Source organism: Schistosoma mansoni (assembly GCF_000237925.1).
Source record: "Schistosoma mansoni, WGS project CABG00000000 data, chromosome 1 unplaced supercontig 0010, strain Puerto Rico, whole genome shotgun sequence".
NCBI lineage: Eukaryota > Metazoa > Platyhelminthes > Trematoda > Strigeidida > Schistosomatidae > Schistosoma > Schistosoma mansoni.
The window spans coordinates 1,470,374-1,542,462 of record NW_017385987.1 but is presented as its reverse complement, the minus strand read 5'-3'; the positions used below and the strand labels follow the sequence as shown (position 1 = coordinate 1,542,462).

Sequence of the window (72,089 nt, the reverse complement as noted above, 5' to 3'; positions counted from 1 at the left end):
CAAGATTTCAATATTTATCTTCAGGATCGATCAAGCTATAAGAGAAGGAATTTTGTTGAAACACTTTGTGCTGAAAATTATATATCGTACCTCAAATATAATATTGAATAAAGCCGTTGTTAATAATATTAATTACGTTTAAGCTTTCTACTGCAAAAGATCATGAAAGTGATACAATTATTAGTAAACCGTTTTTCTTAATAATTTTTAAGCATCCATTGTACTAAAGACTATTCTCACCTAGAAGCTGACAGTTTTGAAATTAAATGCAGACAGATTGATATCTATATACTTATAAATAAGATTTCATTGTACCTTAAAATAGGTGAAGCTAACTTCCATATTTCTAGATTAACTCACCTTTATTTTTCGACTACCTGCAGCAAAATATTTAATGAGAGTTGAACTATCGAAACAACCTGATATTATCGTGTAAACATCAACTTTCCGGTGCAGGTACCTCCAGCTCACGAGTCCCAAATAACACAGAACGCGTGTCCTGTATTTCACTACTAGCCACCATCCATCTTTACTTAAAAAGCTGAGCAAAATGTTTGGAAACGAACATATTTTGCGACAATTCTCATACATGATTATATTTTTCTTTCTTTCAAGAAACTATCTCTTCCATTTTGCACACTTTTGAATGTACTAAAATTTTCTAGAATTGAAAAACTGGGTTATACAGTTAGTCGTTATTCATTTTCATGTTTATGATATAGTTGATCTCAAAATGATCAAAAGGCGAAATGTAAATTCTTTTATGTAACGTCTTTAGAGTTGTAGTGGATGAGAATAATTTTAATTTACAGTGGCTTAAACATCAATAGATAAAAATCTCTAAAGTTAATTTTAAGTCATGGTACGTTTTTGCGAAAATTACCTGGAATTTACTGACACTATCCTATGATATATAACCACTGTATATTTACTCAAAACATTAATATTTTTAAATCGCATGAGCGATAATACTTATTATTCCAACACCTAATCTGATACAGTGAAACGCTTTAAAGTAATAAGATAACTGATCAACAAGCATCCAGAAGTGGTTGATTGATAATAAAAATAATAGTATGTTAATATATGTAATTGGAATTAATAAATAATATTATTAAAATCTCAGTATTGAAAGGAAGTTAACTTTGTATTCACAGCCTCTTGTTAAGGTAAACAAAACTGTTCAGAAATCATCAAGTTTCAGTTAATTTGAAACTAAAATAAAACAGAATATTGACTTTGGATCAATACGGTATTAAATTGGTACAATGCAGTGATCATAAATAACAGAATTTGTTAAGTTAATTATAACGGATTGTGAAATTAAAATGTTGAAGCTGCTAGTCATGAATAAGATTATCAGAACACTCATATTTTTTGTCGAAAAAAGCAGAGTTAACATATTTGTTTATGAATTCATCAGTATGTTACTTTTATTTTAAGATCCCACCATTCTTCACATTGAATGTGAAGAATACGGTTTTACATTCATAATTTAATTACGTTCACTCGTTTAAGAATTCATGCTCGAGTTTTCGATTCAGATAGGTTAAAAGGATGAAGAATCGTAGACGATCTAATTGATCTTAAACGATTTCTTGGCTACCAGTTTATTTACATTATACAGCATTGGAGATGGAATAAACGATAATCTATTTTCGTGTTCTGATATTAAACTCCACTTAATGAATATTCTTCATGTAGATTTTAGATATGACGAGCTTACTTGCAATTTTTCTGACATAAAACGACTAATGTATTTAAATGCTTTACATTCTCTAAATGTCAGTCACTGTTTAAAAACTACATTATACACATTGAAGAATAAAATATCAACTATGCTTACGTATGTGTTCTTACTAAGAACCTAGACCATGTGTACACTGTCATTCTACCGCTTCTAAATATTCGTACGTCATTTTCACTAACAAGTAAAAATACGATCAATGAAACATCAACTTCTTTGTTTCTGTTTATGAACAATCTTTATTACGTAATCCAGTATTATAATCTTGGTTATTAGTGTTCACATTTCCTCACGGAATTAGTACTTTAACAAAACATTTTCATATATATATATACGATTGTACAGCTTGATAATAAATTCGTTGAAAAGAGATCCCTTCGCTGAAATCTGTGTTTTAATTTTAATGTTCAAATGGGAATTATATACCAATTAAAGACCATCTCTATTTATAATTAATTCGTAAAAGAGAAACTAGATTTTTCTTACTGTACATAAATAAAGTAGTTTAATATATAATATTGACTCTATAAATGAAATCTTTATTTATAAACGGTATTTGCGGACAATGCGATTACTTAATGAACGTATGGAATTAGTTTATTAAAGACGTTTACATACTTTCCAGTAGTCATATTTGCAATGCACTGTTTGTTCATCAGTGTGTTCATAAATTACTTAGTTTGATAGTATACGTTTAATGGTAAGATCATCAAATTACCATAAATTCAAACTTCCTAATGTCTGAAAACATTACATTTTTAATATCAACAGAATTTATCTCATTATTTTCCCGACCTCTAATAATACAGTGTTTAGTTTCTATGGTTTTACTTAATGTCATATTCTTTCCTAAGTCTGGATTTAAATTCACAGGTATTGTGAAAGTGGGTTCTATTTCCAGATGCCATTCGTCAGTGCATCCTTCATGAAACTCTATGTCTATCCGTTAGATTACCTGTAAGATTGTATGAGAAGTACTAAAGATCTCTATGTCAGGATGAAATACCGTCATTTGTTTCTCAGTTTTCACTGATAACGTGCTTATGCTAAAATTGTTCAACAACCATTTCACGCACAAGATCATGTTCAAATTATATTGAATACCTGGTATTCACATATTCTCATGGTAAAACAAAAGTATTTTTAATAAAAACATATTATGTTCTATAGGTTTATTTATGAGATTATAAATCGTATTCATTATATGCAGTTGTTTTGATCAATATTAAACGAATATTTCATCATAATAATATACTGCAAGGTGATCATGAAATCGGAAAACTGTTTGTTTGACACTTATATGAGCTGAGAAATAAAATTTTCGTTTTCTTCTTTTTACTATCAATATAAATTGATTGCCAAAAAAATTTTTTTATTTATGATAAATATATTGGTCTGAAAATACTAACAGTGAAAAAGAAATTTGGAAAGTGTTTTGTTTTGATTACTCAGTTGCTAACATTGACTGTAACCTAGTTATATCGATCAATAAGTTTTACTTAATCTAACGATATACAGTAACTATACATAGATCAATAAGAGGATTAAATTTACATTTCAGTGAATTCATTCATAATTTAAACTCTTTTGAAGTATAAATTTTCAAGAGATTTTAATTACTGTCTATCAATTGTTATTCGATATCATGAAGTGAACTTAATAAATATATATAGACAAACCTAGCTTGAAAACCGTCTAAAAATTGTTTAGAAAACAATTCACAGCTTTATACATAATTCAGTTAAAAACTGACATATACTTATACGAATGATCTTTACAATAAAATTATCTTCGTTTCAAGATTAGGCTTTATTATTATATTTCACTTGGTATTGTTTGCTTGAATCTTCCCATTGATTTTTAGGACTGCGATTGATCAGTCTCTTATTGGAATACGTGCCTCTATATTGCCTCGATATATTGCCTTAATTCACAAGCATTATAAGCAAAGATAGATAGTGGCTAGCAGTGGAATCTTTGCTTACAATGCTTGTGAATTAAGGCTATATATGGGCAATACGCACAGTATGCAGATATGCCAATTAGAGACTGACCAGTTGCAGTCCTAAATATCAATGGGAAGATTCAAACAAACAATACTTAGCGAGTTATATTTAGTAACAGCGAATGCAACGTATAATGATAAGTTAGATCAATATACCTAGTTTACTTTGTACCTGTTTAATTAATTAAATATTTTTTTTAATTTTACAAATAGCGTTAAATATTCATATTCAATTGCCTAATCTCGTGCTTAACTTTTATTCCTACATAGCAAGTTATTATAATGAACCAATGACATTGCCCTATCTTTAGATCTAATTTTACATCTGTTTAACTTCTAGCTGATTACTGTTTTAAAAGAAAATACTATTCAATAGACCAATCATTATTTATTCGGTAATAGAATATATTATTACCTATAAAATGTGTGTATTAGTGTGGAACCTTAATAAAAAACCTAACCATACCGAAACATTTCTTAGTCCAACTCGTATTTTTAATGTTTTAATATGAATATTTAACATTAATATCTATTTATTGAACTAGAAGATAACTACCTACCTTTCAAGAAAAAGTGTTTTTTTTGTTTTCTTTTGATTAATTGTTAACGAAAGTTGGACATTATTTTCTTTTTATTATATCCAGTAAAAGGTGTAAATTTTTCCCAATTCAATAAAACAAGGCAGTTTAATGAAACTTATCCATTCATCTATTGATCATTAAATTCATTAACACTATAGATTAGCTAATACTAATACCATAATATCAAAACTATAACGTTAATAACTTAATTGATATTTTAGATAATTATGAATTCATATTCAATTTTTTTCTATAATAAACATTTCTAGTTTAAAATAATCAGCTGTTATTATTCTTTCTTCCTTTAGGCAAAAATTGAAAATTATTTTTTTTATATAAACAAATAACACGTTAGGTGTGGAATTTTTCTTCCCTAGATGATGCTTTTACTAAGGCAAAAGAAATTTCTCAAATTCCTTTCAACAGATTTACTAGAAATGGAGTGTTTTTATAAACAACAAGTAATTCTTATTTCATATAGTTGAGATCATGAGTCAATTGAAGCTAGACAACCATGAAAAACCTGGAAGCACTGGAGGGCCATTCTTTTCCCAATGTGGGACTCCTCAACAGTGCTCATCCATGATCCCGCCTCACGAGATTCGAACCCAGGACCTACCAGTCTCGCGCGCGAGTGCTTAACCTCTAGAATCACTGAACCGGCATTCAACAGTGTTAATATCTAACTTCAACCAATCCACGAAACTGAGCAACACATCGACCAACGTCTTCAGTGAGTTGATATCTTCCAACAGAACTGGTTGAACTCCACTGGTCGCTTCTTCTCACTAGAACTCCAGGAAATACCACATGGAGCCAGTCACTAGTGAGTATATGATCATTATCAGAAGGGGGCTTTGTGGAGATTTTAGTAATTTCATATAGTTGAGATCATGAGTCAATTGAAGTTAGATCACCATAGAAAACCTGGAAGCACTGGACGGCCGTTTCGTCCTACTGTGGAATTCCTCAGCAGTGCGCAGTCACTGAATTTTATTAAATGTGAAATATATGCAATCAAACAAAAATCAACTGTTTGATGTATAAACATTTTTGATTGTTCATTGATCACAGGGCATCTATTATAACTAATACAGTATGTTATCCATTGTCATGTAAATCTTGTCAAATAATTCCTAATTAGGTTATATTTTTGCTTGTATTTAGTATGCTTTTAGCCTCTACTAAAATCAATAGATTCTAGATAAAATCATTCTCATCTATTAGTAAAAAGTGAATTAATAAACTTCGATTCGCCTCATATGAAATACATCTTTGTTTTTGACCATCATACAGATATTTACGGTAAAATAAATTTCGGAATTATTATCTCTACACAGTAGCACAATTCCATTAGCTTGTAAACTTTCTAATAAATTGCAATTCCATACTATTATGATGGAGGGAAAGGTTGACTCGGACTTCCCCTTAGTGCTCACCAGTTAGTAGGAGAAATTTCCCTATGAACTAACGTGAGCAGCGAATTGATGACCGGGCTGGTCACCCACTACACCATGGATGAAGATCAGTTTAACCGCTCAACCTATTCTTATTTGATCAGTGGACAAGAGAAGTTAACCTTGGATTGAAAAGATGATTGAGGTACTAGAGGAAACTTCCCTTTCGATGCCTAACTGGACTCCTTCTGGAAGATTCAATAGATCTGAACGGAGCGAGCTAGAGTGAAGTTCATAAACTATGTCGTTACCAGTGTGCAAGAGTCGACACTAAAACTGCTTGTGGTATGATCGTGACGAGAGCATATCATACATGACGACTTATTTCTTAATTGATTTGAGTACTTTTTATTCATTCAGTGTTTGGAAGCCGCTGTGCTATGGCCTGAAGCGATCACATCTACACCTATATGCATTACCATAAAAGATATGAGTCTTCTCGTGTACACTCGATAAAGACAATGTGAAATATATTTGCGATCGGAAGCTTTTGTACTATGGAGTGCGTAGGTAACAGGTTATGCATTCTTTATATTACATGTAACGTATACTTGTGACCGCGAGCATCTATGTTTGTATGTGTACTTTTGGATGTATATATCTTTTATTTGGGCATTCTTTAAATACGTGTAGCGCATACTTACGGTATTCTCACATTTTAAACTGGATTATTCACCATATCTCTTAACACTTTTGGTTCGTTAACAAGTTTCCGAAAGAAATAGGAAAGTGTAGACTACAAAGCGTCCGTCCGCACTACAGAATAGTGTTGTCTGGAAGATGTTCGCCTGCACTACAAGTTTCGAATTCCTCAATGACATGCACGAATTTCAGAGTGAACTGTTAATGTACTCGTTTACTTTGTTTTCTCTAGTGATTCGTTTGCGCACCTCTGTAAGGCTTTCTTTCTTTTCCCGAAGAGGCTACTGGGTTCGCTTAATTTGTTGGAGGGAAATATTACTAATACTACTACTATTGTGAAATTTTCGCAAATTATGAATGTGATCTTATTCTCGTTTTATTTTTTTCTATTTAATCACTTATCTGAGTTTCCTAAGAACGAACTGGTGGAAACTTCCTCTCTGAATATTCTCAATATACTCTCACAGAGATAGTTCTCGGTTATAAAATTATCGGACGAAACTTTTACGTAATTCTTATTGAATATTTATCAGCGACACTTTTTGACATTACAAAACAAACATTGTTAGCAAACACTGTCTCGCTAAGTATTAAAAGGGCGTAAACAATTGACTGGATATGATAGAATAACCTTTCCATATTCTTATGTGAATTCAAAATGTAAAATGTCACAGTACTTTTTTAAGTTCCTATTTTGCATTTATGAAAAACATGATAATTTTTTAAATTATTGGATGAACAGAAATTTTCCTCAGATATTTAAAATCTAGTCCAGATGTGATATATATAACAAACAAAGAAGTATTACCATTGATATACTTCACTGCTGAGTACACCTATTTAACGATGATACATTAATTTGTGAAAGATAAGAACATCTCAGTAAAGAACCATGATGTTTATTTGTAAACACATCTTCATCAAACATTGGAAACTATTCTAAAATAAATAAAACAGCCTCTTACACAGTAATCTTTTTAACATGAATTTTAAAATCAGAAATGTTGATAAATATTTAAAAGAGTATTTACTCTTTAAATTCATCTCAAAATTTATATTCTGGGAACATTCAAAGTATCATATTTTGTAGGAATTGCATCCTTTATTAAGAACATTACAGCTGTCCTCGACAATCGACACTACTTATTTAGATTCATAAATATCACTATAACTTGATCTCCCTTAATTCTTTGAATAAATTAGAATATAGTTGGGTATTATGGACTGTACACTAATATGCTACTTTTAAGTTGTATCAGTAACTTAATTTTACCAAGAATATAATATCACCGAACTGCATATGAATAACGTTTAAAAATAATGTAGTACAAATTTTATCCATAAACTGATTTAGTTTACCTTTTTAGCCATTATTTTTCTCATGTACATTATTATCACGTAGAAAATTTATAACTCCCCTCAAATATTGTATTTACAAATGTTCAATGTTCTATTAGATGACTGAAACAGTGTCACGTTAACCCATGTAATGCCAAAATTACTATGCTCATAATTTTAACATAATCGAGGTAGCGCTGTCACTTAACTCTTATTTCTTCATGGTATTTGATACACCTAAAATACTATTTTCAAGTCTACTTTTGTAAAAACCAACATCCATAATTTAGCACAACTACTTATAATTTAAAAGTAGCTGACGAAATTTAAATAAATTTTATACACAATGATCATGGTTGTCACAGTAACGACGAAACCTTTATACCTAGGAATAATTCTTAGATGACCGTAGCACTTGGGTGAGATTTACCCTAGCTTCTTAACTGGAGAATATAATAAAGATATTTACTATCGTCCGATTAAAACGTTATTGGTTTTTCACGAAAAAGTTTCCCTTACCATCTAATATCAAGCTCTAACTTTTGCCAACTTAAATGGAAATCTGTCCTTAACTGTAAGTAGAAACATTACTTGAATAACTTGGAATCGGTACTGTCAATCGCTCTATGCTCTTATTTTCACATCTTCCTAGGAAAAAAATCAAAGCTACCTTATTGAGAAACCAATGTTCCTAAAGAAATTTTGAGTGTACACTTTACTAAAATTAAATATCTAAACAGGTTATTACATCGTCTCTCATTGAAAATTTATTTTTTTCTAAAACATTATTATTAAAAATTTAAATAAGTTTTTGAGAATTAAAGCTCACGATTTCTGTGACAAATAAAGTATTCTCCTTTGTCTCGTCAAGTAAATAATTAGAATAGCTTCTTTCAATCAAAGAACTGACAATGGAGTAATTAGTGGTCACTGGTTTCTTTTGATTTTTGATTGATTTTTCTGGTCTAAGGCATCCATACAACTTATGTGTTTTAGGCTACTTTCTATGAAATTCTAATAGTACGAATCCGTATTAGAGTTTTGATCATGCATGGTGACATATATACTTTCTTTAGAAGCTAAACCATTTGTGCTAGGAAGTATGTAAAGGCATCAACTTTCTGACTATCAACAGAGTGAACTAAGATGCAATAAAATGCACATAAATCACAGGTAAATAAATAATACTAAGTGAACAAACATAATTGCATCACCAATTAAGTAAGCAACAAGCAATTCTGCTATCATTTACCTTGTATAAAGTAAACAATTATTGTCATCAGTACAAATATTTCCATATAACTTTGTCATCATTCAATAAAATATACCAGTTCCACAGAAGCAGATAAAGACTAGTCAGAGTAACTGGAGAGATATTTCAAAAGTTTAATCCCATTTTGTGTAAGAACAGTGAAGATCTTTGCTTTGTAGTTCACAATACTTTAGAGATATAATAAAATGCCTAAACCATCATGAAAATGTTTTCGTTTTAAGAGACCTCGATTCATTACAGAAACCTCCTCTTTGTAACAAAGTCTTTTCGAGTTATACATTACTTTAAATCAAATGATAAATAATATTAAGGCAAAATACTATCTGGAAATCAATATTTATCAGTCGTCTACCATTCAACAGTTATAATAATGATGATAAGAAATACAATTTATTTTATTTCTTGATCACCATTTCATCAGCTGTTTAATGTCGAATAACGAAAACTGATATCGTATAAAAATTTTTGATCTGTGAATTGATGGACAAATAAAGTTCACTTTATCAGTTCCGAAAAGCGTATGCATATAATTGGAATCATAAACCGAAGTTTTTAAAAATCCTGATAAACCTAAACGATGATATGTTTAGAAAACATATGAATCAACGGATCACGTTATCTTTAAATCTTAAATGGACGATCCCTCATGACGTACAGCTTAAGGGATAACTAATTATTCGAATTGTAGATGCTCACTGCTAAGGAGGCCCATATCAGGTTTTCAATGATGATCAAACACGCAACAATCTCTACAACCCCATGTTGATATATAAATAACCAGCAAAAGACTTTTTTCAACTCTGATAAATTTCATCGTTTTCCCAATTAAAGATTTGATGTAATTTCCTACGACATTATTTTCCATTATCCAACAATAGATTTCATAAAAAATTAAAGATAATTAACCTCAACTACATAATGGTAGTAATATTTTATGATTAAACAGTGAATTTTCAAATTAAAACAATATTAGGCAATATATTTACATATTTTACAGTCACACAGACGCCAATACTATAGTGAATATCTTCGAGTACTCAATAGGACATTTAACCATACTAATTGAAAATCAGAAATACACCTTTGACTAATCTTAATGTACATCATCATTTTTTTTAAAATTAGAATGTTGAAAATATTTATTATTAAAAACTGATATTACTACTTAATACGTTAACTTACAGAATTGTTAATACAAAACCTTCAGTAAAAATCGATAAAGCTCAATTATTATACTAAGAAGCATACATTAAATAACTACTGACTACTCCTTAATTTCATAACAAAATTGAATATATAAGAACTTTCGTCTAAATTAGAACGAATAGTTTCATAGTATTTGGGTGCTGAGTTGATGTGAGATATTGAATTAGAAGAATGTATATTTGTAAAACCTCAGCGAATGAATTTGAAGTAAATCCAACTTTTCGCCTGGCAGTCTGATCCAAGCTTTTCCAAGGAAATATAATCGAACATCAAAATTATGGGATATAAGTAGGTAAATGGTTCTCTAGTTCATTGTATACTGAATAGGTCATCCAATCAACATTAAAAAATTGACCATCTTTTATATAATTTACAAAATATATTGGAAACAATTATTAAACATACTATTATTAATGATATACTTATGTAGATAATCATACTATATACCTTATTTTACATTTTAATTTTAGTATATAAACCGATTTTTTTTGTAATGGATGGAGAATGCTGGTGTGCGGCCTATGCTCCCCCAGGAGGGGTAACAGGCGTAAGTAAGTATATAAACTGAATTATTGTATTTTATCTCAGTGGTAGTTCAATAAAAATTGTACTTTATGTTTCCTGATTTATATTGTTAATTGACAACAGATTTGGATTTAAGCAACTCAATCAAAACGCATATTAAAACATAAACAGCTTTAAAGAATTAATTTATTATTATTACTATATTTTTTTAAAAATAAAAACTAGAAATATACAATTATATAATTCATATTAAAACGGTAAATAAATGATTCATACATAGGTATCATTTTAAATTTATCCCAATTTAAAGAGTAGTATATTCATACTATTTAAACGAAAGCTTATAAATCCTCCTCTGTCATGATGTATAAAGCTAAAGAAATAAGAAAAAACAATTCAATATAAGTAGCTTATAGTTATTAGGTAATAAAAATTCATAATTAAAGCGAAAAAACATGGATGATGCATAATGTTAGTTTGTTTTAAAATGCCTACTTTTAAACTATTTTCACTAGGAGCAAAGACGGATAGTGTCTAGCAGTGGAATCCAGGACGCATGTTTCCTCCTATTTGGGACTCGTCAGTTGGATGTACCTGCATCTCAGAATTGATGTTCACTCTGGAGCTCGAACCCAGTATCTTCCGCTTCAAAAGCCATCGCGCTATCCACTCAGCTACTGAGCCCTGATAGTCACCTGCTTGTGCCATACGGTGAAGTTCTAAATTCACTCAGTATTGTTTGTTTGAATCTTCTCATTGCTGTTTAGGACTGCAACTGGTCAGTTCATCTTTGCTTATAATGCTTGTGAATTAAGGCTATATATAGGCAATACGCACAGCATACACATATGCCAACAAGAGACTGATTAATTGCAGTCCTAAACATCAATGGGAAGATTCGAACAAACAATACTAAGCGAATTTATTTTCATTAGAACCTAAACTACGAACTACAAAATATAACTTATCTTTAAAGGTATATAACATTTTCAATGCAGAAGAAATAGTAAACAAAACTGTAAATTTAAATCAAACTAAATAGTTTCATAAATGACCAAACTACCTTCCAAAATTTTTTCCAACAATACAATTCCAAGTTGCTTTATATTTACGATCAAATTCATGTTTAATATAACTTGCAATATGCATATCAATATTATGTTTTTCCATTGCCATTGCAGCTACATAAACAGCATCTTCTTCCATTTCAGGTATCATATCTGATTTATCTATTACTGCACGTGATTTATCTATGGCCATTTATATTTGTTTACTTATGGTAGTAAATACTAGTTATAAAGTTTAATTTTTTTGTTTGTTTAGGGTTTATATCTGAAATTACCATTTAATTTACTTTCATAATAATTGGTTATAATTTATGCGTTACTATTTTACCTGCCTTCATTCGTGAAATACTTAATGATGAATCTCATATTTTATCAAATGAAAATGACTACATGCTATTACTGAATGATATGAACTTTCTTTAAAGTAGGTTTACTTTATTATATGATGTTTGTATTAGCCTATGAAACCAACTATGTAATAAACTCCTTTAATTATTTTATTCAATGAATAGATTCTATGTTCAAGATTGAAATTGATGATATTCAAAATTTACTTTATTTCTAATCAACCCTGTATAACTGTATGGTATGACAGAATTATATTTTGCAAAATATCTTTTTTCTATAAGGAGCTTTATTTAATCAGTAATAAAACTCAACACATGATTATCATTTTTTTATATCTGTAATCTGTGCAATTTTCGCAGGAGTGTAGGCCTAGAGTTGTATGTAGAACCCCATGTAGATATATGTATTGTAATTAAAATTATAAGGACAAAAAAGATTCATATGGCATGTGATTTCATCCTTCGTCAAAAATCTTAAATAAAAGTAGATAATGACGAATATCATGGTAACTCGAATTATTGATTTTTTTTAAAACCAGAGTTTTGAAACAACTCGAATACCTAAAATGAATATACAATCTAATATTGGTGTATTCTCATACCACTAAACACACAAAATCGGAAAAATTACAATGAACAAACTAAGCATCATTTAAAATCCTTGTTCAATAAATAATAACAAACTATACTGATCGCTTTTGAGTATTCCTAACGATTTCTGTCTATTATATGATTTATTCAACATTCCAGCTAATACTTACTATATGTTTCTCAAGTAAAATATTACACAATTAATTCTAACCGAATTCCGGTATTCGTACGCCCAGAAAACTGACCGGTTGTTACTACTTGTTACGATCATTGATAACAGAATATTTGGGCGGAAAATTGTTTTCAATCACTGTGTTGTCAGGCTTTACAATTATAAGTCCATAGTTGGTGTGTTATTTTACAAACGCCAAAATAAGATCTTTTCATAGTTAAAATCATGAGTTAATTGAAGCTAGACCACCAAGGAAAACCTGGAAGCGCTGGACGGCCGTTTCCTTGGTGGTCTTGCTTCAATTGACTCATGATTTCAACCATGACAATACTGAAATCTCCACAAAACCCTTTCCAAAAATAAGATCTGCTAATAAATTAAACAATGTTTTATGTTGGAAACAGTGAACTTTTGCAGCTATTATGACATGAATACTTCAGAAATGTGTCATTTGCGAAGTCGAAATGTCATATACAAAAGGATAAAATGATTCATTGAAAAGTGTCAAGTTATAGTCAGTGTAATAATAATAGAATAAATCATGTGAATAAAATACGCAGCTGGAGGATTTCATGTGTTTAATATTCTTTGTCTTTGATTTCCTTATGAGGATTTTTAAAATATTGTTCACTAGTTTTGGATTTATACAAAGTATTAAATTTATGTCTGCAGAACTTAAAGATTATAATGTCAACCTAAACAGCGTAAATTGGTCGAGAATGACCAATAAAAAGTACAATACTCGTTAATTATCACCAAATTACTAGTGCATATAATATAATGCCATTATACATCATTGTCATCTGATGATCTAAGCAGTATTATTTCTAGTTCGGTTATTTTGAAGAAACGGATTGTAGTCAATTTTTCGTTAGCAAGTTGAAACATGTGACACAAACTAATCAGGGGTTGCTGGGAAATTAGTTTCAGACAACAAAAGCCATCTGGTCATGAATGTATTAGACAATTCATGCATTCCACTATGTTTAAAGTCAAGTGGGTTGTCTTAAACTTTATTATTGACAAAAATAGAATATCAGAAGGGGTTTCTGTGGATATTATAGTAATTTTAATAGTTGAGATCATGAGTCAATTGAAGCTAGACCACCATGGAAAACCTGGAAGCACTGGATGGACATTTCGTCCTATTATGCCGGCTCACTGGTTTGCAATTTAGGCGTTCGTGCGCGAGACCAATAGGTCATGAGTTCGAATCTCTCAAGGCGGGATCGTGGATTCGCACTGCTGAGGAGTTCCACAATAGGACGAAACGGTAGTCCAGTGTTTCCAGGTTTTCCGTGGTGGTCTAGCGATCTCAACTATTAAAAATAGAATGCCTATATATTTTGTTTAACTAACAAATAGATGGGTTTTCAGGGATTTTCGCTCTGTGATAAATAACTAATAAAAAATATATAAAAACTTTACCAATATTTCCATATAAACTTTGGAATGTCAAACAATAAAAGTTTACGGAATTCATGGCTTAATTCTGACAATGTATATATGTTTATAACATTCAAACTAAAACTGACAAATAGATCTGCAGAATACGTGTAACCTTTAAGTTTGGAAGTAATATCCAATCGGTATCGATATCACTAGAGATTACCATTCGTTGATGCCCTCTTTCTTATATCAGTGTTTGCTCATCGTTTACACAACCATGCGAGATCAAAATACTTAGTCTACAAGTACTTAAGTTGAAGTTTTTTTATTCTAATGTTAATAACTTAAAGCAAAATAAGGAACACAGATATAATCGGAAATAAACGATCAAATTAATTACAGTGAAAATTGAAGATGTCTTTGTAGAAATTCAGCAGGCTTAATGGAGTTTAACTTATGTAATAATATTTGTCATGTGAATATAATTGATATGTACATAGACAAAATAATATCAGAAGTGAATAGGTCTGATTAACATATATAAAAAATGTTTTATTAAACCATTTTTAGATCTAAAACACATCACGTTTGTAACGTAACCTACAGTCACCCTCCTAAATACGTTTAAGATGTGAATTCACTGTCATGAATATTTTAGTTCAGATCGATTGACTTTTGAAATCAACAAGTTAAGGAAAATCGGTTGTATTACCTAAACGACAAACTATATTTATATATGAAAATTTAAATCATCTTTTTCTCAAGAAAAAGAACGGAAATAACTTTTAAGGAACAACATTAGTATCATGGTTGTTAAGCTATTCATTTCAGTTAAGAGTCATTCATTGGTGACTGAAAAGTGTTAAATGATATTAAAAAGATCAATGTTATAGAATTATCACACTGATTGATTCCGAAAACATTACGTACTACACAAATGTTGCTACAAAACTATTATTTTAAACACCAGTAATACAACAGTTATAATTATCACCAATGTATAATTTAAACACGTGATGTACGTGATGTTAGTGAGATGGTAACCCTCTAAGTTATCACTTTAAAATTCATATCGAACAGAGAATGAGTAACTAATCACCTATAAGATTGGTAAGGTATTTCTTTAATTTCGTGTGTTCATATTTTATTTTTCTTTTAACTAGAGTAACTCAAGTGTAACCTGTATAACATACTATACAATCAAAAACATGTTCGTTGATTTCCAAGATTAACTCATGTGATAGGTATTATGAATTATATAAGTTATTTTTAAGGTAAAAGCTATCGTAATTACTTTTAAGAAAGTATGAAGAGATTCAGAATTCATGAAAAATCAATACAAATTAAAAAAGTAACTATGGATGAAAAAATGCAAATGGACGTTATAAGCACTGTCGTTGCAGCATTACATATGTATGGAAATGAATATACACAAATGAAAAAATTCATAGAAAGCAAACTGAATAAACTTTATCTTCCTACGTGGCATTACATAATTGGTTATGATGTGGATAGGTTAGTAAGTATTTTCATTGTATTCATGTATTTCTTAATTATTCTGCGAATTTCATTTTGTCTAAACTTGTAGCTAATTCAGTCCCTAGAAACCTCACACAATAGTAAATACAGATTTTTATGTTAATCCAGCTCTTAGATCCGTTAAATCATATTTGTAACAAAGGGTTATTTGAGGCCGGATCACAGATGAAAGTACTTATTTGATTCATGATATTTCAAACATTAATAATCCCAAAAATTTTCGTCTATAATAATTAACATCCACTCCAAGACAAATACATCTGAAAGTGTCTACAGTAAAATGTATCTCACTACAAAACGATCGTATTACCAGATTTGTTAGGCTGGAATTTGAACCCTCACCTGTTTAGACAAAATGTCATTGAAGTCTACTGAGTACTTATTTATGTTGTTGGCTAGTCGTTGAATACATATTTCCATTAAACTTGATAAGTTTTCCATAAAGAAATTAATTCTACATTAATCTATCACATCAAATAAGTGTTGTTTAAAAGTGACTTTAATGAACGATCTAAATGACATCGGTCATTGTGTAGAACTAGATGAATCAATTCTAACTACTGAGCCTTGTACAGAAAATAACTAATTACAAGAATAATGATTTGGTTCATTACACCTTCATATAAAGATTTTTTTTCTTTTTTCGAGTAATTAGTTTAGTAACCAAAGACATGAAATTTAAGCAAATATTTCACAATGAAAACAACCAATGAAACAGATTACCTGAATTCACCGCATCCATGAGTATTTATATATTCATCTACCTGTCCTGAGCCATTCATGTAGGGCGTACAATTTGACAAGTTCGTTTTCGTACACTAGAACATTATCTGGCTTGGTTGAGGAAAGGACAGGTAAGAGTGATTACGAGTCTTATTCTTGCTCATTTGGTGGACGAAAAACATCAACTTGAACTGAATAAGACTTTGAAAGATATCCATCAGACTTACCTCGTGGTTGACGAGTTTTTATACTGTATATCGCTGAAATGATCGTGATCGAAATCTGTAAGCTTAATCTCTAGGCCTACAAGACGTTTATACAACTCCTCTTTCTAACTTGGCCATCGATATTGAAGTATGTTTTAGATAAACTTTTATTAACCCCCATTCCTTCCAAAAATATTTAAACAGTCTTCTAATTTTTTTCAACTTCCTATTTTTATATAGCCTCAATATTCATCTCTCGACTCTTAAATAACTACTATAAAATCGACTTTTATCAAACTATTTTGTTATCTCCCATTTTAAATATTGCGTAGCCTAACGACCGTTCAAATAAATATTTTGATTCGCACAAATTATTGTTCTAATTACTATGGTCTTCTTTCTTCTAATCACTCAATAAATCTTCTAATATTACTTTATAGTGATTCCGATATATTATTCCTTTAACGTTACTCCACAATCTGATTAGTATTATATATATATATAAAGGTAGGTTCATGGTGAGAAGCTCATTGAAAGGGAATTTCTTCGCTTCGTTCGCCTATTTAATAAATATCTGAATGGAAACTTTCACAATACCAAAATATTTTCATGCCTTATAGACAGAACCTTAAATATTTAATTATATATCGTTGCTGAAAACGACTGGAACATACATTGTATCAAAACAGAGTTCTGTACTTGCTTTTATCCCAAAAATGTTATACTTGGCTAAATTATCGAGCTAAAGCTATTCTCTGTATAGTAATCTACGGAAATTACATTCAATCTTCAAATACAACAAAATTAAACTGAATAGGTTTTTATGAATTCAATTAACCATTTTATTGTTATCATAATTTATATTTAAGTGACATCATGGAAGTTATAAAAACTTAAATATTTTATTCTTTGTATTTTAGCTCATTGCTAATGCCTGTTCAATACCTCATTTCATTCAAATGTGAAGAGAACAATGTTACTGTTTTTAAAACAATCTAAATATAAAATATTCACAGACATTCAGCTATTCTATTTGTTTTCAATTCCTTATTTATATCCAACCAAGTACATGTTCAAGCAAGTATTCATTTAAGCAGAGATGGATAGTGGCTAGCAGTGGAATCCAGGACGCGCGTTTCGTCCTATTCGGGACTCGTCAGCTGGATGTACCTTCATCTCAGAGTTGATGTTCACTCTGGGACTCGAACCCAGTACCCTCGCTTCAAACGCCATCGCGTTATCCACTCGGCCACTGAGTCCTGATAGCCACTTGCTTGTGCGATGGGGTGAAGTTTAAATTCATTTAGTATTGCTTGTTTGAATCTTCCCATCGATGTGTTAGGACTGCAACTGGTCAGTCTCTAATTGGCATATGTGCATACTGTGCGTATTGCCTCGATATAGTCTCAATTCACAAGCATGTTAAGCAGTCCTAACACATCGATGGGAAGATTCAAACAAGCAATACTAAATGAATTTAAGTATTTATTTGTTTTTCAATGAGGTGTTGCTTCGAATAAGAATTGAATGAAACAGCTCTTACAATAACTATTAGATCAAAAATATTTCACGGTGAATATAGACATTACAATTTATAGTTTCTAGCAAGTTAAGTCATTTTACCAAGAAGAAACTTGTAATTTGACTGAACGTAACCACGAAATCAAGTATTCCTACATGTTATTTTTCACCAAAATACTTCACTCATAAGCTTGATATTTAGTGTAAATGTGAAAAACGAAGTGAGACTTTCTTTTTAAACTAATACATTTTGATTATCTAAGTCTATACCGTGGTTATGAACTAAGACGTTTACGGTTAGGTTTGTTAAACCTATTATTCCACTTGTAATCATATGATTATAACATTGGGTAAATGGTTTGAAAATGAGAGTTGATAATTATATTTTTTAACTCAGTCGTTCCATCATTGACCTAGATTGTTAGTTAGAGTTAAGTCTGGAACCCAGATTTTATTTGAGAGTCGAAAATAATCCCTCGCTTATAAATACTTTTTGAAATGAATGTATCTCAGCCAAAAAATTTATAAATCAATTTTGGTAATGAATTAACAACTATTTTAACAGCGAGTTTTATCAAAATTCGGTAATATCAGTATCAATTATAAATAACAGGTCTCTTTATGAAATTAATAGTTTCCTTCATAAGAATAACAAGATACTGATGCTTTTTCAACTACAGATATGACTTTCTATTTACAGTTACTAATTTCGATTATTGAAGATTTTAATGACGTATGATTTAATATGGGATCAACAGTGGTGTTTCTATTTTTAGCCCAGAGTATTCCTTCAAGGAACAATAAATTACTGTAAAGAAAGTCTTTCGCGAAATGTTTGAGTCTTAGTCGTCCCTAATAACTGCCGATTTCTTACTCAAATTAACTAAGTAACTTGAGGGTGAAAATTTTCAAATAAACTGGATATAAAAAAACTTAACGAACTCAAACATCTATCTTATTTATGAGATTCTCAATATTCTCTTATTCAGCGCGTTGTAATCTGGTAAAATTATAACAACTAACGAACATAATTGCATATCGAAAGGTATTGAATAGAATTTCCCTGTAAAATAGAATAATCAAATGTTACGATACCATTTACTGCTGAACCAGAGAAAATTTCATTTAGAATGACTGCGATATAAATATATTGTGAGTTTTTCAAAAAAGTTTGAAGAATATTAACTCATTGACATCAATGATTTGCAGTTAGTTAGCTAACAATGTATCATAACAAAGGTTAATCCTCATGGCTATCCAGATCCGTTCACAAAGTTTAGAGGTTAACTGAATGTACAGAATATGACAGGTATACTTATCACATTACTTTTAGTATCATATCCAAATTAGCCAGGTAGTATATATAATATCAATAAAATCATGACTTAAATAAATTGAGTCAGATGAATAAGAAGTATTTGTTCTAAGCATAATGTAACATAACTTTGATTTCATAAAAATACTGCCTCGTAAAGATGAACTTTCTGGATTATTTTATAATTTACTTATTTTAAACAACTTCATACTTAATGAGTCTTGTTAAACACTGTGATTAAGTGTATCTTAACGACTAGTGTATACAAGTAAACCTTTACGAGAAAAATCTGATTCCTCCTCATTTTCGGACTGAATGATCTTTATAACATTGAAACCAGTCATACGATCAACTTCGCTTCACATATTTTACACAAAAACGTATTCTTGAGCTTGCATTTATTTACATTTACAAAATAACAGAGTCACCCGAAAAAGACTCTAATAAAGTTAAACGTTCTATACTAAACTATGAAGTACTTTTTGAAATTAGTTATAACAAGTTTAGATAAAAATATGATTACCAGACGTATAGTAGGTAATGGTGAAAATTTAAAGAATAAGGCTTTGTGAAGAAATTGACATAAGGCATGGGAAAGTAAATGTAATTTAATAACCTATCAAATTTCTCTAAGAGATAATATAACATTCAACTCTTATCTAATAACTCAATACCACTAATAAACATTGATATTTATAGTTATGAAAATATTTCACATTTCAGAGATATAATTTGAAGACTATTATTTTTCCCATCCTACATTCATAAACTTGTTTGCAGCTTTCATTATTAAGATAAGTATAATAGTTACAAATTAATTAAAAATACATTTACAATTCATCAGGTATATAAGCAAGGTGGGGATAGTGACACTCGCTTGGGAATCATGACTCCAGCTTCTTGGTTTTTGGGAATTGTATGGTGGGTGTTTGTTGTTTTGCGAGTTGGTGTTGCCTATGGTATTTGTTTTGAGTATTTTTTGTTTGACTTGTTGTGGATGTGTGGGGTTTTGTGGTTGTTTGTGTTTTGGGTTTGGTTGTTCAGGTGGTTGTTGTTGGGTTGGTTTGTTTGTTCTATTGTGTGGTTTATTAGGTTATTTGTGGTGGTCTTGTTTGGGTTGGGGGGGGTTTTTTTTTTTGTTGTGGGGTTGGTTTTTCGTGGGTGGGGTTTTTTGGTTTTGGCTGGGGCTTTTTTTTTTTTGGTTTTTTTGGGGGGGGGGTTTTTTTTTTTTTTATTTCACCGATAAAGGGGTAAATGGTGGGGTTTTTTCTGGGGGGTTGTTGGCTCTGCTAGTGTTATTTGGGGGTTTTGGGGGTTGGGGGTTTCGCTTTGACGGGGGATTGGGGGTTTTGTTTTTTTGCGGGGGGGTTTTGAGTGTTGGGTTGTTTTTTTTTTTTTCGTGGGGGGGGGGGGTGTTTTTTTTAAGTTGTTGGTGTGTTTTTTTTGTGGTAGTTTTTTTTTTTTTATACTTTATGGTGTTTTTTTTTTTTTTTCTTTTTTTTTTACGGTTTTTTTTTATTCTAGGGAAAATTGTCCCATTTACGCGTGGTGAGGACCTCCTAACCCAAGCACCGGGGTTTAGATTAAGAGAACGGAATGAAACGGATTCAGAGTGAAGCTTACCACTCAGGGCCATGGGAACGGGTTGACTGATCGCATCCACCGGACCAGGTGGTGGGCATACGCGTGGTTCTAAATATGATTTTTCACGCGTTCGGGGTATCTGAGACCTTCCCAATAGGACGAAACGCGCGTCCTGAATTCCACTGCTAGCCACTATCCATCTTTACTTTTAATACTTGCAACTTAAGACAATATCGAGGCAGTCCTCACAGGATGCACGTATGCCAATAAGAGACTGATCAATTGTAGTCCTAAATAACAATCGAAAGATACAAGTAAACAACATCAAGTAAATTTAATTCATTAGGTACTTATTACAATAAACTAAACCAATAAACCAATATTAAACTTTATAATATTTTAATATACAATAATTTAAACAATAGAACTACATGAATTACTAAGAATATCTTATTATATTTTCTTAATTAATTTTGAAATTCCATTTGAATACATATTATTCCTTTTATCTGTCATAATGTTTAATGTTTATTTCATTTTGATACCATAATTACACAATAAACTGTCATTTAAATATACATATACTTCTTTTTTTTGCTTTTCTTTATATGCTACTGTAGTTAGTTATATATAGAGTTCATTTAATAATTATGTAATTAAATATTTAAAAATTAAAAAAACAATTTAAAAAAAAGATGAAATTTACAAAAGTATCAAATATTCTTATATAAAGATAATGCATAGTAACATTTTCAACTGAATTACATATACATGTACTTCAACCTACATCAAACAAGCATAATATATTACCAGGTTGATGATTTTCAAACATTTAGATCATATTATATACATAATATATATTATATATAATATGCATAATTATATACAGTATGAATAATAAAATGATACAACTGAAATAAAGACTTTTAATATAAAATCTATTATCTGAATAATTTCATTTAATTAAATAATTACAAAATAATAATTCGTTATATTTAATTAAATAGTTATGAAATATTTTTTTAATAATAAATGATAAAACTCCGCCTGTAGTTCCTCCGGGGGCTGCTGCCAGTCTCAAGCCCGGATAAAGGAGGAGGGTTGAGCATGGAGTTGGCGACCTCATCCCGTACAAAATTAACTCACTAAAAAAACGCTAACCAGAAGCTGAACTACTGAAATTAGATATAAACTGGTCAAATATTTTATTATATTCAATAGACTATTATATAGTGTATATTGATAACCAAATTATTTCATAATTGAAAATAGAAAAATTTCTAAAGTTTGGATAATTTGACAAGAACTATTGTCTAACAAAATGTTATTATTTTTAGAAAAACAGTAGACTGAACATTGTTTTGTTAATTTTTAGTTAGTTGCTTTATTGTCCATGCTTCAACTAATGAAGTCAGAAGTGAAGAGAATACCTGGTGATGACCTTTATATATTGTCATTACATATCAAGAATGAGAAAAACTGTTTTCTGACTTTTTATTTAAATAATATCATGGTTTCTTTAAAGTTGAAAGTTCTAATTTTTGCTCGACTTGGGTCACAGACTCGTGTTGAACAAATAAAAGTACTAGTCTTATAAAATGTATTGATGCTTTCAATATTGAACCTCACCACAGATCATTATAAGTTGGTTTGTAATCACTTCTTTATCTCGTTTGGTATGACGTCTCTAACTTTGATGCAATTGTGTAGTACGAAGTGATGTCATACTGACTAACAGTTGATGGTCTTTGACAAGTGCTGTTCGATAGTTTATTCGAAAAATAGCTTGGATAGTGTTGAGTTACATTTTACTTTTTTGTTACGACAAACACTAAATGAAGTGCTACTAAACGTTTCATTACAGTGAACTTTGTACACCAATTCCTTAGCTGCGTGTGTATTATTCAGTTAATTTCAATTAAAAAGGTGTGAATGTTAGTCATATCAAAATCAAGATGCTTTTATAAAAACCTTACAACCGATGGTAAAGCTAAACGCTTAAAAATTCAAATCTTTTTATGTATCCTTTCAATAGAAAAAGGATCCTCACATTGGAATCTATCAGCTGAACATATATAAGGTGAGAAAGTGTTTTTATTAAGCAATTTGTCTTGAAATTGAATAGTTTGTATCGTGAGAAATTTTCTGCCTAATCCAGTATTTAGTATTGAATTATCAGATTGTTATCGTTATCAATACTTTTAGTTGATAGTTATAACTTTACGTAATCAAACAATTTATCTCACAGCACAGTTCCATTCAATTTTTTGAAGCTATTTAGGAATTTATGAACTTCTGTGCGTTCAACTTATTAAACTTGTGTACTCTTGTTATGTACACCCTGAGAAAAAGATTAACATGGAAGTAATGGATCTTACCCTCATATGTTTTTCATGTGTGGGCGAGAATGATAATGATTGATTGTCTGCTTAGTCAGACTGTGATGTGGTCTACTTATATCTATATAAGTAGTATATGGTGTTGGTCAGACATAGAATGTATTTGGGCAGAAGACCGATGAGCAAAGAACTGAAATGAAGCGCAGTCGTTTGCAAAATGCATGAGCAATGAAATTAGAGAAGAAACAGAGAAGATTGAAACAATTGGTTGTTAATTTGCAAATCGACTGTTCATTGTTTGGTTATCAGAATTTACTGAGATAGTCTGTAATTTTTGCTTAAAGACATCCGATTGTCCCCAACCGTTGTTTTGTTCACTACAAGACATGTAGGTTGTCTGAAAGCTGTCAGATGAGTTATATATTCCCTTATTATTTATTATCATTGATTGATTGTCCATTTGTTGTTGGATTGTGTCGGGTTTTGGTGTGGAATTATATCTACATTCTAGTCAGGCTAACCACGTGTTTATGATCTGAGTTGTGTCGAAGTTCTGTAGAATAAACACTAGCAGGGAATTTAGTGTAGATATTCGTCTAAGGTAAATTAACGTACCATTCGTGTAAAAAGGAAAAGGATCGTTATAACAGTTTTTACATCTGTCTCATCACTATGTTAGATCTTCTATTTTGTTTAAAAACCATCACCCCTCATTTTCTTCATCATTGATATAAACCATAATTTTTAGTTAAATTTATCATGCATACTGTAACTTTAATTAATTTTAGAAATTGTTCGTTAAATGATTTTATTCTCAACAATTTCATTATATTTGTACTATTACCTTATTGATTCCTTTTAAGAATTTACTGTAACTGCCAATTACAGCTTGAATGGAACCTGGTTGGAAAATATATTGTTCTGTTTTATTCTTGAGTTGAATTTTTTCCAATTAAAATCAAAAACTAAAAACACTATCATAACGGAAAACCATCTCTCATTAATCATATATTCGGCCACTATAGCACATTTTCAGAAAAATTGAAATGACTGCATAAAAGTTTAACTTATCCTATGATAAGTACTACAGTCAGTAATCAAATTTTAAGGAAAAAAATTGTACCGCCTAAAGGTACGTTCTCGAAAACATTATTCAAAATGCATTAAATTAATGATCTCAAACTGATCAATAAAATGAAAAAATTTTAAGTGATAAATTATCTTTAAAATCTCTAAATTGCTTAACTTTAAAATTAGTGTAGATAACTTACGTTGCCGGATTTCAAAAATTAAGAAATTTATTAGAACTTTAATAATAAGACATTCCATTAGCAATGTTATTGGAACGGCTTCGAAGAGCACGATGAAGCCTTCAAAAGCTCTAGAGGAGCAGAAGAGATTCCATCTAATCAGAACTTAATAAAGCCTTCTAAAATATCAACGTGGCATGTTGCTATTGGAAAATAGCATAAGTTTCCTCCTTGTGGATTGGCTTAATTATAATGATGTTATGGTCAACACTAATAACTATAAATACTCATGTCTTTCTTCCGTCTTCTGATTTGCAACTGTGGGGTTCTACACGTTCGAGTGCCGATGTATATCGTATTCTAATCAAGTAGAAAACGTAACACTGACACCGTGGGGTACCCAATCACTCTTGCACAAGCAAAATCTTTTCTTGAACGTCAGGAAGAACGGTATGAACAGTTTGAAGTTTGTATCCTGGAAATTTTAACGCAACAAATGAAACTTAATCACAGTGGACTTATTGATGATTCATGTAACCCACATACCGATTCCATCATTAATTCTATTCATCAGTTTCATTTTAATTGTTTGTCTGGTATCACATTCGAATCTTGGTTCAGGAAGTGTGAAGATTTGTCCAACGTCGACTTCAATAAACTTGATAACGCTTTCAAGGTCGAAATGCTCCTGAGAAAACTTAGAACGGTTGAATACGAACGTTACAGTTATTTCATCCTTCTAAAGAGCCCAAGAGGTTTTTCTTTCGATGCAACAATTAACAACTTGTCGCAAATCTCTGCGAAACAGTCTTTTTTGTTGAATATCCGACTCAATCCCTAACTTAAAATCCAGAAGGGAAGCGGAAAAGAGGAAAGCCAAAGAACACACTACGCCGGGAAATAGAAGCCGATATGAAAAGGATGAATAGCAACTGGAAAGAACTGGAAAGGAAGGCTCAGGACAGAGTTGGATGGAGAATGCTGGTGAGCGGCCTATGCTCCTCGACGAGGGGTAACAGGCGTAAGTAAGTAAGTAATCCGCTCTCAGGGCCCCAAAATAACAAAAGCCAGGGATAATGACCGGATGAAACATCAAGGTCTATTAAATTACGAATGCGATCAGTTTAAACTATCATGAATGAAAGATCAGTTTAAGTGTCTTGTGTTCGTATGCAGTCCCCAATCCCCTGAAGACGCTGATATCAGAACTATAATTTTCAGTAAAATTGAATAGATTTCGAACATAACGCTACAAGAAGTAACCATGAAACTTCAAAGATTGGTAATCTTAAAACACGATACCTCCATAGTTTAAAATAATAGATAGTCACCGTACATTCATGCTGTAAGCGAGAAGAAAGATTTCAGCCCACGAAAGTCATTCTATACAGAAAACCACCCTTCATCTCCACAGTGGCAATGTGGAGGTTGGCATTACAAGTTCTACCCATATCAAGAACAATGTTGCACTAAATGTCACTTTAAAGAAACATAAAGGGACCAGCTGCAGAAAGAGAGCCCCTTAACGTTATTCATTGAAACCTTGTTCCAAGAAATAAAAGTCTGGTAAGAAAACTAACAAAATATTGATAGCTCATAACCGAGCAAGAATCTATCGCTGAAGAAAATATGTAACTGAGGACGTTAACAAACACCTTATTCTTCTTCAACTTGATACAGCATCTGACATTACTCTCATCAGCCCAGAAACTTGGAAGAATATTGGAGGGCACACAATTCGCCCAATGACTCAACTAGCAAACACTGCTTCCAGTAAAAAGTTAAATATCGTTGGGGAAGTACCCTGCACTGTAGCTAAAGGTAATGCGACGACGAATGCAACAGTATACCTTACAAAGAATCCAGCACTCGGTTTATCGGGGTTAGATCCGATAGAGAAAATAAAATTGGCCGACTATTAGATTAACAACATCTGCAGTCGAGTCAGAACCGATAACCTCTTAGAGGGGAACCAGAAGAACAGCATGCTACGAAGAGACCATCACATGTTCACAGAAGAATTGGGAAAATGCATGAAAGCTAAAGAATTGCTAACCCTCAGATCTGGAACTATTCCCGTTCACCGACCTAGAAGACACGTGTCTTTTGTCGCTCCCCCAGTGGTTAAACGGGGACTGGAACGGCTTCAAAAAATGTATGTTATTGAGCCTGTGAACTTCTCAGATTGAGTTGCACCGATAATGGTAGTCAAGAAGCCCAAAGGCAGATTATTCCACCGGACTAAATGAAGCTCTAGAATCTCACCACGATCCCTTACATTTACCCGAGGATCTTTTTGTCAAGGTGAACTGTTGCAAGTAATTTGCGAAATCGGATTTATCAGACGCCTATTTACAAATCCCTGCAGCTGATGAAAGTAAAGAACTCCTCACGACCGATACACACAAGGGTCTTTTCCTATATAACCAAGTCCCATTTTGAGTGAAAATGGCACCCTCTATATTCCAGCAAATTATGGATACCATGTTACAGGGTATTACAGGAATGGAAGCCTATTTAGATGATATCGTAATCATGGGAGCAGATAAAATGGACTTGCAATAGAAATGTCAACAGGTGCTAACACGTATAGCTGAATATGGTTTTCGCCTCCACGCAGAAAAGTGTGACTTCTATATGCAGCAGGTACGATACCTCGGTTTCATTGAAGATAAAAACAGACGACGACCAGACCGAGGATTCGTTAATCATTACAGAAATTCTCTTCCTGATCTCCTTCGTCTGTGTGCTCCTAAACTACCTACTGGACAAGAATGAAAAAAAGGATCAGTCAGCAAACTGTCAAGCAGCTTTCGAGAAATTCAAGCAACTCCTAGCCTCTGATCTCTTACTTACACATTATGATCCTTCTCTACCTATAATGGTAGCTTTAGATGCTCCAAATTATGGTGTTAGAACAGTCATCTCTCATATTTTTCCCAATGGATCTGAAAAAGCGATCTCCTATGCAGCTAGATCATTAACAATAAGAGGACAGAACTGTAGCCAAATTGTGAAAGAAGCTCTTTCGATTATCTATACCGTCAACATGTTCCTCAAAATGATATTTGGTCAGCAACCCACGTTAATAACAGACTATAAACCATTACTTGCGGTATTTGGGTCAAAGAAGGGAATTCCTGTTCACACAGCTAACCGACCACAACGATGAGCAACAACGCCTCTGGGATACGATTTCAAGATCAAGTACCAGTCTACAACTCAATAGCTCCTACTCGAACTCCTGCGAAACCCATGTACCATAGTTTATTACTAAATTAGATACGATTACTATTGTTATTATTATCAAATAAATAATTTATAAGACTTGGTAATCGTTTCAGCCTTACTTAAATTTAAATTCACACTTTCAAATCACTTCACCGATGACAAAAGAAATTTATGGAATCATTTTAAAAAATAAAGACGCTTCAGGAAAAAAATCTTTTCGATTTCATTTTTTTAATCTGTACAACCATATCTATAGTTGAATTTACTTTTAGTGGTCCTTGATAAAATGGAGGAGTGCTGTATCATTAAAGTAAGATTATCAAAGCTAAGAAATTTTCTAGCATCGGAAATAATAAACTATTCTAATAAAATGAGGTGTTCCATCATTTAATTAAGTAATCAAAATTATATCGAAAAAATTCAAGTAGCGAGTAAAAAATTACTTAGTTCTTGGAGGTAGTAAAAATGATCATTTATAGGAGAACTTTAAAAGATAATTGTTTGATTTACAAAAAAGATAATAATTGGTCCTAATAACTTGGTGAAGTAAAAACGATGCTATGACCATGGTAGATAAGGAATTAAACAGACTGTTTTGTATATACAAATAGTTTCGATAAGACCTTTGAGCAACGCTAAAATAACCTTGGAATGTCCACCTACTTATCAGAGTTAAATGAAGGTTATATATTAGTGTAAGGAATTAGGATTTACAGTTGAACACTGAAGTAAGAAATAGACTTAATGTTTTCATCATGAACTGACATAAGCTATAATGCCAAAATAGTATTTAGCCAAATGAGCGAATGAATTTTGCGCCAAAATCCGAGATCTACTAACTTAAACGTCATTGATTCACCCATAAACTATAGTCTCGCCATAGTTTCTTATTCATTTCTTTATTGCTTGTAACGTTGGGGTGTTAACAGTTGTTCAGTTGTTTTTTTTTCAATTTAAACTATGAAAAGGATAAGTTATTACACATAATTTTAATGATAAGACGATCAATTAAATGATAACATTAATTATCCATTTCATATTTTATTCAATTTAGATGTTAGCTTTGTATGCTTGATTTTCAGACTTTCCATCCGTTCCTATGATATTCATTAGATGAATGATTTAGATGGATTTTCCATGTTAACCCGTTAGAATAATTTGAATTAACTTGCATATATTATTTTATTCTATTCAAACAGATGTTTTATTCTTTTAATATTTGGTTTAACGTGAACTGTAAAAACGTAATTACAGGAAGTCTATGAGTATTTATAAGCTCTGGATAATAATGGTTTGTAAATCATATTATTTTAGCTTCTGATTGTTTCTTTAAACTACTTCCTTAAATTTACAATCTTCGTCTAAGTATTCATACCTGTATAAAACAATTTACTACATGAAGATTAAGAACACAACTAGTTTGGAACCAATTTTCATTATAAACAGCCTTTGCCATGAAAACCATTAGGAAGAGAAGAGTCATTTTGAAGGACATAGATCTTCGACTACATACAACATTTAGGCTGTAATCTGCATGATATTTAAAGAATATGAAACAATATATTCACAAAGTTGAAATTTAATGATAATTATTTTTATGTACAGTAGATTACATTCATTGGTATCAGTGGATCATTGGATCATTCAGCAGCTAGCCACTGATGCGATGATAAATTTTAATTCATTGTTTGATATCATGCTCCTTTGTTGCACGAAGTCACATCACCTGAATAACCATTGAAAACTAGAGAGAGTTTAGTAACTATTTTTGTTCTAGTTTAAGACCGATTCGTCATACTCCATCATGATGTTATAATAATTGTCTTTCAATTTAAAGAAACACTATCGAAATTTTTAAAATAATCTTTTATGACTGCAAGCATGAAATGTTCTATTCCTTTAAAATAGTTCATAAAATAGTATTTGCAAAATTTCGTGTCGTAGTGATACTTCTACACTTGATTTTGTTTCAAAATGATGGATCATTATAACAGAAGGAAAGTGATTCACATATACTCATTATGATAACGGTTTGTTTGAATGGTGGCTCATCTGTCAATCATAAAAAATCAAACTGAATTTGTACTGAACCTGTATCAACACAATCTCTCATGAATTAAATAAATATGTATAAAAGGAGCTATGCAGATTATCACCAATGTATTTAAGTTATTGATGTTTAGTTTCTTGGGAAGTTATTGGCATTCCAAGAATAGTAATCACTTTTAAACATGGAAAACATTTTTGCCGCATTATTTGGAACAGTAAGTTGTCATATACACATCTCACGATTACTTCTCTTATAAACTGGAAAACCATTGTGAATCAAAGATCCTCAGAATATAAACCCAAGATCTGTAAGTCAATGGTCCGCATTTTCAATCGTATTCCAACTACCATATTTTAGAACGATCATTTGTTAGTATCATTGGTAACCCATTTACACTTAAAATGGTTGAAATTAACTCGATGGTCAAGTAAATCATCCTAAATTTAAACAGAAATGAGAGCACAATTGTTCTTAGTTCGCTTGAATTGTCCATATTAAATAAATCTAAAAATTTTTTACAACACGTAACATCGTTTATTAAGAATTAACATGAATGAGTATAGCACTATTTTGTGAAGTGACGAGAGTGTAAAACATGTACCCTTACATTTCAATTTAGTGGTAGAATAAATATCGCCCTAACAACTGGATCTAAAGCTATCTAGTTCGATTTGATACGACATTTCAGGAGTCTAGTAATAAATTTAAAGTATTCTGCAAAACACATAACTAATCATTATATCAATGATAACTATGTAAACATTTGTCTTTTTCTGAAGATATCTATACAATATTAATCAATCAGCATGATTTACATAAAAATCAGAATAACACTATTTCATATTTACATGATTTTAATAACCTGATTCTGAATTTAAAACACTTTAAATTTTAGAATTTCAGGAAAATTATACAATAAATCTTTAATACTTTTAAATCTTAATAATTTTCACCTGCTCTTGTGGAGCAAGGTAAATAGGCCGTAGCCAGCTCTCGCTTTCAACTCGGATAAGGGAACACGTCCCAGTTTGGTTTTAAAAGGGTGAGAGGGAAGCAGTTACGAGTTCTGTATTTGTACATCTAATCGACTGTAATCATTCTACTGGTCCACAGTTTGATTTTAAGGTCGTATATATGATTCGTCCAAATCTATCTAGATTTCTTCATATCCAACTCCTAAAAATAGCCGAAAGTCTTTCCATCCATGAGCTCAAGTCAGATCTATGCTTACAAAAGAATTACATACTATCGTTATCGTTATCTTGACCTTAATTATTATCATCATTATTAGTATGCTTACTATCATTATTATTAATGCATTTCCCCCTTTACTTATGTCTCATATTCTCACTACTTTATTCATAAATGCTCATTATATCAATTTATTCATTTTTTTTTACACCTCTATGACCTTCAATGGTCTTTAGTTATTATAACAAAAACATTTTAATCACCTTACTACATCCATGTTATAATTCGTTACTAACTTACTGTTATTATTCGTATTGCATAATCCAGGATTATATTCTTTCTATTACATTACCCTGGTTATTCATGTTCACATTTCCTCAGGGGATTAGTACTTTAACAAAAGTATATATATATATATATATACGATTGTACAACTTGACAATAAATTCGTTGAAAAAAGAGATCCCATAGCTGAACTTCGTGTTTTTTAATGTTTAAATGGAAATTATCTGTCAACTTTCATATTGTTTTGAGTAGAATCATTTATTTACTGATGAAATCTGTTTTTTGTGCAAAATCTTAGTAATGTTCAGTTATTTACAATGTTAAACACATTTTATATTTGAGCAACCGTTCACCAATTGTCTTCAGTGAGTTAATATCTCTACAACAGACTTGGTAGAACTCTAATGGTCACTGCTTCCCACTAGAACTTAAGGAAATATCTCTTGAAGTCAGTCATTAGTGAGCATATGATTATAGATCAAAAGGGGTTTTATGGAGATGTCAGTATTTTCATAGTCAATTGAAGATAGACCACCATGGAAAACCTGGAAGCACTGGACGGCCGTTTTTCCCTATCGTGGGACTCCTCAGCAGTGCGCGTCCACGTTGGATGCCAGCTCAGTGGTCTATCGGTTAAGTGCTTTGGTGCGAGACTGATAGGTCCTGGGTTGGAATCTCGCGGGTGCAGGATCGTGGATGCGCACTGCTGAGGAGTCCCATAATAAGACGAAACGGCAGTCCAGTGCTTCCAGGTTTTCCATGGTGGTACATCTTCAATTGACTATGAAAATGCTGAAATCTCCACAAAACCCCTTCTGACATTTTCTATTTACCTCATAAAATTAGATATTACTAATTCAAGTTTTATTTTATTAAAAAAAAGGTAAATTTGACTGTTATCAAGTCAAAAAAAATCACAAATAGTTTCGATTTGTTTACACAAGCATTTGATTTGCATACTGTTTTTTTTCATGGTACAATGATAACTGGTAATGATCATGTTTATACTTCAGATAATATTGAGTTTTCTGACACTATAATACTTGTTTATACTATAATCAATAGAATTCGATCATTATTATTATTACTATTGTTATTACTAGTTTCTACTATTAACCAACAAAAAATCAAATCATATGAAGGTAACTAATAGAGTGATAGAAAGACACAACTATACTTTTTGATTATAATTAAACAACTTTCATACAACATTTAAAAGAATAAACTACACATTATTATTTTAGTATAAAATAATAACAAAAGTATTAAATAGATTCAATTATTAACTTATATTTATTTTAGTAACCCAAAAAAAAACAAAATTCTAAAAAACAGAAAAGATGCCAATTGAACAAAGACCATATAGTAATGTTATACATCAAAGTGGTGAAAGAAAAGCTGTTATTAAATATGTTGAAATGAGTAAAGAAATGCAACAAGATGCTGTACAAACTGCTGCAATGGCTATGGATAAATATAATGATGATAAAGATATTGCATTATTTTTAAAAAAAGAATTTGATCGTAAATATGAACCAACATGGCATTGTATTATTGGAAGTAAATTTTCAAGGTATAATCATTTATTTTTTTTGTATTTTATGTTTATACTTTATTGAATGTTAAACCAAAGAATAAGAATAGCTTAAAGTCATTCAATTTACTCCTTTTTTTGTCTAGTAGTATACAAAATTATAAAGAAAACTAGTACACTTAGAAAATGTTTTAATCTAATTTTTTTAAGAAATCTTTGAAAGATATTAGAGCGAATAGTTTCATCACTTACGTTTATATACAATATGTTATATTAACACTTATCATTTCACATCACAAATCTCTTACACACTAATACATAGACCTAGTTTAGACAATTTTTAACGTTGATTGGATGACCTATTCAGTATACAATGGAACGAAGAACCATGTACCTATTTAAATTCGATAATTTTGATGTTTGATTATAATTTCTTGAAAAAGTTTGGACCAGATTGCCAGGCAAAACGTTGGATTTACTACAAATTCATTCGCTGAGATTTTACAAATATATTATTCCTATTTAAATCTTTGAAAGATATTCGATTTTCATTACTGAATTGGTATCTTATTATTAACATGAATAGTTTACTTCGAAATATCTTGATATCAAAAATTGAATCTTTTTATTCTAAACTTTTACCCGTATTACTGAGAAAATTCAATAAATGAAATTGATTCCTTAAAGCTATTTTTTTCAAAAAAATAGTATGATTTTTTTATCAGAAAATGGTTTTGTAGTTATTATAGTAATTTAATAGTTGAGTTCATAAGCTAGACCACCATTTAAAACATGGAAGCACTAAACGGCCGTTTCGTTTTGCTAATTGTCTTTTTATTTATACAAAACACATTTTAACTTTTCGCTCTTATAATATATATATATATATATATATATAAAAAGAGTATACTTACATTTGAAGTAACATTGATATTACAAACTAAGGAACCTTTTTAATTCTTTTTCTACATCTTTATCAGTCTATCTTGAATAATTTAATGGAATATATTCACTTTGGTTATATTCATTCGAAAAAAAGAAATAATTCTTTTAAACAATTAATTGATTGTATCTTTTAATTCTTTGGTAGTAATCTAAATAATTCTGAATAATTCAGTTAAGAAATTATATCTTTTCTTTTATCCAACTAACTTATTTAAGTAGTCAGCATAATATATTTTAAAGTGAAATAAACTTAAACAGCAGTTTAAAGATCCTCATAGAATATTCAAAAAATGAAGAATATTTGAGCAAACAAATGTTTTCAATAACTTCATCATTAGGCTCTACAGTTATACATCCATAATTATTATGATATTTATACAAAGGCCAAAATGAGGCATGTATTAATTAAGTTGACTAGGTTATATGTTAAAAATGGTGAATGTTTCCATCTGCTTTTTCTCTTCTTTAAACTAAAACAATCAAATAACTTATCAAGTAAATCATAACTTTAAAAATAAGTAGGCGATAATTATAAAAATTATGTATATCGGTTAAGTGTTCTGGCGTGAGACTGATAGGTCCTGGGTTTGAATCTCGCGAGACGAGGTCGTGGATGCGCACTGCTAAGGAGTCCCACAATAAGATGAAACGGCCGTCCAGTGCTTCCAGGTTTTCCTTGGTGGTCTAGCTTCAATTTACTCATGCTTTCAACTATGAAAATACTAAATCTCCACAAAACCCCTTCTGAATATCAAATGTGTTTTTTTTGATCCTGATAAGCTATCATCAATCTGTATTGTAAGTAATTATATTCAGTTTTATATTAGTTACATCATTTAACTGAATAATTTAACATTAAAGTTCTATTATCCAAGTAATGAAATCGATGTAAAATTATTGTTTGATATTTCATTTTCAATCATTAAAAGCGTAAATTTGAGTGATTTTTTTTTAAAAAGTGCTATCTTGTACTTTTATCTTAGATATTATTGATGCTAGTTACAAGAAATAATAATGTTATATTTTAATCATAGTCAAGTTTAATGAAAGTTTGTAAATGAAATTCAAATAACGGCCGTTCAGTGCTTCCAGATTTTCGATGGTGGTCTAGCTTCAATTGACTCATGATCTCAACTATCTAACTTTAATATGTTTTTTGTTTGTTTGTTTGTAATTATTGAATAGCTTTTTATTCTTCATTATTTTCCTTTTCAGTTATGTAACGCATATAAAACAATTCTGTATTTATTTTTCATTGGAAGATCGTGGAGTTCTTCTATTCAAAACTGTATGAAATATCCAACTAAAAATTGTTTTTTCATCATTACTTCTATTAGTTACGATTATAATAATATAGATATCAAGTAAATATACTGATTTTTTACAAACAAAATGATCTACATAATTTAAATCTGATTTTGATCATTTACATAAATTTATTCAATTTAATTAAAAGATTTTCCTTGATGTTTTTATTATACTTAGCGGGTATTGATGATGCAAGGCTATACTAATTACAACATAACATATCGAATAATCAACAAATATTCTTCTATTTCTCAGAACCGGCTTAACTCAATTGATTACGTTCTTATGTAACCATATAGTTATCAATGAATTAATAATATATAATAAGGCTGACATGGGTTGTCAATCGTACAACAGAGTTTGATTTTGCACTGAAAAAACCAAAAATATAATTAAGATGAAAAAAATAACCGATAAGACTTCCAACTGAATGCTTGAACAGGTTTCCTAAACGATTCTGATAACCCCAGTCTAAACCTACACAACTTGAACACAAGATAAAAAGTGCGAAATGTGAAAAGAACGCTTTACTACAAGGTCAGTTCAGGTTAACTCCTATTTCCGATGCCCTTTGGCTTCTAGAAGTTTCTGGAACCATAATAAATGTAGTAGCGGCATAGGTAATTGTCCAATCAGAAATGTGGCACGTAACTTCACTTTCTAGATGCTTTTGGGAGGCTTTTATTCAACGCTGATCGGATAAAATGTTAACCAGCGTTTTTAGGACCCTTCTGGAATATTACGAGGAATGATCTGAATCTCCTTAATAATAACTATATTTACATCTCGTCCATTTGAAATCCCAGATATGAATATTTACAGCACAAATATTACCCATCCTTAAAAAGCAAACTACTAAATAAAAAAAGTTATGTTTGTAGTTCCTATTCAGAATATTTCAGATGATGAGATTCCTCCAGATATCCAATTACTTAACGAATCAAACGAAAATGTTTTTATGTCTCTTTTAAATTTTCAAGTATTCATGGATTGGTATTATCGTCATCACCAAATACTTGATATTTTGATCATTTTGCATAACGACTACTATTTTGAATCATTTCAGTTGCTGCATCATATTCCTCAGGTCAATTTCATTAAACTGAAAATAACAGAGCTTGTATATCAATAAGGATTATTTTAACTACTTTCAGAATTATTCTGATTTATAAATAAATCAAAATATATACATTGAAACACTAAAACCAAAGCACATATTTGTCCTTAGGCAGCTTTAAAATGAGTTAAATTTATTGGTAATTAGTTAAGAAATATTTAATTAATAAGCAAAATTACATGAGGTCGAAACGTTTTAATAAGTCTGATGGATCAAGGTAATAAAATAGGCAATTTAAAGTACACTTTCAAATCTTTTTCTGAAATCATCGATATTTAGAAATTATCTTATCAATATTATCTTAGAAATATTACTGTAATATTGAATAAGACTTTTAACTATACACTAGCTAGATATATATATATATATACTTGCTAGTCTATATTCTAGATTTTGAAATGTTCTCATGTACTTGAAACTTAGTTTATCCACTCGAATTGTTTACAAACTTTTATTGTAATAATCTTTACGAAAAATGTCATTTAACCTGAATAATTGACGTTTCACCGCTTCAAATATTCGGTGCATCATCATATATACAATATTCACATACATTCTTTCACTTGTATTAGTTCACATAAATTATATAAAATAATTACTCAGTTAAAATATTACATATCAAATATGATTACATAATGATAAGAAATTATTGTTCTCAAATCAGTAGTATTACACTATCACTTAGAAGTAAATATAACGGCTGTATACGAATTTTCGATTATGCTTTAATGTATACACATATTTCCTCATATGCAAATCTAATCGTAAATTCCTGGGTTAGTTATTGTTCTACTTAATACTTCGAAGTAAATACATGGTAAATATGACATTTACAAGAGTGATATGATTTAAGATTAGTAAATCTTATAGGCTTTAATTTCACCCGTTGGTAATTATCCTAAAGAATTATAATCCGATAATCATTTATATCTTAAATGAATTTTAGTCATTTTTATTTTGTAAAAAATATTTTATTCAAAATTTTATGATTTTGTTATAAAAAATCTAATATTTTGCTGACCAGTCTATTCCTACTTCTGATATCTGTTCATTGGGGCAATGCATTGATAATTTGGATTCGTGATCAATTATCAATTGGCCATATTCAGATAAGCGCAGTTAACATACTTATGCAACTTTTTATTAGTATGTCGAGAAGCCATATCAACATAACACTTAAATCACTTGACTTTTGTTCGTTAAAATCAATTTATCAACTTTTGAAAGCAAAAAAGTTACCAGACTATATCGCCTTTAACTTAGACTTCCCTTTATTTATATCGAATCATCAAAGTACCTTATAGTATTTCTCTCGAAATTCATAAACGCAAGACAAAGTTTCATTTATCAACTGCCTTATTTTATACATAGAAACCCATTTTAAAATAAAAAATCAACAAGAATTTTAAACCTTACTTCTTTGTCCTTTCACTTTATTCATTAAAGGACACAAACTGCATGAAGTTCTTGAAAACGTTACACAAGCAGTAGCAATAATCAGTAGAGTATGTCATAATTTTTATCATCACTAAAAACTTCTGATCACCGGTTTGCATAGCCTAAATAATTTATATTTATTTGAATCTAAACTTAATTAGAACTAATATCCATTCACTGGAATGTACAAGGACCAAACGAATAATCATTGAATGGAATAAAATTGTTGTGATTCATTCCACTGTTGTTCTTTAACATATGTTACCATGACATCCATAATAACTATGATTAAGTTATTACTAGACTATTTACTTACAATGAAGATAATATCATTACAAAGCTAACTGATAACTCTTATTAGTTTTACTCATTCTTATCATTCAAGAGTGTGTGCCTTGATAGTCGTCTTCAATAAAGTTTCAAATCCATTACAGTTGAAAGCATAAAACAGTGAATTTTGTATCCAACGTAAATTGTAAATCCTTGTGTTGTTCTATAAGCTTATCAAGAAATCTATACTGCGCTGATTCAGTACGACGACTTTCACTTTGTAAGATTGTCAAATATCATACATTTATATTTATTTAATATATAATTTGGCTAAGTTGATGCATATTCAAACATTTAGCCTTCTTGGTTCATACATCAACAGACAGCTTTCGACTTTAGCAAAATAATGAAAAGTTCGCTTAATCTGAAACCTAGAAACCTAGCAACTAAATACATCCATAACACATCAGGCTTTATAGCTGCGATCTCTCATACATATAATTTAGTTACTCAGAAGATTTTTTATTCAAAGCGTTCCATAAATTACAGTCTAATAGTGTTAACGACCTCATATTTTGGGTTGACAATTATTACACAGTTATTGTGATTCCTGGCCCCAATTGATGAAAAAGTTTCGGATGTGATTAGAAAAACTTAGAAATAAGTGTTGGTTAACTTGTTTTTGAAAAAGTGTGCTCATGTGATAATGAACAAACATTTTGTTACCTGTAACGAAAATATTACATCTAAACCAGGGTAAAACATCGTTACATTTTTAGGGGGCTCAAAAACTACTTACAAACAAATTTTTCAGGAAGTCTTGAGAAATATTTGCTCAAACAATACCTTTATGTTCGCGAAAATATAATTCATTAATGTATTTATTCTTTATATTCATCTTAATCTAAGACATATATGCATGCGTTTGTGCCGTTACTTTTCATTATATAATCCTCATACATCTAATTATCTATCCACTTTCCATTTGTAACCTGATAATTATTCTGAAAGCACAAACTAGTAAATTATGTCCGTGTAGTTTAAAGTTGATTTATTTGTTCATAATAATAAATTATTGAGAAATATATATATATATATATATATATATATATATATATATATCTGTATGTAATATATAATCAATATATACACTGAAATTCTTCAAATTCCAGATTTTGCAGCAATACTTTGTCTTCTGAACTCCAGTACCTTGTTCTTATCGTAACAAGGGTGTAGTTAAATTGACTGGCAGTGATCTCAGATTATACTGACAGAAATTAAATATATCGTTCTAAATACTTCGGGGTCTTTATTACTTATTTCTTTCCTCAGCTACTTTCAATAAAACTAATCTTTCTCAGATTATTGACCTTTGATTTGAGACAGAAGGGTATCCTAATGGTGGATATTGACTTCAAATAGAAGGACAAAAAATGAATAAGTCTTGTTATCACTTTATTTTCCTGAAGTTTGTCTTATAGATGCAAATGATCGTGTTAAGTCCAGAACACGAAAGATATATACCATTGTATAATTGACTGAATTGGCTTCTATGTGACATATACTTTCGTCATGACCAACGAAATATCTTTCCAATGTAAAAGATGTCTTCAACAATTAAAGGTTATCGATGTTTTGCGTGTTAGGTATAATTTCAAATTATGAAATGTACATAACAGTCCTTGTGATATTTGCGTTAATTAGTACTTCTTTTGCACATTAATCGGCGCTTGATTTGGATTACAAAATACAACACCATTGTGCGCACTCACCTATTTCTCTCCTAAGTGAATGCTGGTCCATTTGTGATAACTAGTTTAGCAATTAGTATTGTTACAGTCTTAAACGATTTACTCCTAATTTGAACGAACGCACTACTCTAATCTTACTGACTATTGTGTCGTTTATATATGTGAACTTGAACATGAGTGTACAATAGTAGATATTGTGGTTCCTTTATCTTTCACTCCTCTAAATGCCGAGTCACACTTTAATTAACTTCAGTAGACTGGTAATCATTTATCCATGTCTCATCTCTCATCGTCCCCTTGAATAAATAAATGTATAAAATAAATCCTTGCAACTCAATTCGTATCCGGCATCTTTTACGACGGTGACTGAACACTATGTACGAAATTAGTTGAATTCATGTTTATGGACCATTAATCGTCCTTTATAACAATCTAGAACCACCAACAAGTGTTGAGTGTCAATTAGGAACTAAGCACAACCCATCAAAACTCCACTTAGATAGGTCAGTTAGAGTATACGGTGATTGCTACGGCAGAACTCTAAAATATATGACTTGCCGTAAACTATTATTGTCAAAGCTATCCCTTTTTAACTGATTTTTGATAAAAAGTTTTCATTCCAGCTTTGAATTGAGTTTACTCATAATTTCGACTTCGATCTTTTGGTTTTATCGTTACTGTTCAATTGTCTCTTCGGTTTTGGACTGCGGGAAACCTTAATATCATAGGGTTGTGGTGAATTTATTTCTATAGTTGTGGGAAAGAAAAACAATTTGTTAGTTTTAGGATAGTAATCAGTGAATTCCTGGTTGTTGAACTAGCTCGAAGCCTTTCTCTTTATTCTCTCATGCAATTCATTGTCCATCTAAACATCGATTACCACTTGTTTGATTTGTCTAAATACAACTACCTTTCATTCATTTTCAGTTGTTACCCAGTACCTTTCCAAGTTAGTGCTTTTAAAAATGCTAAAACTTACCAAGACGGTCTTATCATTTATGGTCAGAGACAATTGCTTTATTATGTCGTCTGCCTGAAAAAAATACTGCTGTAAAACCAAATGAAAGTTCATTTTGTGTATTTAACTGATTGCCTTCGATATTTGGTTGAAGTTATTAGCTTTAAACCAAATAATAATCAACGGGTTTCATTATTAAATATAGCCTCTCTGAAATACCTTACATAATTTCGTTCATTAGTAGGCGCAATATATACCAGTTGGTATTACAGAGCATCTACAAGTTACACCTTTGCCGACAAACTGGTCTGACATTATTAGAGAAACTCTTCCATACTTCAGATCCATACCTAGTGCTGGACGAAAAGATCAAAATGCTAATCTGAAAAGTAGATTTCCTGTCTATTTTGTCGAATGTGATAAACTATTCACTAATATTGACGGTGTTTTATGCTTAAATGATCGCGTTGTCACAAAAATCTGTGCTTAACGACCTCCCTAACGGACACTTAGGTGTTGATAAAATGCGATCAATAATGGAACTCACACTATGTTGGCAAGCGATAGATGCAAATACATATTGCTCACGAAACAAATGTTAAAGATGTTACAGATCGAAGATTCATCCTCTAAAGTAAGCTCCATGGCTAGTACCATCTAGAACCTGACAGAAAATCTGTGGAATTACGGTCTAGTTTGTTGTTAGTACTGCTCTAATAATAGACCTAATCCCAAAATTTTAGATATGTCATGATGTGACTGCCTAATCTATAAGATCATACGTAAAAGTCACATCATTGTCTACACTGACTCATCGTATCTTAACAATCAACAATATGATAATCAGACCTTCTGAGGAACACATTTAGGCTGCATGTAGGATAATAATATTTAATGTGAAGAGAGCCAAGTTATACAAAATGATCATGTCTGTGAGGCTGTGTTACGTGTTGAATATCTATTTTTGCGGTTACTTCACGTACAGCTTTGAGGATTGTATGGTTATGACCAATACCACTACAAATCTGCGCATATTACTGTGATTCATTTTCGGAGAGTGAAACTCTGACACTCAACCTAGCAAACAATAAGAAGTTGTTGGAGGCCGGAATTTTCTCTATCTTTGTGAGTCATGATGAAGAGAATGTTTCGTTCTGTGTAACCATCGTTGGCTCCTAGCTTCGCTTCAATATTTTGATTTTCATTACTCCAACATTTCGTCATCACCATAGACTTACTGTTAAACAACCGTCACAAATATCAAGCTTTCAAAATATGTGGACTACTCAAGCCTTCTGTGAATATATACAGAGTGATACAGCCAGACAAACTCAAAGGAAAAGGCAGATACAATAAAATTTGAAAGTTCTCGTACACCATTCAATCAGCTTTACGCTACAGTATTCGTAAATCATCAAACAAAATGAATGGAAACATAACCGGAGTTTTTGTCGACAGAACAGCGTTGAGTATGAATGTGATAGAATCGCATACATTTATAAATTGAACTGATCTTCAACATAGTAAAACAAGTGGTAAAGACTCCGAAGTTATCGAACGGTGAGTAAACGTCCTATTTCAGAGCACTTCGATAGACAAAACTTCCCGATTCACCAACTTTGTATGTTCTCACATATGGTGCGTTCATTTTCTCACTTGCCTCTGTGATTTTGCTACTATAGCTTGCAATGATTGTGCTGTTGGTACGGTGTTTTTAATTTTTATGTCGTTTTTTGTCATCTACGTTGGTTATTCTGAGGCTTTACGGCTTCAAAAGATTGATTCCTCTGATATGTTTCGTTTTTTTTAATGTAGTCGTGTTATTTTGCCGAACAGAGAGTGGGACGTAACTTGAATTCGGTATTCTTCAGCCAACAAAATTGGTGAATCACTTGAATGATGGAAAAGGTTTATTCCTGCTACATCTGCATTACTACGCAACAGTCAAGGTTACTGTGTAAGTACAGTGTAAGTAAGGATCACTAGCTACATATTTCTCAAGAGAAATCAAAGTGATAATGATGAGATCATTGGTCTTCCTTTTAATTCTAACGAGGCGCTTCAATATCTCATCTTTCACAAGTTCATATTCAAGTATCAAAATGAGTTCACAGTCTGCCGATTCGTACTTTAGAAAGATTTGCACGGATTCTCGCAAGGGTTTTCTTCCAAATAACATCTCAAGTAAACACTGAGAATGTTTTCATACAAATCCTTGTTCAGCATACTGATGTGGCAGTGTAGCGGTAAATAAATCTCCAAAATCATTAGCTCTGTAAGCCTTCGACATGAGATGCTGACCGCATTAGTTTTAATGGACTCACCTATCTGAAGGCGTTCGGTCACGCATCCACACCAGATCACGAATACGTATGGTGTACTCAACTTCTACAACCACCAGCCAGCTTAGATCGGTCACTTCTCGATATATTGATAGCCTATCAAATATATCTCCGAACATCTCTTCTGACTTCTGATTTCACTGAGTTGACATATTACGAGTATAAAATGTGTTACTGGTTAAGTCTTTGTCAAACTTCGAATACTTGTGACATCATTAGTGGCGAGCCCAACGTGATCTGTACACCTGTTTGTAAACTGTAAGTCCGTGCGTTTTTGGAAATTCATATATCATTGCCTTACCTTAATTTTTACATGTTTTGATTTTTTTTACTTAGTATTTAGGGATTATCTTCTCATTCATTGCTATACTTTATATTCATCATGACGGAACAGATTTCTAAATTACTTAAGATCAAGACTTATGCACCACCCTCACTCCAGCTAATGCCATTCTTGCCCGACAACATCGAATCCTGGTTGTGCCACTCAGAACCTGACTTCCACGAGCATGGCGTGATCGATCTGCAGGCACAGGTCCTCGCAGTAGTGAAGGAACCACCGCATGAATTCAATAGGCACGTCACATCTAGTATGCTTACTAGTGATGTCTCGGAACCTTAGGAAACTCTTAAATGGTTTATCCTGAAACGCGGATATCCAACCAACCTTCATAGGTTAGGCCAACTCCTCAATAAAATCGATCTACATCATGGTTCAGCAACAGACATATGGTTATGGTTGAGAGAGTTCATTGGTCATTGTTTAAAAAACTCGTCTCTTCTAGGCTTCCCAATAAGGTGCAGGTACTGCTTGTCCCATTTAAGAGCAACACTGTAGACGAGATGGCCCCACCTGCCGACGTAATTTTAGAGATCAACAAAACTTCTCTTACCAAGGATTTTCAAACAAGGAAAAACCTCAAACGACAGTGAATAACGTTACGAAGCTCTGGCATACTCTCACATATCGCCTTAGTATTCATCATGACCATGAACGCTCGCAAGCTCCTCCAACGAGTATCTCACCAAAATGATCTGACTCTATGTTTCGAGAGACAGACAATCCCAAATGGTGTTGGTATCATAATCACCACGGAAAATCTGGAAGTCTCAGAAAACCCTACAGTTTCCCGGGCTTCAGACCATAGAACAGACGAAACGTATCTACAAACTTCACAGCCGGCACGAATTAATGGCAACTGTAGGCGATAAAAATAGCAGTCTATTATACGTCACAGGTGTGATCACGAACGTTCGCTACCTCGTCGTTAATGGTGCAGAAGTCAGTATTCTTAAAACAAACTCTAACGACCGACCGCACGAACCAATCATAAATGTACAAGCAACAAATAGGAAACCGATCGTCACATATGGTAAAAGATAGGTCTCTCTTAACATGCGTTCACGCAAACCCATTCACTGGACCTCTGTTGTCACAGATGATTCTATGCCAACCATTGATATAAGCCCGTTAGAACATTATAATCTACTCATCGACACGTGCAAAAGGAGGTTACTAGACGGAAATACTAACTTTTCTGTTTGTGTAACTTCTTTTTCAGGTTGTAGGTTATCTCCATTACAGTAAGGCAAACGATCGTTTCACACTGCCGACAAATACTCGATAAGTACCCTGAGATTTGCCAAACGCAATCGAAATTGCCATGAGTAACAAGCCATGTCACACACCACCGATTTTTAGGGCGAATAAATCTCCCCTTGTACCTGTCTTGGCTTTTGTTTCTCATCCTCGAAAATGCAGCGGTTCTTCTTTTTTTTCAAGTATAATTTACGAGCAACGCAGATGCAACAACTACCCAATATCGGGGAAGACACTTCAAGGAAGAGTATACACTGGTGGATACAGAATGATAATAGAATGACAAAGCAGTGATATACGGAAGTGCTGTGGTGCATTGTGATGGTGCTACCACCCAGAAAGCATTTGGTGTACAAGTAAAGCTTTTATCAGTATTATTTGTTTCTTATGGATCAGGTATACAATATCTATACAATCTATATATGTTTAGAAAATGGGTGTATTTTAATTGCAATAATAATAATATATTTCTGCAAGGGCAGGTACACGCCATTTTCACAGGCATGATCTATAAGTACAATATATACTGGTTCATAGCATGCATCCCAATCAGGGTTGTTTAGTAAATATAATCTATGAAAGTTAATAGCGGTTCATTTGTTCAGATATACTGTGTGTTCAAAATATTTTCCAAAGAGGCATCGCGTCCACGTTACACACCAGATCCAATCTTGGCAAAAACTGTACTAGGATTTCGGTCGTGCTAAGTATTTATGTAATCCAGCTCTTTAAGTTTATAGTTGCTATAAGGTAGACTTGTGGAGTGCCTGGTGCGAACTATGACCTTGGGAAGGCGCCTACGTCGAGTTTAATCCAGATGTCAGGAGTTCCTCAACTTCGCCCTCAGAGCAACATTCTGAAGAGAAAAAAAGAAAAAGAGGAGAAAAAGGGAAACCGAAGAGCAGCAAGGCATTTGGATATGAACGATAAACAGTGCTTAACATTTAGTAGTGGAACAGACGGAGGTATGATAAATTATTAGATTAAATTGATACTAGCTCATGTTGCTAGAATGAAGTATGATCAGGGTCTCCAGATGAGAGAATGCAGTAATAAAGAATAATGAGTTGTGATCAATGTTCTATAAAAGCTCCTTCACCTTACAACTCAGTGATGTTTTGGTTTGTCGTGGCCCTGCGTATCCCCGAAATCCATGACTCAGGCGAGAGATTTATCTAAAATGGATTGGTAGCACGCTTTGGTCTATTGTTCTTTAGTTGCCTCCTTATATGGTTCCACCAACTATTACCGTTTGTTAAGGTGGATTTTGGTTGGCCACCTTAAAGTCTTCCCCAACAAAGTTTCAACCTCCACACACTACCATACGCGTAGCCTCAATATTATTCACTGTATTAGTTCACTAAAACCATAGAAAGATTTGGAAACATCTAATGTCATGCAGTAGTAACCCACGAATAGCCTCCGACTTTAAAAGTAGTATTTCAAAGAGGTCAAGAAGCCAAATGTTCGGGTCATTGTAGGGTGGAAATACTTGTAAATGTTTTATCTATCACAGCTGAAAAGAGTAATGTGCACACTTAACTTACGTAATGCCACGTCGAAACAAAACCATGGCGAGTTCTGAATTCTCTGAAGTTCCTTAATTTAGTACCATTATATCTTACTTCTCTTGTATAATTCAGGAACAACCCTTCCGGATCGCCGTCGTATATTACATTAGAGAATTACAGAGTACAAACGAAATAATATATCGAACGTGTCTCTGATTTAGCCAGTTGGCGTTGATTATCTTTGTCTTCTACACTGTTTTGTGAACGATTCAGCGTCTAGTCATCAGCTCTCTAAGTTATAGCAGATTTGGATCGATGAATAGTTTCTTCAGTGATTTATATGTAGGTGTTACTGGTTTAGAGTTGTAAAACTTCAAGACCAGTCGTATCTTCAGGATCATATATATATAAGTATATCCTTAGCATGCTTTTAAGAAAGTGGAAGTGTTTGATATATGGGGGAAAGGAATCATTTCTTTAAATCCTACCGAGAGTAGTAGAAAATCCAATACCTGCCGAAAGAAAGAATCCCAGACTAATATTTGGGTTACTTTCTTCCAATATAAGGTCATAATAAATAATTCTAACCGGTAGCAGCCATAAGTCGAGGACTTCAGTGAAAAGAAGTTAACTCCATAAATACCTCCCAAAACCTGGTCAAGAAACGCTGGCTGGCAGTTGTAGGAGATTCGTTAAAAGGAGTGACCAATCGTGATCTGGTGTCTGTGCGTGATCGAGCGCCTCCAGTTATTTGTGTTCATTATGACTGATAAGTTCAGTATGAAATGTTGAAGGCTAACAGAACTATTTATTTTGAGGATTTGTTTACAGCTACATCTCTGTGGTAAATTACATCTATTTATATACAATCGTTATAAACTATTCGTTCAAGTGCTTCAGATCTCTCAATGATTTTTGTATCTCCTTAGTGATCCGTTGAATATACAAACATGGATCCGACAGAACAAATATGTTCCTTCGTCTCTCAAATAAAGTTCCAAAAATGTCAGTCATTTCTCCCTCTCTTTCACCAACTTCATATATTTACAGTTTTACCTATCATTTAAGTCTAGAAATGATCCTGAATAACCAGGAGTATGCTGTTCAGAAAAGTGTAAAGTAGCTGTTGCTACACTTTTACGTATTTTATGGAACGGCCTTTCCACATCATCTCACATCAGTTAACTTCAACGAGGATTTTTAGTCAACTTTCCTGCTGAAGTAACTTAACAAGCACAGGAATCACAACTACTGTAGTTAAAATCTAATGCAGCACGAAACTCAAATAACCATTACCTAGACGTTACCCTACAATTTAAATTTAATTCCTTTCTATACAAAAGCGGCATAGCGAGAGAGTCCTTATCTACAGGGAGGTTTTATCATTTAGAAACTTCGTCGCCATTAGGTTTGCATTACACTAATGTTAGTTGTCTATTTCGATAGTCGATTGACCCCAGTTTTACCGAGACTTGCGTGACCTTCTAGCTCACGTCAAAGGCACACTTCAAAGTCAGTATTACCTTACCTGAATTGCTCTATGGAAATAATCAGGTGAATCCGCCAGAATAAATATTTTCTGTAGAGGACAGCATACATTGGTAAGAACAAGGAAGATATGTATAAAGCCGAAACGCTGCCGCAAGCTCATGTATATAGAATGCAATTAATAAGTTCACGTTAAACATTCCTGACATTTGCGATATATAGTTAACTGTTAAGCTTGGCCTCACACGTTAGTCGGTTAATGGAGTAGTAGTCGGAGAGTAATACCCAAGGTAATGCTCTCAGTGCCTAAGGAATTATGGAAAATGCCAGAGAATTTTCGAAAGATTCGGCAGAAAAGGACGTCACCATTTCTGGTAGCGAATCTCATACCTTACAGATTGCAACCATGAAACATTTTGGTGAGAATTAAGATGCTATTTCTTTTACTTTCTGCCTAAATAGGATGTTTCCTTGATTGTGTTTTAGTACTTCATTCTATAAGGGATCTCAGAGAAGAGAGAGAGTTGTGAGCGATAAGACAAGTTATCATAAGATAGTCTCCAATACTGCTGTACTACGACCTCTTCAACTTCTAACCCCTCAGGTCTTTTTAACAGGATTCTTGAGAACAAACACATAATTACTCATCATATCTAAAAATAAAAAACACGATCTAAATGAATAATTTCAGGGATAACCTGACAAACTATTTGAATAATAGTTTAAGTGTTTATCTGTAGAAAAATATTGTGTACTTTACGTTCCGCGTAGTATCAATACTATTTTCGGGTTTTCGAGAACTTCAGATGGCGAAAGGTCTTTTTAATTGGGGAGAAGTGAAAAAGCATCAATCACTGAAAGACCGCTGGATTGTTATTGACAACAAGGTTTATGATGTATCAAGTTGGCAGAATAAACATCCTGGAGGTAGAAAAGTTATTGGTCACTATGCCGGTCAAGATGCAACAGTATTTTAAAATATAATAATACCACTTCAATTTCCAGGGTGCGTTCATTGCGTTTCACAAAAATCGTCAGTACGCTGAAAAATTCTTGAGTGCATACTATATCGGAGATCTGGACCAAGACTGTCCGGAAGACAAAAATATGAATTCCAAAATTAGGGAGTACCACGAAGATCTAGAGAGTATACGTAAAATCCTACTACAGCAGGTAAGATTCGGGTATGGTTAGTGACCTTACTTTATATTTAGCTATATCTCGTATATCATGTTTTTTATTGTCACTTAATGAGTCGCTTATATAAACAATGCACTATGATAAGTAATTAAAATACCATCTGAAATACGCGGTGTACTTCGAAAGCTTATTGGGTAAAAATCATGCAGAAAGTTACTTTGAACCTTTTATTTCATAACCGGCAAATATGATTACCAGTTACTCTACTATTCTTTATTATACTCATCATATTTTCGTTTTCTTATGGTAGATACAAAAGTTTCCATCACTTATCCTAATAGATTTTCCCGTATAAAGTATTATAATTTCTGAGTTACGTTTCTGAATGCAAAACAGTTTGTATTATCATAAACATTCCACACCTGCCTGGTCTAATTCTATACTTCAGTTTTGACAGATGCTACTATAATATTGTAGAGTATTTGAATTATGGTATAAACCAGTAATCCAAGAACCAACGCAATTTATTCAAGAATTATTAGATGAGCGCGAACGAACGTATTGTGTTTGGAGTTCAAAATCAAGCAGTCATCAAGTACAAAGGAATCATGGTTTATATGAACACCACAGCTACGTTTTTCAGTTATAGCTTTATTTGAATCCCAGGAGAATTTAGTGGAATAAAGCCGTTTTTAGGATTCATTGTGACGAAAAACTTCACGGGGATTTGAATGTTGAAACTGTTTTTTATGCGGCTGAGTAAGATATATTTGATAAATATCTGGAATTATTCTCATGTTGTGGAAATAATGAAAACTGACTATTGATAGAACAATGATTTTTCCTCTAGTAGCTCGAGTCGTATCCTTTTTAATTAGTCCCCGATGCTCAAAAAAAAACAATAAAGATGCTATGAAAAACTTCGAGATCAGCCTGTTTTTCAAATAATAATTTTTAACACTCTTGCTAAATGATGTCATTTACCAATACATTAGCAACGAACATGTTTATTTTGCGAACTATAACAGCTCTTAAAAGACTATAATTTATCATTCCATCTGTCACTTGATTTTGCGGCCCATATTTATCAATACTTCACTAACGTTTCGCAAATTAATGTCTTCTCTTGAGAGAATAAATAAGAATTTAAATCTTGTCATTAGCCTCAGCTCTTAACATAGCTTCGTATATAAATAGCAGTTTTCAAAGTGTTATATTGTCCAAGGCCTAAAGCTTTAGCGTTAAATGGTGAGAATTTGTAGACAAACCCATTTTCAGCAACCTACAAGTTGTACGCTTATGCCTTGAACTGAAGTAACTTTTTTACTGTAAACGAAATTATCAAATGCAATTTGTATAAGCGTCATCGGCTTAACCAGTTTTTTTTCACTACTACTATATACTGTATTTATACATTGATACTTTGCTGAATTTAAGTTAGTGTCACTTCTTTTATACACGAAAATTTCAATATCAGAGGCTATTTGATGGAAGCAAAATCTTCTTTGGTACAATGATGCTTCAAGTTTTCGTTCTCGAATTATTGGCATATTTGAACTTGGCGTATTTCGGAACCAGCTGGTGGCGAATTATGTTATCAATTATACTGTATTCAATATCTAAAGTGAGAAAGTTCATGCTTTTTTTTAAAATAACTCTATTCAACCTCTTAGTTTATATATATATATATATATATATATATATTAAGCGTCTAAATTGATACAGTCACCTCACCTCCTTATCCTAAAGTGAGTCAGGTATTAACAAAATATAATGAACCATTTAGTTACTTTGAACAATGCTGTACTATTCTGAGTGCTGTTTTAAGAACCGTTTCACGAGCAGTCTGGACCACAAAATTTCACTGCCAGCTTCAAATGACTAAACATCTATTTTCAAAGCATCAAGCTTAATCGGTGAGGTATATGATACAGGTTCGATTATTGAGTAACAAACCACAATATAAGAAACTGAATGATGTCAGTTTACAGTGTGAAAATAAGTTATTGCTATTTTTATTTCCTACTCTATTTAAAAGGCATTTCTTGCTAGACTTCTTTTGAATGTTTTTTGACGTTTCGTCACATTTTTTAACTTCAACATTAAAGTTGTTTCTTTCGTATTAGAGTTTGCATAAAAGTTGACTTGGTATCACTTAATATATGAATATTTGACAGTTCTTTAGACAAATTTACAATTCATGTACCACAAACAATCCAAATAATAATAACTACCGAGGCAAAAGTGTTCCTACTAGGGCCTACCATACAAAGGATTTGCCGAAGATCAGGAACAACATCCCAAATAAGTCAATTAGGCCTCACCCGTATCCGTTACAGTCTCGTCACATTTGGGTCTTGTAATGATCGTTTCAAAATTGGCGCTGCTTTCTCGTTTAAAATTATTCCCTGGTATTCGAATCTTTTAATAAACACAAGCGAATACCACTCGCATTTTTGATATACGTAAGTCTCAATAAACTTCACATTCGTATACAGTTTTTTTTAACTGGGATCAAAAAACCATCAACATACAACCGCTTATCAAATGTCAGCGTTTAAAATGATCCTTACCCATTCACTGTAGTTATATTTTTAGTATCTTTCCCAACAAAAGGTATTTGCCAATAAAATAATCAGTTTTGCATGAAAATGGTGATCAAAACACAAAACAACGCCAAATTATTCCTCAAGTTGAGCTGTTAACTTTATTACTTCAAAGTGGTTATAAATATTCATGTAGAAAGACTATTTTTGTATTGTGGTGATGTTTTCAAGCCAGAAACATTATAAAAAGCCTTTGAAACAAAAATAATAAGTCGTTGAGTCCATGTCATGTGGCTACAAGTCTACCTTTTCGTTAGCCACCTCAACCCAAATGTGGAACGTATCTTTTGTGCCTTGATGAGGTAACGGTGTATAATGCCAGCTTATTCCGGCTCTTATTATCCTTCCTTACTCTCTAAATTTCGTTCTTATCTCGTCTATCTACACCAAACAAATTTTCCCCATAAGCTTTTAGATTCCCTAGTATACTCACAATAGTAATAGCAAATTTAGCCAACCACAATAAAACTTATTCAAACGAGATTTAAATCCCTTACCTTTACACCAAATAAACATAAATGAACATAAGTCGAGTACTTCTGATTGCCAATAATTATTACATCTAAATTTATAGCTAAAAGCTAGACAAAACCTAAACTGTTTACTAATTCTACTGGATCTATTCTCTGAACCTTTGTTTTCTTATGTCCAATGTTCATAAACTCACATATTACTGTCTTTTTTCTTGAATATATCATCAAAATTCAGTCTCGTGTAGTCAAAGACCTTCATGGTTTTTCGTTATATCGAAAATCCCTACTCAAAATTAGACATTTTTCTCATTGTGTAATCAATCATCGTAATAAGAAGTGAATCGTTGAATTCTGTTGTAGTTTAAAATCTTTAGATCATGCAAATCTCATTTTGTAAATATCACCATTTACTGTGCACATCCGCTCTTTGTTGATTCCTCTGTGAATGTGAAAATTACATAAACTAGGAAATCGAAATTCAGTAGTGGAATAAGTTATAAGGTCAGAGCATTATATTGATAAAATATCAAAAACTCCCATAGTATAAAGTAGAACAATGTATGTCTTCAGATTCCGATGACAAATTTGGTGGTGACTGGTCACAGAGAAGTAAATCACGAGGAGAGTCAACAGGCATAGATAACAAGTATAACTTCATCGAAAGATTGTATATAGTAAAAGAGGTAAATGTTTTAATGAAGGCCGAGTAAACAAGAAATCAAGTTTATTCCAGTTGAAGAATAGTATCCATCAACTATAAATCATTCATGATTTGTAAAACACTTTTGGGACCTATTTATAATTTTTCAACCTACAATTTAGAAAGGATTTTCAAAATGAAACATTTCCATCCACGCTGATTTTCGTAATTTAATATCAAAATATCATAGACCATAATGTGCACCTAGAAATTTATTTATCTTTTAAATTATTATTCATATTGGTATATCACAAAATACCATCTGCATTAGCTTTTATGTGAATAAATTATTCACGTAATATGTTTGTGGTATTTTATTGAAAATGACAGCATACTCCTGGATTATGCTGACTTTAATATCCGCCCTTTGAAAACGTGAAGAAACATGAATGAAGTTTAAAAAATAAGATTCTAAATAGTTGTAATTTTAAGCAGGCTGCTTCATGTATTTACTGTGAATACAATCATCTAGAAAATTCGTAAGTGTTACCATTTGAAATGAACCGCCTTGATTTCAATACACATTTAAAATATTAGTGGTTCTTAAAACATTTATTCCAGGTTAACATCCTGGAGGGTTTTATAAAAAATCAAGATATACCTATATACTATAATGAATTTTGATTATGTAATCTACGAAATAGTTCCAAATTCAAATCACAAACACTGTATCAATAAAATAAAGGCCTCAATACAGAACATGTAAAAATACTGAACTGATTTCAGTCATTTACGGAAGTTCTGTTTTAGTATTTCTGGTCATGCTTGAAGAGCATTATTTTTGATAGAGTGACCATCAATAACCATTACAAACGTGTTTGTAAAACAGTAGAAAAAACAATTTACCATGCTTAAAAATGAATAACCCAGCTTTATGATCCAGTTTTGTTGTGTTACCAGTAAAAGGGGCTTAGATTTTTGTAGTTTCACTCTATAAATTCGTCCCAATCGAATAATTGTTCTTACTGACTAGTGATGTAATATACACTAGATAATCATTATCATATAGTAACAGTATATTAAGGCCTGTAATAAGTATATTGTTTGAGTTATGTTTTAAGATAACTTATGATACAAATCATTCTAACTATTTATCTAGGCACTAAGTGCAATCTAACCAAGCTAAATAATACTTGCTTCTTTATAAACACCTATTTATTGTATATATCAATATTTTTAAACATTCTAAAATATGAAATTGTTCCTATCGTTTGCGTTATTTAATTAGTCCTAGGTGAAGCAACACTACTAAATGCAATTCACCTTCTACTATATAGTTAGATAAAGACAAACATCTGATATTTACGGAAACCGAAAGTTGAATTGTATCACCTTTTTTGTCTATATATTCGAATGATTAGAATGTAACGCGTATCCTGGATTCCGATGCAAATCACTTACCGAACAATCTAAAATTTGTGACTGAAGGTCATATAAAAATAATATACTTAGTATACACTTTATGGAAACATGGAACGATAAATTATAATCATGAATATCAAAGGTAGAAAATTACTGGCATTTACTAATAAGAATTATGTTAGTTATGGGTAAAAGTTTCTTTCTTCAAAATACAGCTAAACGAATGTTTCGAATGAAACTTCACAAAAGACCTTAATAGTCAAAAAATGTGGCGATTTTTCTAAATATTAAATAACTATCTGGAGACTGTGGCAACTCTGAATATAGGAACCATAGGTTTTGATACCAATAACGATGAATAGATACTTACCAACGCCTGTTAACCCTCATCGGGGAGCATAGGCCGCCCATAAGCATTCTCCACCCAACTCTATCTTAGGCAATCCTTTCTAGTTGTTATTTCATTCTTTTGATGTCTATTTCCAACTCTCAACCTAATGTGTTCTTTGACCTTCCCCTTTTCTGTTTCCCTTCAGGATTTCGAGTAAGCGCCTGCCTCATGATGCAGTTTGATGATTTCCTCAATGTGTGTCCTATCCACCTCCAACATCTTTTCCTGAGTTCCTATATTTCCTATATTTCTCTGACAGTTTCGCCGTTTCACAGAGTTGTTTCATATTTTTTCTCTTACAGCTTCTTCCGCTGTTGTTGCAAGGTCTTCTACGTATTTTTGCTTGTCAGTTCCAGTGCTTCTGTGTATTCAGCTTGTGCCTTGACCTTCTCGGTTCCTGTTCGGCTGTTATTAATCGCTGTCTTCATGTTATTCCTTAATTGAATCCTGTCCGGGGTTTCAATAGAGATCTATTCCTTATGATGATGCTTCTTGCCCCCAGCACCTGACACTTTAAAGTTAGGGCTTCCTTGATCCCTTTCCAGTTGTCCTTCATAGTAGTTTCTTCTTTTGTGAATAGGATCTAGTAAAGCTTGGAACCTGTTTCTCAGAGCAATCTCGAATTCGCTCAGTTTGTCAGTATCTCAAATGAAGACTATATTGAACCTTTTTAATGTTGTTTGTCCGGTTGTCCACTGCTTCTTTAGCTTCAGTTTGATCTTGGCAACCACCAGATGGTGATGTGAAGCTATGCCAGCTCCTCTCCTGGTTTTCACGTCTTCCATCAGCGTCAGAGCAACTCCCTGAGTGTGTAGTACATTTCCTTCTTCGTGACCAGAGTACAGAAGCATCTCTCCTGAATCTACCATTTTCTGTCCAGATTAGGTCCAATGAGTTTCACTGATTTCAAGCACCTTCAGGTTGTATCTTTTCATTCCCGTAACTATTTGACTGATCCTCCTAACTGAATATATAATTACAGAATAATGATTTGCAATCTTAATCGTAATCACATTTGTCAATTTACATACGCACAGTTTAGTCAGTAAGCTTCCATTAGGATTTTATGGTCTTGATACACTTTCCCACTCAAAGGTATTTACTTAACATATTCTTTTCGTAAATTAGCCTAAATTTCGTTCGACCTTTCTTAACAGACAGATAATACACATGTAATATTATTACACTACGTAAAGTATTTTAAAGACTGTCTTCAAAGCATGCTTTTACGCATAAAATCTTTGAAAAACTCTTTAAAACGGACAATATATTATTGCTGCTTTTTCTTCAGGGTCAAGCAAGTTGGCTGCAACACGACTTAGGACATCTATCGGTATTTCGGAGTACTCGAACAAATCATATTTTCCACGAAATTATCCTTGGTTTAACTAAAGGAGCTTCATGCCATTGGTGGAATCACATGCATTCTCAACATCATGCTAAACCGAACGTAGTAAGTTATATTTTGTTACAGAAATGACTACGACTTTAGCTAACTTTTACAGTGACCCTGTACGTAGTGAAAATTTATTATCTATCGAGTGTAAACCATGTCGCTAGCTCACAACAGATGAATAAAAGATTGATGATTTAATCGATTTGTTTAATTTCAGGTAGTTCATGTTTGATTATTTATCACCAAAACGAAATATAATAATACAATAAATTAAATTGCAAAACATAAAACAGATGATTTTTCCAGTAAATTATTGTACACTCTATTTTGTTCTGAGTATTTAAATATACTTAATAGCTACTTTTGTTCTAAAAGTTGCAATAACTAGAATACTTCCATCAGGCAAATTTACAGTTTTACTATTTCTTACAAATTTTGTTCTGTCAACAATATAAATACAGATTGATAAAGATCCAGATACCCGACTAGAACCAATTTTTGTGGTTGGTGATAACCTGCTTAGAAGAGCAGCTAGTCCTGAAAGTAAATGGACGTGGCATTTTCCTTATGAACACCAGCATAAATATTTTTTCCTAAGTAAGTCATTAATTATTCTATAAATATTCAACTGATATCGATAAATTCATTCTACCTTCTTTCCAATTCTACAAATAATCGCTAATTGATTTGACCCATTATTTAAATTCTAGAGAGATATTTAGTGCCTCATTAAAGAGATTACGCTAGAAATTTAGTTTAATCTAAATTTGTGACAAATATTTCATGGTGAATACGAGACTAATTATTTTCAAGGGAGTTTCCATCTACAGAATATATGATCTGAAAAATCCTAATTTAAACAACTGAACTAGCACAAATAAATCTTGAATTAGAAGTGTTTACTATGTTATCTCCTGTTTATACTGACGTGACATTTAGTTTATTTGAAATATTAATTCCTTTTCCTATTTATTTCTAAAATAACTTTCAGTACATTATTGCTTCAGCTCCAGAAAATTATTTACACTTAAAAAATCCGTTCGCGTTTTACCCAATATGTGACCTACTCCTTCACCAGTTTCTACCGTTTGAGTAGATGGACTAAGATACAACGACCAGATAAACACTTGTTAATCCTAGACTGTAAATTACTGATAACTGAATAATAAGAATAGTTAAGCAGACAATAACCGGAATATGGACTGAGTTCAGAGCTTTTAAGTGTAACATTTTATGTTCACTGACAATACGACAGTAGAATTAAGTGATTAGTTCCTGCTTAGCTATCTATTTAGCTGAAAATCAGATTAATGAGTACCACTATTTAGGCACGCTTAACAGCTATTCTGCACTATCCATACCAAAATTTAAATTAAAATAGTAAGAGTTTTATGTCGATTACACCTTAGTAACTTTAAAAATCAATATATGGATTATTCATATATTCAGGTGTGATATCAGTAGCTAACACCATAGAAACACCCTGGACCTGAGTAATAGACTTCTGTATACTTTGGAATAAATTGTTTAGCTCCTATTCATCGTGACCATATATATTATTGCACGTTGAACAGAATTTAAAAATTTATTTTTCTTCTACGGAATTCAAATAATTTGACCTTGCATATTCAAAATGTTCATGGAAGAGTATGTTTCTAAACCCTTCCAATCTTCACATAGATCTTATGGTTTTGTATTAATTTCCAGGGTCAGTTAATTTATTTTTAAACCCACTTGCACTGAAGCCAAGCAGTCCACATTAATTTCGTTTAAAAAAAGTTAAATATAACTGTCTAGCCTAGTTTTATTGATTTTTCCTCAGACAAATTAAAATGCATGAATGTTTGTGTCTCCAACTTAAAAAAATGACACCATAAATTGACTTATTCTGTATGAAGTAGATCACTCAATTAGACTAAATCTAAGTTATTCTTTACATGAACGATAACCATCTGGATTTGTATATGCTTTATAATAAGTACACTTTTGAGAGTTATAAGTGTGGAAAAACCAGCGGCAATGGGTAACACTGGACCACTGTTTAGAATAATTAGAAAAATAAGTATTAAGAATTTAATTATTGCTGAGACGCTCAGAGGAAAATGAAAAGCTGACCCAGTCTCAACCCACCAGATTGAATCGACAGATCAAATAGTTTAAGTCTCGATTTATCTGACATACAGCTACTCTCCAACTACCTCCTCCTCCCAAATAACTTGAATAAAATGTATATACAAGTCACTGACTTTTGAAGACGGTGAGAGCAAGACATGATAAGTTGACTTCATCAGTGTTTAAGAGCTGCTGTTTGTCGTTATTAGTTAGTTTGATCAAGACACTGGCTAGAATCTGAGAGCTCGATGTAACTTCGTTTGACCGATTTCCTTTGTTGGTCGTCCAAGTCTACAACAAGGATAAAGTTATCGTTGTGAAACACGCAATCATATTCATCCAGTTCCTAAGTAGCACTCGAGAAAGATATACCTGAGAAACCAATCCACTTTCTGACCTAGACATAGTTATATTAATCAAACATTTACACTTCAAAATATACAACATAACCCTCTCTTATCACAGAATGATAGGTGGGGCATAAATCTATCTGCCTGCACTGGCTACCAATATCATGTTTATATCTCTGTTATTAACAGTTTACAGTCCCATAGTGTACACAACCAACCATCGTGACCAATCTTTTTTTCTGGATCTCATCCATTATCATTAGAGGAGGAATTAACTCAATAATTTTTGTCAGCTAGGGAATGTCAACCTGCAAATGGATAAACCTCATACTAATGTTAAAGGAGTATAAATTTGCAGTTTCACTCATATCAAAATAAGCCATCAAATGGTTTGTGTCGATTTGTGTCTCACATAGTGTAAGCCATTCAAGATAGCTCCGAAATAGTGTTAATAAGGAATTCCTAAATTTAATTAAGTACCAAGTTATTTCCGATCTCAGATGAAAGTGAACGTTCAAAATTTACGAGATGATTTATCGAGAAAGCCCTGGAGGTTATTCTCTAACTCTTGCCACCCAGACCAGACACTATATGATAATATTTCCATAAGCATAACTATGAGTATGAATAGCGCATCGCTGTTTTAAAAAGTTTGACATGTAGACTCAGATAAACAGACATTATGCATATAATTCTTTTCCAAAATCCAATTAAATTTATTTGAATAACTGCTGCACATTATTTTGATTAAACAAAAATCCATACAAATCGACGCTTCTAAAACCATAGTTTATGTTTTCATTTATTTCTTTAAGAATATCATGCAAAAATCTGTAACATCTCTTATATGAGTGGTCTTCATGGGTACACAAAGAGCACTGTTTATGTGAAAGCATATAATATATAAATATTTCTGCAGAGAAGTTCACTACCCTAACAGCGCGTGAGTATATGACAATCAACAAATCCACTTCTTCATTTCTTCATCGGTTTCGAATCTCACTAAACACAATCTAAATAACTTTCATCTTTTTACACTTTTGGCATAAAGTGTTGCTTTCTCATTAACATTATTAGTTAGCACTATCATAATTATCAGTCAAGTAATCAAAGAGGATTCTCTGTGTTTAACAATTCCTGAAATATTCAGAAGATTAATTTGATTGCCTTAGTCCTGAAGATCAGACATACATGTTTGACTAGTGTGTTTTTTAAGGTAGTTCTGTACTTCTACTGATCTTTTCTGGGCATTGACTGAAGTGTAAAGGTTGACACCAGTTAAGAGAGAGACCTGAACTAAATTTGGACAAGATAAAATTTCAGAAAACTCCTACAGCCCTAAATGACTGGTTGGTGTTCATTAAAAAAACCCATAACTATTAAGGCGACGCAGTGCAAAACTGAATTAAATTGAAGGGTTGATTCGAAACAAATGTATCCAAGATAATTCTATTCCGCTATAAACAAGGATTATCGTGGTGTTATTAGTCATACAAGATAGCTTTCCAAGATGAATATCCCACATCTCATTTCCCATAAATGTATTATCACTTTGTAATTAAAAAGTAACACCAAGAAACCTCAGGGCACTCATTTTAGTTTTTTATGTTCATTATGGTAAATTATCATTATCACGTCGCGCGGTTGATCTTCATAATATATCTAACAGTGGTTACAGCATCCCGTTTTCATTAAAATATTTTGCTTTGTACTTTTGGCATTCAATTTTAATATTATAAAACGAAAATTTAGTACTAGTACAAATCATTATTTTATTAATGCATTCACCTTCGAAAAACAGATCAAACAGTTTGACCACACTAAACTATTTGTTTATACGACAATCAATAATTAAACATTTACTCTGAAGTATAAGATAGTTGAATCTAGGTCGACACTTTTGGTAAACACCGACTGACTATATACATTTCAATAGCATGTACAATTAGTCCAATATGTAACATATTTCTAACTAGACACCTACAATTCTTTAATCTTTCATTCGATTATAAAACCGTTTCTACTTAGTAATAAGATTTAGTGTATTATTAAAATATTGTTAATTTAGTCAGACTAAAGTTTAAAAATTACATTATCATTCCTTAATTTATAAACATTAAAACCAGAATAAGTTTGTCAAATAGATATTTTTATCCTTTACCATTATATAACTGTCTTTTTCTCTTAATAGTGTTAATTAATACTAATATCTAATAAAGTTGTAGCCGTAACATTTCAAACTATTACACTACTTTAGAGTGCAGACTTTATTGTGGTACATATACCAAACTTCATAGATTAACATTCATATTCATGAATTTGATCTTACAAGATTTTAGATGAGAAAGCAGCGATCAGGAATAAGCTTAACATATCCATTTTTATATATAAATGTTCCTAACGAGTATATGCGTGATCAGATTGTTCAAAATATATTGCGCTAATACACCACATAGTTCTAATAATCTTCGTCTTCTTACTACACTATCTAAATTTATCAAAGGGACTAATTACTTCAGATCTATTAAATTAATTAAATTACCTTTTATATTCGGAAAGCTTTCTCTCAAAATTCTATTCATCATGTCTAATTCGTATTGCATACATAATAAAAAACTTATGCAAAACTACTTCAAATACTAATCTAAGTGAAATAAGTACCAATGGTTGTTAACTGTTTGTGCTTATATACCAATTACACTTACTGAAAAAAAGATGTATGGAGAATCAATCGTTTATAAAAACAACAGTCTTCATGTCTTCATATAATCTACATTAATGTTCAATTAACTAAATGTTATATATATATATATATATATACATATATATATATAGGCTCTTGATTTTTATAGTCTCTTGAACAATTAGTACTAAAAAATGTATTTTACCTGACGAAAAATAAAATGAGAAATCGTAAATGGATGAATACTCATTTCTGGAAAATTAGACTATAACCAATGAAATCACTTTGAGAAACTCTAGTCTATAAATTCACTCACCAAATATAATAAAAACTTTTTAACTAAGTATTTGATTTTTCGTGCAAGAACTTCTAGAAATAACACCACACTGTGCTAAGTGTGAAACACTATCAACATAGGTTCATTTAGATTTGATGAAGAATCTATCACTTTACAAATCAACTACATATTACTTTTGTTCCTTCACATATACTTTAGATATACAACATCACTGTACCGAATCACTAGGAAATAGGTCTTTTAGTACGAACTTTGCATTAAAGAGTCCTGTCAAATTATAGCATATAAAAGATGACTAACAGATGATTCTTTTCTTTCAGTTGGTCCCCCTCTATTATTTCCTGTTTATTTCCAAATCATGTCCTTCCGTCATATGTGGATTCACAAAAGAATAGAGGTAAGCAAACGTACAATGTACGACATACATGTAACTGTCCTTCACCCCATTACCAATTGTCAGTCGATTCTTGTATTCAATGTTAGACCAAGCGATAACCTAGGCATTCTAAAATTTACAGTCTCGGGGCTCAGTAGGCTTGGCCAAATGATGTAATACACCTGTTATAATAAAGACACAATATGTTCTGATTGCATAAGTAACCTACCAAAACTACTTAAATAGGTTTCACTATTGTAATGTGCACTTAAGATCAGACAAAAGTCAGATTAACTACTCTTTACGTTTAAGAAACAAAGAAAATATTGAGTCAGACAAATAAAGTTTAAACTCTTGACTTTATGAAAACTGCTTTATTCCGTTTATTGTTAATTATTTTATGCTTTGTAATTAAGCATAAACACGAAAACTTCTACAATAAACAAAATCCTGTGTACGAAACCATGTCCATAAATGATGAATCGGTTCTATCTTAACAGAATATCCAACAATCTTATATTTTTAACACTGCCTGAAAACAAATTATATGACCTTTGCTAGAAGTTTCTAGTTTTTAATTATTAATGGGAATCACTTCTCTTTTCACTCGTTTCTTTGCTTAGTAATTTTCTTAACATGACTTTTTAAGTTCTATTGGCAACTATTATGAAAGATTGAAATCAGCGACAGAATAACACTGAATATTGATTAGTACATGAATTAACTAAAAGTATTTTACAAAACACCATATTTAACCTGATTGACTTATTTAGTTAGCTTGCGATAAATGCACCAAGCCCACACACGAAATACTCAAAAGAAATAACTTGAAAAGCTTACTTACCGTTTCTTATTAGAATAAACCAGAAATCAATCGTATGATAATATCAGTATCAAACCCACAGCCATATTTCTAGGGTCTGTCTCTCACACGTTATTGCGAAAATCCAAGAATTTCATTTTCCTTTGAAATAAAAAATGTGATTTTCGGGTTAGTTGACGGTTGCCTGAATATACATATGTATCTTATTAGATTTCCCATGTTTAAAATTGCACGAAATCAACCCAGGAGATCAAACAGTGGAAATATATTTCCTTGTCTACCGATGATAATGGCAATAAAATCCTACCCATACAAAGTTTGATGATTTAACTTTTGTTGTGTGCCCAAAGTAGAAACTTTCAATCCATGACTAAATATATAACGAAGTAACTCAAACATTTAAGATGTCATTCAAAGTTTATACATTGGAAAACTATAGTAGGGCACAAAATATTAAATTGTTGGTCAGACAAATTCAAAAATTAACATCCTTTAAAATTAGGTTTCTGCTCAAATGACGTATTTGCCTTTTTCTGTAATTCACTGTAACTTAAAGTGCTTGATGATTACATTTTCAAGATCATTTTTGGATTTCTTATTTAATTCGTTTAAGGATTTTCTATACGTCATGGGATTTTGGGCAAAATTACTCTGTCTTTATTATTCATTGCTTGGATTCTGGGGAACTTTGGTCTATTTCTTTGTTATAAGGTATGTGATCATTATTAATATTACTACACATGTAACTGTTGTCATATAAATCACTTTTCGTTTTAATATGAAACTGAAAGATTACCAATCAAAGGTTTCAGTATCAAGAAGTTTTTGGCAAATAGATGTGTATTAAAAATAACATAGAAACCATCCAATTTAAAATACCATTGAGAAAGATAATAATACATTTTAATAAGAATGCAAAATTTTTTATTACTGGTTCTTCAAGAAATGAAAAAATCATTACAATAACCTCGATAAAATTTATGACAATCTCAAATAATAAAACATTTTGATTAACGCAATCATATTTCATGTCCACCCTGAAAGTTTCATTTTTCCAAAGAATAATCCCGAACATTCTAGAGAAATCAATACATAATCGATATAACTATAACCTAATTCAGGTCTACATAGAACTGCATAGTGGTTGCGTAATACTGCCTTTTAAAAGCCAGTCGTGAGTTCAAAACAGAAAAACATCCGACTCAAACTAAATAAATGGATAGAATACAAGATAGTCAGAATCTAATTTTAGGTGGTAGGAGGCAGTCGATAACAATCTTTAGACCTAGGTTTCGTGCTAGTTAGTACTCGTCTGGTAGGTGTAACTGTAATCTTTAATGAACTGGAGCTACCTGGAAGATTTGATATCAAGTCACTTAGCTTTACAGTCTGAGATTTTACCAATGAGTTACTCTGATCACGACTGATGTCCTGTAGAACTGAAATACTTAAAATCGAATGTACATATCATATAACTTACAGTGAGCATTAATTTCACTTAATAATACAGTTAATAATATTACTTCTTCAGTTGGTGCTGAGAAACTGATTTCGAATAAAAACTTTACACGAATTCAGAATAAAATAGTACAACTATAACTAAATACATTTAATAATGATATCACTTTAAAGTACAAATAAACGAATTAATAACCTACTGTAATAACTCTCGCATGAATTATAACGGACTGTTTTTTACGATTATTTAGTATGAACTACTTACTTATGGACAAAACTGGACAGAGACAGGCTATGTCATATAAAATAAACTATTGTGATTTCGGCATGAATTAAAACGCTAAACAAAAATAATTTTCTCAGCTAGGATGCAGCTGGACGATTTAGAATTCGCAGATGATCTGGCTCTTCTATCACAAACGCAACAACAAATGCAGAAGAAGACGACCAGTGTAACAGCAGCCTCAGCAGCAGTAGGTCTCAATATAAACAAAGGGAAAAGCAAGACTCCGATACAATATAGCATGCACCAATCAAATTACATTTGACGGAGAAGCTTTTGAGGATGTGAAAGCCTTTACATATCTGGGCAGCATCATTGATGAACACGGTGGATCTGATGCAAATATGAAGGTGCAGACCATCAAAGCAAGAGCAGCATATTTACAACTGAAGAACATCAGGAACTAAAAATAATTGTCAACTAACACCAAGATCAGAATTTTCAATACAAATGTCAAGACAGTTCTACTGCATTGGGGGGGGAAACCTGGAGAACTACAAAGGCCATCATCCAGCAGATACAGGTGTTTATTAACAGTTGTCTACGCAAGATACTTCGGATCCGATGGCCAGACACTATCAGCAACAAGTTACTGTGGGAGACAACAAATCAGATTCCAGCGGAGGAAGAAATCAGAAAGAAGCGTTTGAAGTGGATAAGACACACATTGAGGAAAGCACCCAATTGCGTCACAAGGCAAGCCCTCACATGTAGTCCTGAAGGCCAAAGGAAAAGAGGAAGACTAAAGAACGCATTACGTCGAGAAATGGAGACAGACATGAGAAGAATGAACAAAAGTTGAATAGAGCTGGAAAGGACGGCCCAGGACAAAGTGGGTTGAAGAATGCTGGTCGGCGGTCTATGCTCCATTGAGAGTAACAGGCGTAAATGAAAAAGTGATTACCATTCACACTATACCCCTGCTTCATAAATTAACTGGCAGATAATTAGGTTAGAAGAAGGCTTAAAGTGACCAGACCAAAACACTGTAACAGTTCATGAAGTCAGAGAATATTAGCTTGGCTGATAAATGTACTTGATCATCGTAATTAATGACTCAATATTATTGCTTATATAGCTTAAAAACAGTTACAACGAAACTCACTCCATATAGTTCTTCAAGTATCGGATATAGAACTATTCCATACGTGAACTTCTCGGTTCCATTTTGTCCTCTGTCCCCTTTTTAGTTTTGTACTAATTACATTATCTTTACTTTGTGACTTATGTTTTCAGTCTTCTCTCTTTTGGTTTGCTAATTTGAAGTCTGGAAAAATGTGCCAAAATTTGTCATTTAAACACACTACTTGTCCTCTGACTTCTAAAGTTTATAATGAAATTTAGTCAGGGTAATGAGTGAGATATGCCTACGTCAGTGACGCTCCGTAATATTCCATTAAACGGACCAAAACATTCTATAGTTTTTTTCACGTGTCTTTCATTATATGCCCAATCTGATAGTTTAAATATCACTTTGACAAGATAGTTGCTATAGTATCTTATATTCGATTCAATTAGTTGTGCTGACGTCAGATAGTGTTTGCAATGTACCATTCCTTCAAAATTCAGGAAATGATTTAGAGTTTCTGATAATTATGCATCTGCTAAAGTTGATAGGTCCCTTAATATTACTTTCACAAGTTATTAAATGAAATCTGTTATAGAAAAGGTCCAAGAAGGAATACATTTAAAGATGTCTTGAGAACAAACAATAAAAAGTCAATAATGTATGCATGCTCGAAGACAAAAACATTTATTTCACAAATACTAAATGTGTCTAGTTTCATATAAACAATCTAAAAGATGAGTCTTAAAATAATTTTAAGCTAATGCTACATTTATCTACTTTAACGTAAACGCATGTTTCGTATTGTTTCTAATTTATGATCGTTTTAAACACAACTATTGTTTTGTAATATAATATTAACTATGTAAATTATTTACTGTTAACTAACATTAATTACAAAAGCATTATGGTAAATAACCACAAGAACAAATAAAACTGAAAAGTATGGTTTGATTGTAGTTAGAATGAATAATTGATTCATTAATTGGGATTAAGTTATTTTTTTAAATGGCATTAAATAATACTAACTAATTATGTTACTTCCTAGACTAAAATTAATTCGGACTATATATGTCAAGGTTAAACCAAGTTAATCTATGTTTTTCATAAATCATAGCTTCAAATTAAACTGAGTTGATAATTTTCACTTAATAATGTTCATAATGTCACCTAATATTTAAATGACAGAATGTCATAACTTTTTGTACATGTACCAGACCAGTTTGTTAGGTTATGTTTATTTTATTTGCTAACTAGAATACAAAGTTTTTGTTAGTGTATTACATGTTTATTGCTGGATTATAAAATAGATATTCGCTCATATTCAATTGAAGGATCATCGATACATAAATTATTCATTTGAAATCCGACTAACCTGAATTCAGGGTAATGCATTGGATTAACTGATTTATTTAGTCTTTTCGTAAACATTATTCTGGTCAAGAATAATGTAAGTATAATTTTCATAGTGGCTATAAACTGTCTTTTATAAGTTATTAACTTACAATTATTTGCTAACAATCCTTTCAAAGTTGTCAGTGATTTATTTGGCAATACAGACTGTACTTTAATCGTATCAAGTTCATTATTCCAGTGATCGCTTTAATATAAACCTGCTTCTTCCCCATACATTTCAATTTATAGAGTAATAGAAAGTCACTGGTTTACATGGGTCAGTCAGTCAAATCATTTGGCTATGCCAGTAGATTATGATCGAGCTGAACCATGGTTTCGTTTACAGCTAAATGGAACATGCAATGTTGAAAACTCGCTATTCAATGACTGGTTTACGGGACATTTGAATTTCCAGATAGAACATCAGTAAGTTAGACTTCGTCCAACTGTCACTCAGTCTTTAAATTTTATTTATATTTATTTCTTCCTGATGCTCTTAAAATAACTAATTTTTATCGTCTAAGTTACCTTTCGTTGACAAGCTCTGTATGTAAGTGATAATCACTCTGGTTGTATAATATGCATTCAGAAATTTTGATTACTTTTCTCTATTATTCTTTCCCTAGCCTTTAAGGAAAGACTTTGTTGTATTGCAAAGAGTACTGAATGCAGTTAGCAGAGTGTGTGGTGAATCTTTTGAGGTCATTATTAATATGGTTGTGGATAGACATCTAAAGTCTTGCAAACTCCTGGCAGGTGTTATTTTATCAGATACTAACCATCCCCTTCATTCATATCTTTCTCCTTGTATATCTTCTGGTAGAACGAGACGTAAATACATTAAAATCCATGCACGCAAGCAAAGGTATAAAAGTTTTATAATGCCTTACCTAGCAAATATACTCTGTGACGAACAGGTTGTTAGAGTTGACCTAGTCAATAACCTGTATTTTTTAAAAAGTCTCTAATTGAAAAGTTGTACAGGTTCAGATTTTTTAACCTTTTTCTTTTTGTTGTTTTTGTTTTTTTGATTTTGTAAAAAAAACTTGTTGAAATACCTCATGCTGAGAATTCTATATTGTGCCAAAATATAATATTGAATAGAGCCGTTAATAATAACAATAATAATTCATCCAAGTACAAACTGGTAAACTCAACAGAATGAAATTTAGTTATTCGCATTGTTTATATAAAGACATGAACTTTGTTTTCTTACTTTAAATCGATTTAACTGCATCGATATTAGTGAATTTTAAAAATTAGAATATTAGGCCTAAAAATAAGTTGTAAGGTCATGAAGAATGACCGTTAGCTTTTATCAGTACTAATAAACTCCAATTGATATTGATCATTATATATTACTATACTATGATTCCACCACTAGTCACGATCTATCGACTACGGAAAAGCTTATGATAAAATGAATATATGGAGGCGATTCGCACAGGATCCACATAGGCCAACGACTGATCAAAATTTAGTCAAGTATATCAACAGCAGAACAATTCAAGTTGTTCTCAACAATTATATAATATGGATCAGTTAATTTCTCGCATACGTGTTTAGAAAGCAAGCACTAAAATGGGTTTTTAGATAAAATTCGATTAAAATATCTCAAAAACAACGTAGTAAGTAGAATATATTTCACTATCAGATGTGAACCTAATTAAAAACTTGAGCCGACAAAATATTCAAACAAATATTTCTTCAATCAAGCTTAAAAAATCGGGTGCTATTTTCTTGATCGACTCTATCTAATAACACAAAATCAAGATGGAAAATGTAGTTTGGCATCTGTTAGATTAACTTTGTGATCTGTAGATACTATAACTTTGAAAATAAGTTGATCATTTTTCACCACATGAAGCTTAAAACATTTAGCGGTATAACAGAATACCTTACTAACTTAATGAAACTATGCCATTTTTTCATTTCAGCCTATTTCCAACTATGCCAAGACATAATTATCATATAGTAAAACCTTATGTAAAAGCTTTATGTGAAAAGTATAACCTTCCTTATCGCGTTAAGCCAATTGGAATAGCTTTTGCAGATATTTTCAAGTAAGCTTTCTCAGACTTAGTATACTTATATGTTATTATTCACCACGTTACTCAGAAAACTTGATAACATTTGTCCTTAATTAACAGAGAGAAATATTTCTCCGATTTGCTTCACTTTTTATTACTCCCTGGTTATGTATTTATATGTTTAGTAGAAATCAATCCTTGTTTATTTTCAAAATTTTTGTATTATATAAAATATTTTTCAAAAGATAACACAAAACTTTTCTATCGTATTTATTACTTTCATTGAATTTGAAAATATCTCGGAATGTACGAAAAAGATTGTTCTTTAATCAACTAAAATTCCTTTTTGCAAATAAATAGCTCTTATTATTATTTATTTAAGAATAAATGTAAAAAAATAACTGTAACACAGAAATTTGTAATAAAAAACAAATTCATTCTATTCATTTGTAGATAAATTTCATCAAACTTTGTGTTCTACTTGTCAAAATCATTAATAAGGTTTATTATGCAAGCTTATATTGATAATGTTACAAATCGACATTAAGAGATCATCAGCATCTTTCTAGTACATTATAAGTCTAGATAAATATCGATTGTAAACTTGACTCTTACACCTAAATGCGACCAAAAATATTTACTCTTGTTTATTATAAGGATGGACATTGAACAACCAATCAGTTTGAGTCACTTAAAAATTTCCCGGTTCTTGAGAAATTTTCTTATATAATCTTCGTAATAACATTAAATTTTACCCATTTCATTGTGTTATTGCCTATTAAAAGTATATCAGAGCTTCCCCTTAACAAAGTGGTGTATATTAAGAAATATAGGATTTATTCAAAACGGCCAATTGATCATGTGTTTGTAAATTTGCCCTTGGATAGTTATACTGATTTGTATGAAGTCCAGAAATAAGTGTTACAAATAACCTGGATAGCCCTTAAGAGTAGAATATGTTTAAATCTGTGTATAGGTTTTTTCGACATTAATCTATACAATGGTGTTATTTATGCTTCGGCAAATACAATAAAATCTTCAGATAAATTTTATATTAATTATATATGCTTTTTAACGTTATAGTACAAAACCCCATAATGTTTTATATTGTTTTAAATGACTATCGGATCTATACGGACAATATTAAAATAAATGGCCATGCAGAGAGATACTTGAGCATGTGTATTGTAGATTATTTTTAATTTTAAAGCATTTATAAAATTGCCTCTCCATTTTCCTAGTTAATAAGCCTGAATAATTTGTCATCCACTTACATCACTATAAACCCACATTTACGTCCCAAATCTTACATGCACATATTTCCATTACAAAACAAATTCTTAATTATTGGTCAACATTTTAAGAATACACTGCTCTTGTCTGTGCTTTCATTATTTAAACATATGGAAACTTATTTAGCTACCAATATATTCATACTCTACACCCATTCGTTGAGATCTTATAAATGTTTCCTATTTAGATTGAGATATTACTGACTGACTGGTAAAATTTTCTGTACACTAGCTTGAAATTTTCCTTATATATATGAGTAGAAGTTTATGTAATTTAAAAATATAAGTGACTAAAGATATCACTCACTGACTCCTGATTACAAATTGACTCATCATTGAATTTCTTCCCTCCTCAATAATAAGAATTCGCTATCATTAAGAGTTGTCTCGGAAATAAAATAATAAACAATCATGACTTATTATTGAGTTTGAAAAATTATTTTGTTTTGTTTGGTAAATTAATTAAAAAACTCAGCATCTCAATATCATATTCATTAACATTTAATTTTTATTTATCTGTTTGAATGAAATAATGCAAAGAATTCTTTCCATTGAATATCTCTTTTATCTTTCGATAATGTAATAAGAACACGAAAATTATCAGAACGATGTGATATATTAGCACAATACATTTCGAACAAACTGTTCTCTTCCTAAACTTACCCTGGTAATATTAGCTTATTATCCAGAGTGATTAGGTGTCAAGTTGTTTTCACATTATTTTTATTATTATTATCCTTGTCTATTCTTAACCCTCATTTCTAGTCTAGTTGACCTTTTATTTTTATATATAAATATTCTTAACAAGTATATGTGTGATCAGATTGTTCGAAATGTATTGCGTTAATATATCATCACGTATTTCTGATAATCTACGTCTTCTTATTACATTATCGAAATTTAGCAAAAGGACTAATTGCTTTAAATCTCTTTTACTAATATTTTAGAATTTTGAAATCAAGTGCAGAGTTATGGAAAAAAGTAAAATGTGAACAAGAAAAATGTATGAAAAAACTTCTTGATGATTAAAATGAGTGTCTTTATTATATCGTGTCTTTTACATATTTCATCATAATGTATTGTTTCTGATTAAAATTGAGTTAAAAACATGTTCATATATGAACGTATTAATCTTAATTTTATAGTTAATGATTGTTAGTGTTTTTTCCTACATGAATAAACATCGATATAACTATCTTTTGTTAATGATATTTGTTTATTTTTAATATTAAAAGAAAAAGTATTATTTGTTTGTTAATTCAGTGTTCTTCTTAGTTAAAGAATAACTGCTTATTCGTACAGCGGCAACATCGTATGGATTTTTTTTATTGCAGAAAATATATTACAATGAGTTGCATGAATTTAATCTGTGATTCTTTTTTATTCTTAATTCTCACTATGTATTTTTTATAAATGTGGAAAACATAGTACTTATTTACTCAATTTTTGCTTTATTAGTTATTGTGTGTTTAAGTCCTGTAAAATGAAACGTGTATCCTTTATGTATTTGAACAGTGACGTCATCTTATTATTATTTCTTTACCTTTAACATCATGTTTCATATAAATATATGTGAAACATCCATTACTGAGTATTGTAAGTAAATGATAGTTTGAATAACCATTACCAAATTGAGCCCAGATGACCTGGAAAAGAAAGTACCTATACTGAAATGTAGAAATGATAAAAGACAAGACTCGTTTCTCAATTCTATTCGACTAACCGTATAGTTAAGAAAAAGTGGATAATAACTTTAATACAGAATTAGCTTTAATAATCCCAAAATAAAATGCCTATTATGAAATTTTCGGTGTTTAATTTGTTCATTTCTCTCGTTAGAATATACAACTTAAATAACCGTACGCTAGATCATTTGTTTGCAGAAATGGAAAGTACTTTCAAGTAATAAATATCTAAAAACGAAATTTTCAAGACTCTTCAATATTTCACTGAACAGCGATATTATGCTAAACCAGTTATCCAAATTAAATAATTTATAGTAAATTAAACATATTACAAA

At 31.6% G+C, this 72,089-nt stretch overlaps 2 protein-coding genes and 2 non-coding genes across 4 annotated transcripts; 2 read left to right on the top strand and 2 right to left on the bottom strand.

Moving 5' to 3' along the window:
* Positions 1 to 11,386: 11,386 nt before the first annotated feature.
* Smp_tRNA_00435_Pseudo_TTG.1.1 lies at positions 11,387 to 11,457 on the bottom strand. Its single transcript has one exon. It is a non-coding gene (tRNA).
* Positions 11,458 to 17,998: 6,541 nt separating this feature from the next.
* Positions 17,999 to 18,064, bottom strand: Smp_tRNA_00408_Gln_TTG.1.1. Its single transcript has one exon. It is a non-coding gene (tRNA).
* Positions 18,065 to 32,817: 14,753 nt separating this feature from the next.
* On the top strand, positions 32,818 to 35,504 carry Smp_019310 (cytoplasmic dynein light chain, putative). Its single transcript, XM_018791972.1, has 3 exons — positions 32,818 to 32,836; positions 32,877 to 33,147; positions 35,269 to 35,504. Exons 2-3 carry the CDS (start codon positions 32,915 to 32,917, stop codon positions 35,345 to 35,347), a joined length of 312 nt encoding a protein of 103 aa, XP_018644879.1. The 5' UTR covers positions 32,818 to 32,836; positions 32,877 to 32,914; the 3' UTR covers positions 35,348 to 35,504.
* A 12,647-nt stretch (positions 35,505 to 48,151) lies between these two features.
* Positions 48,152 to 71,098, top strand: Smp_132740 (fatty acid desaturase, putative; the record flags this gene model as incomplete). The annotated part of the gene is made up of 11 exons (XM_018791971.1): positions 48,152 to 48,254; positions 48,607 to 48,803; positions 48,841 to 49,008; positions 50,453 to 50,599; positions 55,799 to 55,960; positions 56,365 to 56,500; positions 61,667 to 61,743; positions 63,159 to 63,256; positions 66,997 to 67,173; positions 68,685 to 68,810; positions 71,017 to 71,098. 11 exons carry the CDS (start codon positions 48,152 to 48,154, stop codon positions 71,096 to 71,098), a joined length of 1,473 nt encoding a protein of 490 aa, XP_018644878.1.
* Between the last annotated feature and the right edge of the window lie 991 nt (positions 71,099 to 72,089).

Coding starts and splice junctions, on each gene's coding strand:
- Smp_019310 (XM_018791972.1), top strand. CDS start 32,915: ATGCCAATTGAACAAAGACCATATAGTAATGTTATACATCAAAGTGGT. Junction 33,148..35,268: donor ATTGGAAGTAAATTTTCAAG/GTATAATCATTT, acceptor TTTCCTTTTCAG/TTATGTAACGCATATAAAAC.